Source organism: Diadema antillarum, unplaced genomic scaffold (genome assembly GCF_040938485.1).
Source record: "Diadema antillarum isolate AM-2024a unplaced genomic scaffold, OU_Dant_1.0 scf00000180, whole genome shotgun sequence".
NCBI classification, from domain to species: domain Eukaryota; kingdom Metazoa; phylum Echinodermata; class Echinoidea; order Diadematoida; family Diadematidae; genus Diadema; species Diadema antillarum.
In genome coordinates this window covers 2952454-3024542 of record NW_027271069.1, presented here as the reverse complement: position 1 = coordinate 3024542, position 72089 = coordinate 2952454, and the positions used below count along the sequence as shown (strand labels likewise).

General features: G+C 39.2%; 4 protein-coding genes across 4 annotated transcripts in view; 3 read left to right on the top strand and 1 right to left on the bottom strand.

Moving 5' to 3' along the window:
* Positions 1-6904, bottom strand: part of LOC139723102 (uncharacterized) — a 13889-nt gene extending 6985 nt beyond the window's left edge. The window contains exons 1-4 of the mRNA XM_071634371.1: positions 6808-6904; positions 5170-5319; positions 3837-3893; positions 1655-1804 (exon numbers count right to left, since the gene is read on the bottom strand). Of these exons, the coding sequence (XP_071490472.1) occupies positions 1655-1804; positions 3837-3893; positions 5170-5319; positions 6808-6838 (388 nt within the window). The 5' untranslated portion in view covers positions 6839-6904. The remainder of the gene's footprint in view (positions 1-1654; positions 1805-3836; positions 3894-5169; positions 5320-6807) is intronic.
* Positions 6905-16371: 9467 nt separating this feature from the next.
* Positions 16372-20425, top strand: LOC139723031 (hyalin-like). Its single transcript, XM_071634308.1, has 7 exons — positions 16372-16636; positions 17009-17254; positions 17673-17918; positions 18750-18998; positions 19568-19807; positions 19957-20211; positions 20409-20425. Exons 1-7 carry the CDS (start codon positions 16372-16374, stop codon positions 20423-20425), a joined length of 1518 nt encoding a protein of 505 aa, XP_071490409.1.
* Positions 20426-20496: 71 nt separating this feature from the next.
* On the top strand, positions 20497-40362 carry LOC139723030 (hyalin-like). The gene is made up of 24 exons (XM_071634307.1): positions 20497-20731; positions 21389-21634; positions 22039-22284; positions 23143-23388; positions 23892-24140; positions 25478-25717; positions 25855-26109; positions 26369-26614; positions 27120-27365; positions 28434-28679; positions 29154-29399; positions 29889-30137; positions 30991-31230; positions 31366-31620; positions 31929-32174; positions 32532-32777; positions 33864-34109; positions 34597-34842; positions 35481-35729; positions 37559-37804; positions 38106-38354; positions 38526-38765; positions 39420-39674; positions 40307-40362. The coding sequence occupies exons 1-24, from the start codon at positions 20533-20535 to the stop codon at positions 40360-40362; spliced, it is 5688 nt and encodes a 1895-aa protein (XP_071490408.1). The 5' UTR covers positions 20497-20532.
* A 2884-nt stretch (positions 40363-43246) lies between these two features.
* LOC139723029 (hyalin-like) lies at positions 43247-55293 on the top strand. Its single transcript, XM_071634306.1, has 13 exons — positions 43247-43258; positions 43715-43904; positions 44543-44788; positions 45886-46128; positions 47056-47295; positions 48140-48388; positions 48685-48927; positions 49554-49796; positions 50874-51116; positions 51628-51864; positions 52095-52343; positions 54283-54458; positions 55234-55293. Exons 1-13 carry the CDS (start codon positions 43247-43249, stop codon positions 55291-55293), a joined length of 2631 nt encoding a protein of 876 aa, XP_071490407.1.
* Positions 55294-72089: the final 16796 nt, after the last annotated feature.

Genomic DNA, 72089 nt, shown 5'->3' with positions numbered 1-72089 from the left:
AGATTATACAGTCACAATCTGCAATTGATATACTCTAATCCTAATCCTATATAATTCTATCCTAATCTGTTCCTAACTTCCTACCACCTATACTACATCATATTACCTAGTGATGATGATGAATCTGTATCACGTTCTTTTACATACCAGCAAAATGTTGTAATGTATTAAGACATGGTTACTAAAATTAGACCACATACCAAATCTAATATTTTCTTATTTGAATATTCATAAGTATGCATGAATATTCACGATAAAGAAATCAATGACGAACACGTAGCGGACCAAATAAAAACGTTTTTTAAACGTTCATTAAAGACGAAGTCGACGTAGCAGAAATCATGAAAACGTTTTGTTAAAAAAAAAAAAACTTTGCTTTGCGGTAAATGCTAAGTCCCAACTTTGACGTTGTATGTACGTTTTAAAAACGTCCATTTTATACGAAGACGTACGGAACCTTAAAAAAAAAAAAAAAAAAAAAAAAAAAAAAAAAAAAAAAAAAAACGTTTAGGAAACTTTCTGAAAACGTTTATGTGTTTGCTGGGTAGCGAAATCGATTGGGTTGCCAGCTCTAACGACACATTTTCATCTCATCAAGTGGCCCATGATTAATTATTGTGAAGATCATGATAATCATGCCCATAGGGCATGGCGCATTCCTGTCAAATTAAAGCGTCTTCACACAATAACATAAATATCTTACCCCTGTTTAGTATTCTGAACATGCTCAATGAACGCGAAACGAAATGAAGGCTTCTTTAAAGCCCTATGAGGACGAGTCCCGAGTATACTCGGGCAGGTGTCTATGGAAAATGCGCGTCGTAGCAAAATCAGCCCGTCCTCAACGAGTCAACTAATAGGGTAGGTTTGATCATTTTAAAGTTTGTTACCCAAGCGTAGATATATACACACATACACACACGCATACACACACAGTGATGATTTGGATAATTACAGCAATTGATGACTTTTGATCTCTCTTTATTCCTTTTGTTCAGCTCTGCGCTATGAACGCTGTATTTCTATAACACGTCTCTTTTAAAATACAGTAGCTGCAAAACTATAAAAGTATGAAACAGAGCGCTGAAATGAGATGTCGTAATCGATAGACTTAAATGCATACCAACACACACAAACACATACACACATACACAAACAGGCAAACAAACACAAAAAATGACAGACCTGCTCACAAACAGTTACATCACACACAATTGTGACAATCGAAAGGGGTTGGCAAATTGGGTGACGTTTTTATCCCAAAAGTTCACTAATCCGCAAATAGTAGTATAGGATTCGTTAATCCGAAAGCAAAAAAGAAGGTGCGTATCGTACTCTATCCCAACGGCAATAATTTCATTTTCGAATTAACGGACCTTTCGAATAATGAATCCCTATATTTTCATTTTCGGAATAAGGAACCTAACGAGTAACGAACAACATTTTGATATTTGGAGTAACCAATCTTGCCTGGAAATAACGAAACTCGTTTCATTTCCGGATTAACGAACTATCGGAAAAACGAACCATCGAAATAACGATACTTATTTCTTTTATGGTTAACAAACCTTCTGCAACGTGACGGTAACCGGTAATTTGTAGGTGTGATAAGGTAACTGACATTTTTTTTTCACCTTTCACAACATGCACTCACCTGTCACGCTGTAAATGAGGCTCTTGGCGAATGAAGATCGTCCGGCACCTCCCACGCCGTACACAGCCAGAAGTGCCTTCTCCGGCAAACTTTTTAGTACCACCATTGCGTATGCGCCTGGTTTGTAGTCTTCTATGTTCTTCCGCGTCTCTGAGTATACATTATGCAAACCATGTAAGAAAGTATCGTTACGACGGTCTAATGTGTTTATCTTTTAACTAACACTATAGACCCTTCTTTGCCAATATGTTATAAAAAAATCATACTTGAGTGATGAAGGACAAGCAATTGCACTTTTCGGTGTTATGACTGTTGTCATATTGTAGCTGCCACAACAGTGACAATCAAGAGGTTAGTGTGTACATAGTCTTCTCAGTGTCGTTGCTTAGGTTTTTATTTCTATTCGAGAAATTGAACTAAGTCTTGTTAGAGGGAATTTAGTATCCTTGCAGACTGAAATGATATGAGAAGTTTATTTCTCACTGCAGCTGTTTTAAAGAACGTTAAACAGTTTCAAGATAAGGAAAAGATTAACGGAGTATTGAAATGCAAATTGTGCTGCCAATCTTTTAAAAGCGGTTCCATTTGTCCAGCTCCGTACACTTGAATAGCAAACTCTTGACCCAGGTGATGCCCTGTTGAACTTACTCCCATAACTGTAATCTAACAAAGAAAACACTCGACCGAGGGAGATTGCAATACCAACTGTATTATTTGAGATATATTTTCCAAATGAAACAATCCAAGATCATCAATATTACGGTCATTCCTTTCATTAAAAAAACTGCGTTTATAGCAAACGTCGTAAATAATTATTTTACTTTCTAGTTTGATTTGATTTGATTTATTCTCTGTATGGCTTTTTTTTTACAAGTCCATCTATTTCAAAATAACAGTAGTATGAAAATTTTGAACAATTTTGAACAATTATCATCATTTCATCACCTATAAATTACATCCTCAATATAAATACAAGAGTTACATGTTAATTTGCATACAGAACCATTGCCAAAAATAAGCACAAAGATTGACTGTTTGACAACCGATAGCAATGAAGAAAAACAAGAGGGTCCAACATGATGTTCGTGAAATAAAGGTTTGGGAAAGAGGGAGAAAGACAGAGAGGGGTGGGGGAATGATAAAAACCTCCCGATACTAATCTTGCTAGATCAACTCGACATACTGACATACACAGACACAGACATACATGCACATACACATTATTATAAGTTACAATGATGTATTCACCTAATATAATATAGCGTTGCTGTTGTCATGTAATATTGCATTGAAGTCACATTGGAAAGAGAGAGAGAGAGAGAGAGAGAGAGAGAGAGGAGAAACAGAAAAAAAAACAATCATCTGCAAAGAATATCATTCTATGAAGTCAATCGCCCTTTCAGAGCATAGAGGACCATGTTGTGCCCAACATAACATGAATAATGAACAAAAGAGGAAAAGAAAATAATCCCAGTAAGATCAGAGGAGCATAGTACACTGCAGGTGCATCCGCACGTGCAAATACGCAGAAAGAAAAAACATCATAAGCAAACGGTTCACCTGGTATCTTGAGATCATGGCAAATGAATGACCAAAAAGAAATGCAAATTGTGCTAGTTTCTTCACACAAGTCACATAAACTGCAGTTCTAAAAACGCTAAGTAAAGTTTGCCTTCCAGTATTGAGATATAAAACCTGACACTGGCCTGACGATTTTTGTCTAGTACAGAGTGGGATCACTTATAGTTCTAATAATTATCTAAAATGTATTATAATCAACATAGGTTTTGACAATTTAGTATTATTGTGAAGTTCATGCGCATTCACACACAGCAAGATACATCATGCACGATTCCAGGCACAGTATTTTCCACTTTTCCCCCTCTTTTCACTACCACATTCTCAGGCCACAATCATTTCAAGCGTAGGCTTACAGTATGCGGTCTGATGAATTTCCCCTTCACGAATACTGCTTCTATTTGACATCTATAAGTCATTGTTGATAATAGATTTGCAAATTCTGTTTATATTGTAAATTGTGTTGTTAGCAATGGTGAAAAATAATTATCAATGATCTTATATTTGGTATTGAAATGTTGAAAAATGCGGTAATAAAACCATTCAACAACCAAACAAGGTAAATATCAAATATCTCTATCCGCAGAAACATAAATAATCCTACCTTGTAGTTGATTACCGGCCTGATTTTGGCTGACTTCGATGTAATGCTTGGAACTCGCTGATAATGAAGATAAAGATATCGAATATGCCGGTTTTAGCTATGTTGTGTACGATTTCCAACAAGTTAAGAAAGGACAAGAGAGTGTAAACGACATGTTTGCTTTTAACATATTTTTCACAATATAATCTTTGATATTATATAACACAAACAATAATAAATAGTCCTATTCCTGTTAAGGTTATCTTCACAGTATTCAAATACGTAAAATATTATAGTGAATATTACAGTTATTACGAATGGGCAATATATTTATAAACAAAATGACGAATCGCCGTTATTAACAAAATAATAATCATATTTCCGCAAGCAAAAGGAAGCCAAACAATCCTCAATTCTCCTATTTACAATAATATGAATAATAATACAGATATTAACTCTTTTTAGTGGCACGGATATACTATAAGTACTCTGTAAAAAAATCGAGTGAAAATATTCACTCTTAAAGGAGTGAATTCAAAAAAGAGTGAATTTAGAGTGAAATTGGAGTGAATTTTGAGTGAAAACGTTCATTTTCACTCATTTTGGAGTGACCTCAAGGATCACTCGAAGATTTTGGAGTGATCCCTGAGGTCACTCTAAAACGAGTGAAAATGAACATTTTCACTCAAAATTCACTCCATTTTCACTCTAAATTCACTCTTTTTTGTATTCACTCCTTTAAGAGTAAATATTTTCACTCGATTTTTTTTAGAGAGTATATTTTGTCAAAAGGTGATTCCTCAAAAGTGTGGACGGAGGTTGAATTATAGTCCCTAGATAGTTTTCGCTATACTGTTCTCGCTCCCACCCCCCCCCCCACCTCCTATCCACACACACACTGCTCTAAGACGGACCATTGGCCTTAGGAATATTCCATAGATAGACGAAGGAGGAAGATGAAAATTGACTTTTCCCCCACCAAACAAACAAACAAACCAAACAAAAAAACCTTTGACTTTAGAGGCGGTTCCACGCGAGGTTCTACTCATCTGGGCAGAAATGATTTGCCCTCACCCAATCAACCGAGCGCTCCCCCTCCCAATTGCACATTTAAAAAAACCCCAAAACAAACAAACAAACAAACAAACCAGTAATTAGCATCTTTGCATTAACCACATTAGTATACTTGGTTCAATAGAAAAACTGACATACAAAAGTCAACTGTAAGCTCAGGTGTTTACTAGCTGAGCTGAATGCAAAACCTCCTTTGTAGCATGTTGGATCGGTCGAGAAATCGGCCAAGCCAAATGCTCCTGATCCCAGTGTTTACGTGAAAAAAATACTCTCTTTTTACCTCTCCATTTGCGAAAGAAGAAAAACGCAAGAGCAATAACGAGCACCACAGCAACGACAAGAACCACAATGCCAGCGATGTACCCCTCCACTGATGGGCCGGCAGACAGAGTAGCCATGGTACCAGCAGCAACAACAGGCTGTTGAGTTCCTGTCAAAATATTTGAGCAAAATTTTCTTGTCGATTGATATCAAGTAACAAATTAAGACAGGTACAATAAACTATAGGATTCCTGCATCCCTAACGATAGACGTCTTCTTGATCCAAGTGAGCGAGCGCGTCGGAAAAGTTGATGTTGTTGTTGTTGTTGTTGTTGTTGTTGTTGTTGTTTTTTTTTTTTTTTGGGGGGGGGGGGGGCAAAGTCTCGACGGGGGCACATTATGTGACGGTGTGAAATCCTCGGTAAGGGGACGAAGCGACCGAGCGGGGGGACCACGGTTGGGACTTTTTGTAAAAACAGAGAACAAATTCGCGTTTATATAGCATCTACATTTCTGGGAAATTAAACATCGTAAAAAAATAAGTGCGAAGGACTATGATCATAACATAGGGGGGATACATTTATGTGACGGAGTAAGATCCGCGGCGAGGGAGCGAAACGACCGAGCAAAGGGAGGGTGTGGGAGGGGGGATACCCCAACCCCCTCCCACGGTAGGGACTCTTTGTAAAAACAGAGTGTAAAAGCCTCTGTTTACAGAAAATTTTAATTCAAATTTCTAGGGAGTTAAACGTAGTAAAACAAACATCACTGCGAAGGTTATCATCATACTTATGAAAACTGTTCATTTTACTAAATACTTTAAGTACGGGCAGAGCGTGCGAGCAACTTCCACTTTGCCATTCGTCTGAAATGTATTCATTAAAAGCTTAAACGTGATCGCAGTGCTTGAGCAATAAGATTATTCTTATATTGCTAACAAGCATAGAAAAAGGGAAAATGTAGGTTTATCAAAGGTATGTTTCAGGGGGCACACTCGAGGACGTGAGGCTATACCATCTATACAATAGATTTACTCAAAAGTACATATTAGTGTATAGATATTAATGTATATTGATAATGAATTATGATTTTACACGCCAAAAATTGCATTTTCAATTATGAAATTGACAACTTTTAGACAGTGTTAGACATGAAAAGTGCCTTTATTGTTTATTTTTTATAATCAATTATTTGTTAAAAAATGGCAGGGCCCTTCCCAATAACGGCACTGCTATTACCACTTCGACCATCCGATCCCAGTAGGTGTTCAATGAACTACCGAAAAAAATCAAATTGTCCGTTGAAAGTAATTTATAGGATCCTAATAGGTGCAGATTAAAGAAGTCTCTAAATTAAGATCGACTATCAAAAAACAATAAAACCTACCTAACATGAATGTAAAACATATTGACTTGAAGGAGATTCAAATATATATGTGTGTGGATACTTGTTTTGCACACCCGTGAACCACCTGGTCCCTTTTTACACTAGTACTTCATTAGCGAGAAAGCATAGTTTGAAAATGATCAACATTATCTATACCTCCTGAAAACAGACAAGTGATTCTGTAATCCGTAGAACATAATACATATCAGCTTGCATACACACATTATACATACATTACATGTGAGATTACGCAGAGTATGAATATGTTTACCTTGCTGTTGTCGCTCTACAAGTGCAATCATTTGAGTAGTCCCCTTCACAGCGACACCTTCTGCCAGGCATCTAAACTCGCGTCCGACTTCATACCTAGAAACCTGAAAATATGAAAATGTTTATATCAAACGCATGACCATTGAAATGTATTATTTTTGTATAAGGAGAGGGGGGGGGGGGGGTAGTGTATCCTGCAAAACGTTGTTTCTTTTGTCTCACTTTAAATAATATAACATTCCCTAGATATGTAGATTTAGTATTTCATTCCGGTTTGATTTAGTATGATTCTTTTTCTACATTCCCTTTTCGTACAAACATGTAAACAAATTCGATTGAACAAAACCGGTATGCAATATGTGAATCTAACAGTGAAATTGCTTGGATAGTTTGATCATCAGGTGGGGGAAATGCTTTGTGTTACATACACCATAATTATGTGTAGAGAGGTCGTGCAGTGAGTTATTTGTATATGGTAGAGAAAGTATGATATTTCGTGGTCATATTTGATCTTATGCAAAGTTCGGGGTCTTTCCTTAAATGATGAAAGTGTAAAAGGAATAAGAAACAATGATCGATTCACTGTAATCGCCACCCATGAACTGATTTAACATTATACATCTTTACATTGCCTCATACATATTGTATGTTTATGTGTGCACATGCTCGCGTGTGTGCTGTACATGCACAGAGCGTATTTCCTGCTCGTGTGTGATTCGTCGCAGATATCTTTACAGTTGAAAACCAACTCTATAGAAGAGCAAAAACCACAAAACGCACACACACACACACACACACACACACACTCACACAAATCAATTTAGCAGGAGCAGTCTCTAATCAGAAGGAGATACGACCAGGAAATGACTACAAAAAAGAAGTTTGTGTGAGTAACAACTAATGACTTCATTCCGCCAAAGGCATGATAGATTGAATGAAATTTGAGAAACTGAAACAATCCTTATAGAAATAGGTAGGGAACAAGTACGGTTTCGTTTTTGCTTTTCATACATCCTTATAGTTGGGGGCCTAAGGGCTCAAACTGGGCTGTTTGGTTCAAATTCTTCCAAAAGCACCAAATTTGGCTCATAGGTCCCTTGTACCATACTCTTTCGATTGTTGATGGGCGCCAAGACTAAAACCCCTTGGGGCCGCCATATTGGTGAAATCCAATATGGCCGCCATCCGGGTTAAAGGTCAACTGCAGTTACAAATTGAAAAGGTTGATTAATGTTATGAATCCCATGTGGAAGAGTTTTCGGGGTAAGAGAATGTGATTCTAGATATCATTTCTGCAATTCAAGGTCACTCTCACCTCTCAAGGTCACTTTCAAGGTCAAATAAGGGTCAAATCGGGCATTTTGTGCATTTTTCGAAATGGTGTCTGTGAGCATTAAACTGCAATTCACTGATACCCCTATTTTGTCCCATTTGGCCATTTTTACAATCAGTGGTGTAAAACACAGTGTTGGCACTAATTGGTGTATAACTTTCTTATACACTGACAGATATGCATTATTTTTTCTCACAAACTTACCACCCACAGTGTCTACCTTGGGTACCTTAATGAACTTTCCTCTCTTTTTCTTTCAGATGTGGCAGGCACTTACATGCTTGAAATCCAACACTTTTGGTGTACGCATTCTGACATAGTATTTTTGTCAGAGCTAGCATATTAAATTGTGTATTCCTTTTCATTATTTTTGTTGTTGTTGTGATAGACAGGTATCCAACATTAAGAACTATTATGTTTACCAGGTTCTGCTTTGTCTTCTTTAAAGACTGAAATTGTCCAAACTTTATGTTTCGGAGGTGACATTTTCCGTTAACAATTAACCTCTCTTTTGAGTTAGCTCTTGTTCACAATTATAAAATTCAACTTTGCTAATTTCCATCAAAACAGAATAGTAATCAGTCTGACTTAACTTTGATCCAAAGATTATTTAATTCAAATAGCTTATCATTTTGTGGTGAGCGTTTATAAATTTATGTAACTTTTCCGTTAACATTTCTGTCACCTCCGAGACAACAGATTTATGTATTTGATTTTTTTATTCTTGACATCAGTTATACATTACATTTGCAAAAATGTAACATATCCCCTCACATTGTCTCTGAAGGAAGGTAGTAGAAATATAGCCTGTTGTTTTCATTTCGGAGCAATTTACAATTTTCCGTTAACACTTGTCACCTCCGAAACAATTGTCACCTCCGAAACAACAAGCATATTATATTTGATAATTTCTCGAAGACAAAGCAATTTTGTTTGATTCTGTCCAAATGACAGGAATCTCTTTTGGATGAAAATAGTAATATGGCAACAGGAAGTGAGAATTTTCTAGAGATTAATAAAAGATCTAATAAAAACTAAGAATTACTGTTTCGGAGGTGACAAAACACTGTTAACAAGATTTTTTTTTTTTCATTTCTTTTGAAGAGAAACCATATCATGTACACCAATGGTTTCATTTATTTTAGTAACATAAGTCTCAAAGTGGAGAAATCAACTAACACACTCTCACTCTTTTTTTTTTATTACTAGACTGTATGTTTTAGGGCAAATTTACATTTTTTCACTTTTTTTAACAATGAGAATGCACAAAATACACCCATCTGTTGTATATAAAATATTGTAATCAAGATCAATTCTCCTGCTTTTAATAGTTAAGTAAACATATAGATGCTTTCATCTTTAGAAGCTTGATTTCCACAAGCAATTTAGTTGTAAAGATTTACCAATCACAGCTTTCCATGTAGGTTGCTTTTCCTTGTGTTTCGGAGGTGACATTGTTTGTTAACACCATATTGTTATGTGATAGTGGAAGGCAAGACTTCAGTTCCTTGTCACTATCTATTAACATTTTCTAATACATTTAATACAGACTACAAAATCATCACAACAGAAGTGACTTTTGTATACATAGCTCACCAGAATTCCCTTGATACCAAAGTGATACATGTACATGTGGCAGTTCATGCATGCCCTAGTCCACAATCTTAAAAAAAAAGAATAAAAAAAAAAATCATCAAACAATCAAACTCCACAAAAAGGCCACATGCCTATAGCTGGTGCACAACTTGTTCTTGAATTCTTAGTTGTTGTTTTTCCATGTACAATGTGGTAATCATAAACAAAATTATGTGATTTTTTTTTAATATGACAATAATAATTACATTTTTCCAAGTTGAACCAACTGTTTATGACATTGTATTTTTAAAGATTATTGAAGTTCTGTGACAACTAAAGTGAACAGAGGAACAAGTCCCCAGGACTGGAAAGGGAAAGATCCAAAAACAAGATTAGTAGTTCTATCTCAATATTATTTTGATGAGGTGTTAACCTCGTTTTGTTATCTTAGAATTTGGCTTTAAGTACTGGAATTTCAAATGGTTTCTTAAAGGACAAGTCCACCTTCATATACATGTGGATTGAGTGAATGCAACAACATTAGTAGAACACATCATTGAAAGTTTGGGGGAAATTGGACAATCCATTCAAAAGTTACAATTGTGTAGGGTTTTTTTAAGTATCTGCGCAATCACTGCTGGATGAGACGACTACGACAGTGTATGATATCACATGCGTACAACGATATAAGGAAAATATAATGAATTTCACAAAACTTTACCTTTTGAAAAAAGTGCACATTTTTTCAACTTGCTACTGATGTATTTTAGGGCAATATTATTCACCATGCCTTCCAAAAGAGATAAGTCATGTGTTCTTTTGTTATGCAAGAAAAGTGAAAATACAGTATGTTGAATTTTCTTGATACTTTCTCTATATCCTTGCACACATGTGACATCACAAGCTATAGAAGTCTTCTCATTCAGCTTTGACTGAGCAGAAACTTCAAAAATCCATAACTCTGGAACGGATTGCCTTACTTTCCTCAAACTCTCACTGATGTGTTTTACTATTATTGCTGTATTTACTCAACCCTCATGTCTATTGAGGTGAACTTGTCCTTTTCCAGTTTTGGTCCCTTATAGGTTTATTTGAGACCAGTTTGTGTCCGGGACCTTCTGTGAAGTTGATGGGGAAAATTACTGAACAAAAACAAATTTTCCCCTCAAGTTCACAGAAAAGCATTATGCAGCTCTCTTCAGTTGGGAAACACAAACTGTTGTCTTAACCAAATTGTAAAAACCTGTTTAAGATTAGTATGAATTACAATCTCAAACAAAATATGAGCTGGTATCCATTATCATGAAAGAGAATAACTAAACAAGATAACAAGTAAGAACTGAAAGAAAGAGCTTATATTTGAAAATTAAAGCCATGAGGAAAGATATGAATGTTCACTAAATAGTTAACACCTGAGAAGTTGGGTTGTCTCTGTGTTGTGTCACCTCAAAAATAATAGAATGGTTTTCTTATCTTATACTTTTTACTCTCAAAAGTGATTTATATGATTTGCAGGTAATTTTCAAGCAATTCTGAAAGATACGTAAAATATATTTTAGTAATGTCAACAGTTTAAATGAATATGGTGTATAGAAAATTTATCCCAGATGAACCAAACACCTTTCACCAGTATTATAACATTTGTATGGTGGCTATCAAGGATGATGAAGAATTCATGAACATCCTTGAATTATTTTATAAAACTATGTGCAAACAAAAACGTACACAAGTCAAATAAGAATTTTTGCTTTTGGTATTCATACCGTATGTCCCCACCAAAAAACTACAGTGGTACCCTCCGCAACGATAACTTTAAAGATAGTGAATCAATGTAAAATACAATTTGAGGGATTGAAACTATAACTCATTGCCCACACCTTACAGAAAACCTCATTAAATTTGCTTCAGAGGTCAAAGAGAATTGAGGATTTTTGTAGAGCATGTGAGGAATCCCTTCCCTCCAAGTTCTGTGTGTTTACACATTAATATGCAGTTCTAAGAGCATCCAAGTGCTGAACTTGGAATAATCAGACTCCTGACATCCTTTACAACAATCCACATTTCTTTGAGATCACTTAACCAAATTGACTGGGGCTTCCTGCAAAATAGAGCTAAGATGTTATAATTTAAGACCCCAAAGTATAATTTAGCTGATTTAATCATATTGGGTGCTATCAATGCAAAAGTCTAATTGTAAATTTTTTGGTTGGGGGGGGGGGGGGGGGGGGACATACTATATGAATACTTGAACACAATGTTAACATTGAATGTCACCTCCGAAACAAAGTTATTCTTCCCTGGTGTTGTGGAATAAAATGTTCTGAGAGCAAAGAAACATTACTGAAATATAAAAATTTTCGGCTAGCTTGCTGCGCTCGCTCGCCAAAATATAACAAAATTTAGGGTTGCCTATTACATTATTAAATCACCCTCAAAAGACCCCTCTTAAGTGCTTCAAAAAGCATATCATGAGCATTTAAGTCCCTACCGGGATGGGGTTGGGGTTGAACACTTTTTCAGAAATTAGGAGCGCAATTTTCGCGCTTGCCCCGGGCGCCGTTTTCCCTAGATACGCCACTGACTACCAAGTACAGTCAGTATAGTAGCCTACTGGAAGCAGCAAGCTCTGGAAGCTCTGGGAGTAGCAAGTTACTTGCTGCTCAATGTAATTAGTAATAGCACATGGACTTGGTAATCTTTAGTAATAGTAGATATGAATTTTTTCAATGACTGAAAGTTAAAACTGAAAGATAACTGAGTGTGAGTCTACAAATTGTAGTTGGATGACTTTATTGCGCCTAAAATTCACTAGATATCTAGGTCTAGGAACAGTGGCGTAACTACGGGGGGCATGGGGGGCACGTGCCCCCCCCCCCCTCCCCCAATCCGCTGGTAAAAAGAAAAAAAAAGAAAAAACAAGGGGAAAAAAGAAAAAAAACCTACGAAAATGGTAATTCAAGGGTTAGTAAACTGCTTTTGAAATCGACATGAAAGAATGATCAAGAAAAAAAGATATTTTTCTAAGATTTCTTTTAACCATAATAAAGAGGTATCGTTCAAAAAGCCCGGAGTCGACAAAAGATTGTGATTCAGCGTGATTCCTGGTTGGCATTTTGAATACAAGCAGGATGTGCGCAGTGACTCAGAATATCGGAATGGCAAAAAGAGTCGCTGCATGTTGCGCAATGTGATGTTTGATAGGTTGTACACATTTGCTATCAACGCTTGATCATTGATTATGCAGTGTTGCTATACATACTAGTCTATATTAAAATGCCTTGCATTGCCAATAATAAGACTTGACCTTGGCTATTTCCTAACTTTTCCATCTATATGAAACACACACACTCACAAACACAAACAAATTAGGGGATGCTCTATATAAAGTACAGATCTTGGACATCCTTCTCCCGCTTGGTCACTTCGACGCCCCCTCGCTGGTCATACCTCCCCCAATCATGAACATAAACCGACACCCTTGACTACCAGTGGCGGATCCAAGGGGCGCACCGGGCGCCCCCTCCCTCCAATGCGAAAAAAATATACATGTAGCTACAAACGACAGTTTTTGTACGGTAAAATGTCAAAATTTTAAAGCTCGCTCGCCTCGCTCGCTCGCATTTAACCGTTATATGCCATTCTCCTGATGTTACTGCCAGTAATTGCCAGCAGTTGCGCCCGGTGCGCCCCCCCCCCGAATTTCCAAAGCGAAAAAATATAGCTACAAACGGCAGTTTGGGGACTGTAGAATATCAAAATTTTCAAGCTCGCTCGCTTCGCTCGCTCGCATTTGATCGTTATGCAATTCTCCAGATGTTGCTGTCAGTAATTGCCAGCAGTAATTACGCCCGGTGCGCCCCTCCCCTTAATTTCCAAAGCGAAAAAATATAGCTACAAACGGCAGTTTTGGGACTGTAAAATGTCAAAATTTTCAAGCTCGCTCGCTTCGTTCGCTCGCATTTAATCGTTATGCAATTCTCCTGATGTTGCTGTCAATAATTGCCAGCAGTTGCGCCCGGAGCGCCCCCTCCCCTTAATTTCCGAAGCGAAAAAATATAGCTACAAACGGCAGTTTGGGGACTGTAAAATGTCAAAATTTTCAAGCTCGCTCGCTTCGTTCGCTCGCATTTAATCGTTATGCAATTCTCCTGATGTTGCTGTCAATAATTGCCAGCAGTTGCGCCCGGAGCGCCCCCTCCCCTTAATTTCCGAAGCGAAAAAATATAGCTACAAACGGCAGTTTGGGGACTGTAAAATGTCAAAATTTTCAAGCTCGCTCGCTTCGCTCGCTCGCATTTAATCGTTATGCAATTCTCCTGATGTTGCTGTCAATAATTGCCAGCAGTTGCGCCCGGTGCGCCCCCTCCCCTTAATTTCCAAAGCGAAAAAATATAGCTACAAGCGGCAGTTTGGGGACTGTTTTAATGTCAAAATTTTCAAGCTCGCTCGCTTCGCTCGCTCGCATTTAATCATTATGCAATTCTCCTGATGTTGCTGTCAATAATTGCCAGCAGTTGCGCCCGGTGCGCCCCCTCCCCTTAATTTCCAAAGCGAAAAAATATAGCTACAAACGGCAGTTTGGAGACTGTATAATGTAAAAATTATCAAGCTCGCTCGATTCGCTCGCTCGCATTCAATCGTTATGCAATTCTCCTGATGTTACTGCCAGCAACTGCCAGCAGTTGCACCCGGTGCAACCCCCTTAATTTCCAAAGCAAATATATATATATATATATATATATATATATACATATATTATTATATATAGCTACAAACGGCAGTTTTGGGACTGTAAAATGTCAAAATTTTCAAGCTCGCTCGCTTCGTTCGCTCGCATTTTATCGTTATGCAATTCTTCTGATGTTGCTGTCAATAATTGCCAGCAGTTGCGCCCGGTGCGCCCCCTCCCCTTAATTTCCAAAGCGAAAAAATATAGCTACAAACGGCAGTTTGGGGACTGTAAAATGTCAAAATTTTCAAGCTCGCTCGCTTCGCTCGCTCGCATTTAATCGTTATGCAATTCTCCTGATGTTGCTGTCAATAATTGCCAGCAGTTGCGCCCGGTGCGCCCCCTCCCCTTAATTTCCAAAGCGAAAAAATATAGCTACAAGCGGCAGTTTGGGGACTGTTTTAATGTCAAAATTTTCAAGCTCGCTCGCTTCGCTCGCTCGCATTTAATCGTTATGCAATTCTCCTGATGTTGCTGTCAATAATTGCCAGCAGTTGCGCCCGGTGCGCCCCCTCCCCTTAATTTCCAAAGCGAAAAAATATAGCTACAAACGGCAGTTTGGAGACTGTATAATGTAAAAATTATCAAGCTCGCTCGCTTCGCTCGCTCGCATTCAATCGTTATGCAATTCTCCTGATGTTACTGCCAGCAACTGCCAGCAGTTGCACCCGGTGCAACCCCCTTAATTTCCAAAGCAAATATATATATATATATATATATATATATACATATATATATATATATAGCTACAAACGGCAGTTTTGGGACTGTAAAATGTCAAAATTTTCAAGCTCGCTCGCTTCGTTCGCTCGCATTCAATCGTTATGCAATTCTTCTGATGTTGCTGTCAATAATTGCCAGCAGTTGCGCCCGGTGCGCCCCCTCCCCTTAATTTCCAAAGCGAAAAAATATAGCTACAAACGGCAGTTTGGGGACTGTAAAATGTCAAAATTTTCAAGCTCGCTCGCTTCGCTCGCTCGCATTTAATCGTTATGCAATTCTCCTGATGTTGCTGTCAGTAATTGCCAGCAGTTGCGCCCGGTGCGCCCCCTCCCCTTAATTTCCAATGCGAAAAAATATAGCTACAAACGGCAGTTTGGGGACTGTAAAATGTCAAAATTTTCAAGCTCGCTCGCTCGCATTTAATCGTTATGCAATTCTCCTGATGTTGCTGTCAATAATTGCCAGCAGTTGCGCCCGGTGCGCCCCCTCCCCTTAATTTCCAAAGCGAAAAAATATAGCTACAAACGGCAATTTGGGGACTGTATAATGTCAAAATTATCAAGCTCGCTCGCTTCGCTCGCTCGCATTCAATCGTTATGCAATTCTCCTGATGTTACTGCCAGCAGTTGCACCCGGTGCAACCCCCTTAATTTCCAAAGCAAATATATATATATATATATATATATATATATTATTATATATATCTACAAACGGCAGTTTGGGGACTGTAAAATGTCAAAATTTTCAAGCTCGCTCGCTCCGCTCGCTCGCATTTAATTGTACAGTTATGCAATTCTGATGTTGCTTCCATGAAGTGCCCCCCCCCCAATGTTTTGACCCACGGTACGCCACTGAACACCCCCCTTTAAAAAATCCTGGGTACGCCTATGAAGGTGGGTCCCACACTTTATTACAATCACTCTGTTTCGGATGTCTCGGTCATTTCAAAAGCAATTTTCATCAAATAAATGTTGAATTCCTCATGGAATTACATGCTCTTTCACATTCCATAAGAGGTTTCTCATTATCTAACCAAAAAATGTTAGAACCCTGAAATTATTGTGTGGGTCTTAATCAAAATATACAATCCCTTTAAGTTACAGTAACTGCTCTTCTTGTATAAGGTATATGATTCTTTTTTAGGTAGCAGTTTTTCAGTCTGTCTTATTAAGTTTCAGTCTTTAAACATTGACTGAGAATATTCAATGTACATCTTGTTTTTAGACAATGAGAGTCCCAGCATCACCGGCTGTCCCAGTGACCAGTCCTTAAACACAAGTGCTGGTAATGCCACAGCAGTGGCAACATGGATGCCTCCCTCAGCAACGGACAACTCCAACACCTCTGTCACCTTAACAACGACTCACAACCCAGGCGACAGCTTCCCAATTGGAACCACTAATGTGACTTACACTGCCAGTGATTCAGATGGAAATAATGCCACTTGCGTCTTTACCATAACTGTGTCAGGTAAGACCACCTTAAGCTCCTCTAGGCAGAACTTCGTTGTCATGGTAGTTGTAATAAAAACACATCAATCTGCCATTGCAAATCAATATCAGATGAAGGGACTGCTTTATGCATATCAGGATCATTGCTTTATGTTTCTGTCATTAACAGGTTTTTGAAAACGTTTTCAAAATTCTTATTTATTTATGGACCGATTCAGGTGTTGGTGAGTAATAAAAATAATTGCCAGTCAAAAATGATTAGATACATGCATGTAACCCTGGATGAAGTGTTTGAATTCAGAGTTTGGGAAATAAGAATGCAGGACTTCTTCAAAAATAGAACTGATAGCTTGTAATAAACTTTAAAGAAGAAATGCTTATTTGTCCACAGATGTTGAGGACCCAACCATCAGTAGTTGCCCCAATGACACAGTGGTCAACACAGATGCTGGGAACTCTACAGCAGTGGTGAACTGGACGCCTCCCACGGCCTCTGATAACTCTGGCTCTGTGACACTGAATTCAACTGATAATCCTGGGGACAGTTTCTCCATTGGCACGACAACAGTTACATACACAGCGACGGATGGTTCATTGAACTCTGTGTCAACGTGTGAATTTAATGTCACAGTCATAGGTGAGGAATACAGTAAGAGAGATAGATTTCAGATAAATATTTCCACCTGGCAAAAATTCCTGGTGATCTATATATACATGCATTTTTTTGTGTATATGCATATTTTTAATAACAAATCTATTGTGACTCTCAGAGATGGATTCCAAGTTTGTGGAATGCTATCGTAGGTCCTATTATGTATTAAATAATCTGTGTATATTATGTTTTCTATGTCATATTTTGATATACAACGGTATGAATTATATAATTTCCTTGGGACACTGCAATATGTTTTGTGTGTACACCACATGTAAAAGCATTTAGTTATACATCAAGCTATTTATAGTTATCTATATTTTCTATATCAAATATCTTATATGCTACAATAAGATGTCATGTGATTTCCATGAAAGTAAGTGATATCTTTTGGTTTTGATAGATAATGAGGACCCAGTCATCAATGGCTGTCCCAATGACACTTCAGTCAACACTGGAACTGGAAACGCCACAGTGACGGTCACATGGACCCCTCCCACAGCCTCAGACAACTCTGGTTCAGCCACACTGTCATCCACTCACAACCCTGGTGATGACTTTCCAATAGGAAGCACCACTGTGACCTACAATGCTTCTGATGCCTCATCAAATTCTGTGTCCACTTGTTCCTTTGTTGTCAATGTAACAGGTGAGTAATACAATGTATCTCATAACAGTGAACCCCTCTTTAACCCGTTGAGGACGGTTTGAATTTGGTACAACACGCATTCCCCATAGACACCTGCCCGAGTATACTCGGGACTTGTCCTCAACGGGTTAATGGATTTCTTGTAAAATTTGCATTATCAGCAAAGTCCCATTTCCTCTTGTTTCTTGAACATACCAGTACCTCACAAGATCCGTCATGATTGTATACAACACCTAAAAAGAATATAGCTATCCGATGGGTCGATTGCCCATCAGTGACATTTTGTTCAAAGTTCCATCATACCCTATGGCTGTCAGCTGTGCAATTTTATTTGAGCAAAACTGGATAGCGCATGGACTGTGACTGAGTATGCGGCTACTCATTCATCTTACATGGAAAATAGTTGCCATTTCTTTGTTAAATTCAAAAATCTGTCTTCACCACATCTGTTGATATTTGAGGTGTATAAAACAAATAGTGTATGGTCTTTACTCATGCAATGGGACATGATTTCGCACTCTTGACCATTCACTACTTTAATACCGTTATATCACACCTTAAAAGTGCTTAGTGTATTAAAATGTTGAACATTGTGAATTTCCTTTGGTATTCTATCTAGATGTGGATGAGATGGAATGAAGTCAGTGACAAGCAGGGAAGAATGAAGGAACTTATTGAATTGGGCAAATTCTCAAATATCTTTCACAGACCCTTTTAAGGCTTGTGCATTTGTTGTATGTTTTCCAATGCTTCCTAGTAGGACATTGTCAGTGTGTACAATGCACATGTGTATCACCTAATTCAAAATGTTACCTTTTTGTTATTTACCAGATAATGAGAACCCTGTCTTTGCAAGCTGTCCTTCCGACATCCTTACAAACACCACCACTGGACTGCTTGTAGCAGATGTGACATGGACTGTCCCCAACGCCACAGACAACTCAGGATCAGTAACAGTGAATCAGACTGCTGGACTGTCTCCTGGAAGTAACTTCACAGTTGGTTCTACACTGGTGACTTACACTGTCACTGATCCTTCAGGGAACAGTGCCTCCTGTTCTTTCTATGTCAATGTTACAGGTGAGTTGTTGGCTCTGAGAGAAATTGAAGATGACTCGGTTTGTATGAAGTAACCTTCATTCAGATCAGTGTTGGCTTTAATAGCTATCATAAACCTGTGAAGTGTTATCCGATGTAGAAAGCAAAACCTTGTTTATTGGAATAAAGGCAAAGATAAGAAATGCATGTATACATGTATATGGATCTTGCTAATAATTGTCACGATCGGTTTCAATGCTAGTACTCACAAGTGAGTTAGGTCACATTGAAATAACAGAATCCTGTTGATATGTTTCTCATATTAATCAAATATTTCTGGGGTATTTTGTCAGGTAAATCTAAGTGCTTGAGAATAATAGTAATTGCAGAATGTTTGCAGTCATGTATTATGTATTATGTATTATGTTAAACTCGTGACCTGCTATCGGTGGTTTTGAAGACATTCATAATACATGTGTACAGAGCAAAGGGTGATTCATATCTCACCTTTAGTAGGATGTAGGATAAATTTGCATGATTAAGTAACTTAATATCAGAACTTTCCATGTGATAAGTTCTTTACTTGGCTACTTTCCAATTCTTTAATGCAGATATGCAAGATCCCATGTTCACATCATGTCCGAGTAACCAAACAGTTGGGACTGACTACAGGTTGAACTCAACCACAGTCAACTGGACAGAGCCAGTGGTCAGTGACAATGATATGTATACCGTCACTTCTGACTACTCGTCTGGTTCAGTGTTCTATGTTGGATCCACGCTGGTGACCTACACGGCTGTTGACTCTTCTAGCAACACTGAAACATGCACTTTCACAATAACTGTCGAAGGTAAGTTGAGAATTATAGGAATAGGTTGTGAGGATTGAAGAAAATGAAATTATTGTATTAATAAATTGACATTCTGTGTCATGCTGTAATTGTCATATGTAAATTTGATGCATTCTTAGATTCTCTTAACTTTTGCTTCTTTTTGACAGACCAAGAGGCCCCATACTTTAATGGTACCTGCCCATCTTCCAGAAGTGCCCAGACAGCAAGATTACATAATTATCGAACTCGTACATGGCCAGCGCCTACAGTATTAGACAATGTGGATGAGTCTCAAGACATCAATATCACTTCATCTCATTCTTCTGGTGATCAGTTCTATGTAGGAACGACAACTGTTTTTATCAATGCCACTGACCAGGCAGGCAATGTGGCTGTGTGTAGCTTCACTATAACAATTAGAGGTAAGATATGCTTTGTTTTTTGTATGTTTGTTTGTTTGTTTTTTGCATAACTTTTTTTTTTCTGAAAAATTAATGGCCTTTAAGGGTTCATTCACTGTGGAGAAGATAGATGCTCTGACTGTGATGTATGTTAATTGTTTTTCTTATTCGCTGCTTTCATCATACACAATATTTGATGCTGCTTGTCTGAGGAATAGGTTCTCGTTTGAGTTAACATTTTGAAAGTGGGTTGATTTGAGGTAAAAGATCATGAATATTGTGTTGTCATTTGCAGATCTAACTGAACCAGTTGTGAGTGGTTGTCCATCCAACATCACCGTCATGACTGATGCCGGTCAGTCGTATGCCACAGTCAACTGGACTGAGCCTGTCTTCGATGATGCTGTTGATGGTGTGGTCAACTCTACATCAACACACTCACCCCTTGACCAGTTCAACATTGGGTCTACAAATGTCACCTATTCAGCTAGTGATGATGCTGGAAACACAGCTACATGTGTCATCACGGTGATTGTTTATGGTGAGTACCCTTCAGTTATTTATTTTTTTTCTTATACAGAACCATGAAGGAAGCGGTACTTTCTTGTTTTGTAGGCAACCACATGACTGACAGCTCTCAGTCCCCTCCAGAAGACTAGCAATTTCAGATTAAAAACCCTGTCTGGGCCACAACTACTGCAGCCTGGTGAATCAAACCATGTACATTGTATTAAACTGATAGTCAGTTGTCTCATCCTCTAATGGGTAACTTGTGACATCTCCTCTGGTATCAGGTATGGATGATTTTTATGCCTCCACCACGAAGTGGTGCCGGAGGCATTATGTTTTCGGGTTGTCCGTCCATCCGTATGTCCATCCGTCCGTCCGCACGTCCGACCGTTCGTCCGCTTTCGCTTATGCGATAACTTTAGTAATATTCACTGGAATTTTACCAAACTTGGTCCAAGTATGAAGTATGATGAGGCAATTATTTGATTAGATTTTGGTCGAATTCAGTTAAGAACAAAGAGCAGATGATTCTGCAACCTGACTTTTTACTGTGTTGTAACCGGAATTTCGTTATAACCGTGTTTGTTAGAATGGGAGTGCACTGTAGCAGACTTTCAGTCAGTCCTAGTGAACATGTTCCAGTCTCCAAGTGTTGGCTGAAAATATTCAATGTACATCTTGTTTTTAGACAATGAGAGTCCCAACATCACTGGCTGTCCCAGTGACCAGTCCTTAAACACAAGTGCTGGTAATGCCACTGCAGTGGCAACATGGATGCCTCCCTCAGCAACGGATAACTCCAACACCTCTGTCACCTTAACAACGACTCACAACCCAGGCGACAGCTTCCCGATTGGTACCACCAATGTGACTTACACTGCCGGTGATTCAGATGGAAATAATGCCACTTGCGTCTTTACCATAACTGTGTCAGGTAAGACCACCTCTCAACTGTAGCTTCTTTGGGCAGAACTTTCCTGTCATAGTAATGGTAATGAAAACACATCAATGTGCCAATTCAAATCAATATCAGATTAAGGAACTGCTTTATCGATAGCACTATCATTGCTTTGTGTCATAAATGTTTCTGTCGGTAACCAATAAATAAACAAACAAACAAACAAAAACATTTTTCACAATTTTGTTCGTCCCTGGGCTCATTCAGATGTTGGGTAAGTATTAGAAATAATTGCCTGTCAAAAATAAGTACATGTAGATATGAAACCGTACAATGAAGCATTCATATTTGGAGTTGGGGAAAATAAATGCATAATCTACAAAATGGAACTGATAGCATATTAACAAATGTCTTAAAAAAAAATGCTTATTTGTCTACAGATGTTGAGGATCCAACCATCAGTAGTTGCCCCAATGACACAGTGGTCAACACAGATGCTGGGAACTCTACAGCAGTGGTGAACTGGACGCCTCCCACGGCCTCTGATAACTCTGGCTCTGTGACACTGAATTCAACTGATAACCCTGGGGACAGTTTCTCCATGGGCACGACTACAGTTACATACACAGCGACTGATGGTTCATTGAACTCGGTGTCAACGTGTGAATTTAATATCACAGTCATAGGTGAGGAATACAGTAAGAGATAGTGATTCAATTAACTATGACCTCCTGACCAAGATGCCCAGTTAAATGCATGTCTATTTATAAATCTGTTGTGATTCTCAAAGATGAATTCCACATTTCTGCTATGTTTTATTTCCTACATTTGAATGGGATTTATGAGAAATTTAATCAGTATAATTTGCTTATAATGACTTGAGACTTTAAACTTTTTCTTGCTCTCTCTTGTCAATGTCCAACAGGACAAATAGGCACCACACATGCATTTCTTCTTTCCCCCTCATGTTACCATGCTCTCTTTGTAAATACCCCCCCCCCCCAACTCCTATCAAGTATAATTTAAACTATTTGGAAGCATATAGATTGTGTGCACGGGGGTTGCAACGATTTTCAAGCTTTAAGCTTATGTTGCAATTCCTTTACGTGTTCGTTACCTTGAATAATGTAGCTCTCTTAGTGGAATTGTATACTATCCTGTAACTGCTTCTTATCAATGTATACTTATTGTATATATTCTGTCTTGGCTATATGAGATGTACTTGCATGCATTTGTATGCATTCCTATTTTGTGAACACGCATGAAATCTTGAATAAATCTCTAAATCTCTCTCTACTGCAATGTACATATTTGTACTGATACCCTGTGTACATATACACTGTTTGTTATGTCATATTTGAAAGTGGTTAACTTGATTTCCTCAGAGCATTGCAGTGTTTCGTTTTGGCAGTACAATTGTGGGAACAATTTAGGCATACAAGTTGGAATGTGATATTTTCTAAATGAAATTGTTAATATGCTACAATAAGTTATCACATGATTTCCATGAAAGTAAGTGATACTGTATCTTTTGGTTTTGATAGACAATGAGGACCCAGTCATCAATGGCTGTCCCAAGGACACTTCAGTCAATACCGGAACTGGAAACGCCACAGCAACGGTCACATGGACCCCTCCCACAGCCTCAGACAACTCTGGTTCAGCCACACTGTCATCTACTCACAACCCTGGTGATGACTTTCCAATAGGAAGCACCACTGTGACCTACAATGCTTCTGATGCCTCGTCCAATTCTGTGTCCACTTGTTCCTTTGTTGTCAATGTGACAGGTGAGAAATATGTTATGCCAATGATTAATCATATTGTAATGGATTCCTTGCATAATATCCACTTTGAGTACTGTCTTGTTTCCTCTTTTTGATTTATGCACCAGTGCATAAGAATGTGGTACGATTCTATCAAATTAATCACATCTTGATAAAGCTTGATGGGCTTTTGTTGAGCATTTTGAATTACTATTGGTATTTTGATGTGCTTTGCCAATTACTTTGTACATATCTTTTCCATATGTTTATTACTTTATTAATTACAATTGTATAATCACACATATTGATAAACTACAGCTGTACACTAGAGAAAGAAAAAGGAAAACATGAATGTAATAATTCAGTGGTGCAAATTTTTTCAAGCAACTTCTCCATTCACTCAGTAGTCTTGTGTGTTTTCTAGCTATGCTTGTGCAAGCTTCCAAGCAGGAGGTGCACAACATTTAGGATCCATGTGTGTCACCGTATACTTGTATGAAAATCATTACTTTCATGCGATTCACCAGATGCTGAGAGCCCTGTATTTACGAGCTGCCCTGGGGACATCCTTGCAAACACCACCACCGGATCACTTGTAGCGCATGTGGAATGGACTGTCCCCAATGCCACAGACAACTCGGGACCAGTAACAGCGATTCGGACTGCTGGACCTCCTCCTAACGGTTACTTCACACTTGGTTCTACACTGGTGACTTATACTGTCACTGATCCTTCAGGGAACAGTGCCTCCTGTTCTTTCTATGTCAATGTTACAGGTGAGTTGTTTGTGTGAGAAAAAAATTCAAGGTGGCATTGTTTGTATGAAGTAGTATTCATTTAGATAGTATGTGTTGTCTTATCTAGCATTAACCTGTTCAGTGTTATCAGATGTACAGTAGATAGCAAAATCTTGTATTTACCAGAGTAGAGATAAAGATGAATATTTCCATGTTATATGTGACCTGCCACGACAAAAGGATCTGAGAGTCGCTGATGGGTGAGCCAAGAAAATGGAGTTTGAAGACAGATCATCAAAATTAGTCAAAACCATTGAATTTCTGTTTTGACATATTGTTCAAAGTCAAATGTTTCGTCTATCATCAAACGAAATTTCGAAGCTAAATGATTAAAGGAAAGGCAAGAAATATGCATTTTTCTCGGCTGTGATTGTCTGACTTAACAACAGAACATAAACGTACCCAAAGATTTGGATTTAGTGCTGCAGATAGACTCTGCTCTTAGCAATGAGGGAGTGATCTTATTGGTCAGTGCATGGCGCTTTTGTGACTGATTGGTCGAGCATAGACCACTGGCACTAAGCTTGGATGAACATTGTGGACGTTGCTACGAGCAGACCTACAGAGATTGTCAAGCAGTGAACACTATCGTACCTCCCTTTGATCACTATAGTGGCGGAAAGACAACTTTGAAGGCAGTTTTCTTGAAACGCTGATTTCCTAGACCACTCGACCTGGTCTCATAAAATCATCGATATCTCCACAAACGAGTACTTTTTATGATTTGTGTATTATGATATTAAAGCGGAAGAGTAATTGATAACGTCATACCGTTTTAACCTGTTGAGGACGGACTGATTTTACTACAACACACATTACCCATAGACCCCTGCCCATGTATACTCAAGACTCATCCTCAACAGATTAAGAAAATTGACCTCCCTCGACTTAGTGTTGTAGCGTGTCACAGATGAGGATTTTGCTCATCATAACAGACTTCAGTCCTGGTATTCACAATTGAGTTATCACATTGAAATTAAAAGAATATTGTCTGAATATTTCTCACATTAATTAATTGTTTCTAGGGCATTATGCCATCTTTATCTAAGTGCTCATAAATGATAGTTATTGTAGTATGTATAGAATTCTGTATTATGTATGTGAAACTCATGACCTGCTGTTAATGGTTTTGAAAACATTTTGAAATACACATGTACAGAGCAAACAGTGATAAGCTTCCCACTTTATAATGTATTATAATGGTTACAATTCACATCAACAAGTAGCATCAAGATGATCACAAGAGCTTTATATGAGAACTTTCCCTGCTGTTATAAGTATACTTTACTTGGTTACTTCCCGATTCTTTAATGCAGATATGGAAGACCCCATGTTTACCTCGTGTCCAAGCAACCAGACGGTTGGTACTGACTTCAGATTGAACTCAACCACAGTCAACTGGACTGAGCCAGTGGTCAGTGACAATGATAATTATACCGTCACTTCTGACTACTCGTCTGGGTCAGTGTTCTATATTGGATCAACACTGGTGACCTATACAGCTGTTGACTCTTCTGGCAACAGGGAAACCTGCACCTTTACAATTACTGTAGAGGGTAAGTTTAAGACGGAACATTTTATGAGAAATTACAAATGTGAAGTTACTGTATATACACCCTGTAAGGTAGTTTTCAGTGTTGTGCTATGTAAAATTTGATATATTATTTTCTGATTTTGTGCTTCTTTGTTACAGACCAAGAAGCCCCATACTTTAATGGCACGTGTCCATCTTCCAGAACTGCCCAGACAGCAACATTACGAAATTACCGAACTCGTACATGGCCAGCGCCTACAGTATTAGACAATGTGGATGAGTCTCAAGACATCAATATCACTTCATCTCATTCTTCTGGTGATCAGTTCTATGTAGGAACGACAACTGTTTTTATCAATGCCACTGACCAGGCAGGCAATGTGGCTGTGTGTAGCTTCACTATAAGAATTGTTGGTAAGATATGCCTTGTTCTCTTTTTTTTGTTGTTGTATGATTTCTTTTGAAGAGTGAATGGCCTTTAAGGGTTCATTCACTGTGGAGAATATACATGCTGTGACAGTGATGTTTAGTTATTGTTTATCTTATTCTTTGCTTTCATCATATACAGTATTTGATGCAGCTTGTCTGAGGAATAGGTCCTCGTTTGAGTTAACATTTTGAAAGTGGGTTGATTTGAGGTCGAAGATCATGAATATTGTGATGTCATTGACAGATCAAACTGAACCAGTAGTGAGTGGTTGTCCTTCCAACATCACCGTCATGACTGATGCTGGCCAGTCATATGCCACAGTCAACTGGACTGAGCCTGTCTTCAATGATGCTGTTGATGGTGTGGTCAACTCTACATCAACACACTCACCCCTTGACCAGTTCAACATTGGGTCTACAAATGTAACCTATTCAGCTAGTGATGATGCTGGAAACACAGCTACTTGTGTCATCACGGTGATTGTGTATGGTGAGTACCTTTCAGATAAAGATTTTTGTTATATGCGACCACAGGACTGACAGCTTTTAGTCTCCTCCAGAAGACTAGCAATTTCAGATTTAAAAACCCTGTTTAGGGCCACAACTGCTGTAGCCCAGTGACTCAAACCATGTACATTATAACTGATAGTCTGTGGTCTCATTCTCTAATGGTTAATCTACGACAACTCTTCTTCATGTATCGGGTATAGATGATTCTTTTATACATAACAGTGGACTCCCATTATAACGAAGTCCTCGGGACTGGCAGTGTTCTTTCATTGTATCGCAATTTTGTTTTTACCCAACAATTAAACAATAAAGAACAAAGAGCGGATGATTCTGCAGCCTGAAGTTTTACTTTTATGTAACCAGAATTTTGTTATAGCTGTGTTCGTTGGAATGGGATTGCACTGTAGCAGACTTTCAGTATACTTTGAATATGTTCCAGTCTCCAAGCATTGGCTGAAAATGTGTAATATTCATTTTGTTTTTAGACAATGAGAGTCCCAACATCACCGGCTGCCCCAGTGACCAATCCTTAAACACAAGCGCTGGTAATGCCACAGCAGTGGCAACATGGACGCCTCCCTCAGCAACAGACAACTCCAACACCTCTGTCACCTTGACAACGACTCACAACCCAGGTGACAGCTTCCCGATTGGAACCACCAATGTGACTTACACTGCCGGTGATTCAGATGGAAATAATGCTACTTGCGTCTTTGCCATAACTGTGTCAGGTAAGGCCATATCAAGTTGTAGCCTTTCTTGCTCAGAGCTTTACTATCCTAGTAGTGGTAATGAAAGCACATGAATATGTCTTAAAAAATGAATATCAGATTAAGGGACCATTTGTGACCCGCCACGTCAAAAGGATCCGAAAGTCACCGACGGCTGAACCGAGAAAATTAAGTTGAAGTCAGATCATCAAAATCTGTCAAAACCATCAACTTCCTGTTTTTTACATAATTTTGTAGCCTAACGTTTCATCTATCATCTGACAAAATTTTGAAGCTCAATGATCAATGAAAAGGTCAGAATTTAGAATATTTCTGGGCCATGATTTTCTGACTTTCACAAGCAGAAATATGTCTAAAGATTTAGATTTAGTGCCACAGGCAGACTCTGCAACTAGCAACGAGAAAGTGATCTTATAGGTCAGTGCGTGGTATCCTGGTTACTAATTGATTTTCCGTCGACCACTGGCGCTTTAGAAGTTGAATGAACATTTCAGAGGTTGCTAGGGGGCATACACTTGAACCTTCTATTGTCCAGAGGTGAAAACTGTCTTACCTCCCCTCAATCCTGATGGCATTGTGAGGAAAACTTTGAGGGCGGTTTTTCTTGAAACGCTGATTTCTTAAGATCACTTGACATAATCTCATAAAATAATTGATATCTCTGCAACCGAATACTTTTATGAATCGTGTTATGTATAAAATTAAAGCAGAAGATTAAGGAAATGATGTCATGTCATTTTCAGAAAATTGACCTTTTCAAACATTCGGGTCATTTTTATCTTTTGTATAGCTGGTCACATTTTAGGCATAACAGGATTATTTCCTTGTGTCGGATGTTTGTGTCATTAATTGTTTTGGAAGATATTTTAAAACTCTTATTTCTCCCTGGACTCACTCAAATGTTGGGTACTCAAGAAATAAAAGTAATTGCCTGTCAAAAAGTAGTAGATATGTAACTCTAGATGAAGCATTTGAATTGAAAGTTTGGGAAATGAGAATGCATAGTCTTCAAAATAGTGTGGCTAGCCCGTGAATAACTGTCTTTGAAAAATGCTTATTTGTCCACAGATGTTGAGGATCCAACCATTAGTAGTTGCCCCAATGACACAGTGGTCAACACAGATGCTGGGAATTCTTCGGCAGTAGTGAACTGGACACCTCCCATGGCCTCTGATAACTCTGGCTCTGTGACACTGAATTCAACTGATAATCCTGGGGACAGTTTCTCCATTGGCACGACAACAGTTACATACACAGCGACGGATGGTTCATTGAACTCTGTGTCAACGTGTGAATTTAATGTCACAGTCATCGGTAAGCTACTGCTGCAGCTTTTCAAAATATAATCATCATTTGAATCTGTTATGTAATTCATGTGCTTTGGAGAATGTGGTTGAATTATATGACTGATACCTACTGTTATTTCCTCACAGTCTACTATTTTTTTTTCAGTGAATGCTTTAGCCTGTCAAGGACGGACATATTTTGGTATATTTACACTCATTTCTCATAGACACCTGCCCGAGTATTCTTGGGACTTGTCCTCAACGGGTTAATGAAATACCTGTTTCCTCTATGAACATACACTCGTACATGTACATGATGAAAATTGCACCTGGTAGATGAGTTATTATTTACGTAGATACAGGTATGTGAACGAGCAACCACAGTTCAAAAATGGACATGCCCAAATGTGTTACCCCTTCACTTCTCAAGTATTTTTTTTTCTTTTGCGAATCGAAATGCAAAATTAACCTGGCAGATTATACACTTGTACATCCTTTACAGACAACGAGGACCCAGTCATCAATGGCTGTCCCAATGACACTTCAGTCAACACTGGAACTGGAAACGCCACAACAACGGTCACATGGACCCCTCCCACAGCCTCAGACAACTCTGGTTCAGCCACACTGTCATCTACTCACAACCCTGGTGATGACTTTCCAATAGGAAGCACCACTGTGACCTACAATGCTTCTGATGCCTCATCAAATTCTGTGTCCACTTGTTCCTTTGTTGTCAATGTAACAGGTGAGAAATATGTTATGCCAATGATTGATTTTACTGTATTAGATTTTTTTTTTACAAGTTCTATTTCCAGCGCGGTCCTGTTTCCTCTATTTCTATAACATACATGTACCAGTACCTCACAAGATGGCATGATTCATTCAATGCATCACATCTTGATAATGCTTAGTGTGCTTTGATGTTGAACATTGTCAATTACCACTGGTACAAGTCTTAGAGTACAAACGATATCTCATCTAGATGTTTATTGCCAGTTATCCTATCCATACAAGTGTATATTGATTAGATAAAATCGCATGTTTAGATAAATTACAGCAAGAGACAAAAAAAGCATGCATGGAATGATTCAGTGAAGTAAATTTTCACAAGCAACTTATCCATTCACTTAGTAGTCTCGTGTGTTTTATATAAGTAAGAGACACACATCATACGGTACATGAATATGTATGCATCACTCCATATGAAAATCATTACCTTTATACAACTCACCAGATGTGGAGAACCCTGTATTTGCAAGTTGCCCTGGTGACATCCTTGCAAACACCACCACTGGACTGCTTGTAGCAGATGTGACATGGACTGTCCCCAATGTCACAGACAACTCAGGATCAGTAACAGTGAATCAGACTGCTGGACTGTCTCCTGGAAGTAACTTCACACTTGGTTCTACACTGGTGACTTACACTGTCACTGATCCTTCAGGGAACAGTGCCTCCTGTTCTTTCTATGTCAATGTTACCGGTGAGTTGTTTGTGTTAGAAAAATTTAAGGTGGCACAGTTTGTATGAAGCAATTTAGTCTTCATACAAACTGAGTGCAGTGGATTAGGAACGTACATACATGTATGCAATGCAAGTGAGCACACAGCTTACTTGTGCAAGGAGAAATCATATGTTTGCAAAATGCACCCTCTGTATATATTATGTTTTCATGAAATGCATTGTACATCGTAATCGCTTAGTTATGAATGTAGCTAGCATTCGAGTGGTTTTACTACATACATGTACTGTAGATGGTGGTTAATGGTTAAAATCAATATATTGTCATATTTTAACAGCAACTGGTATGGAATCTTCAGAATGTTGTCTTGTTTTTGTAGCTTTCTTGTATAAAAATATAGAAAAATGAATTTTGTTGACAAAAATATGGTTCTGTACCCAATTGTCCAGTGAAAATAGCATGCACTGGAAATTGTTCTTGGTCATTTAAACAATGATCCCAATTACCGAGGGCTCATTTTTGTGGACATTTCTTATGACAGATTTCGGTCCTTGTAGTTTGCACAAGCTAGTTATTTCATTGCAATGACATGAGGCATTTTGTCATGTTTATCCAAATGAATGAAAATACTAATATGTAGTTGGTATGGAAGTCTCTATTTTATATGATATGAAACTCTTCTCCTGCTATAGATGGTTTTGAAAACATTTGTTATACACATGTTTAGAGCAAACAGTGATTAACTCATCACTTGATATTATAATGGTTAAATTTCACATCAGCAAATAACGTCAACATGATCATATGAGCTCCAAATCAGAACTTTCCACGCTGTAAGTTCTTTATTTGGTTACTTTCCCATTCTTTAATGCAGATATGGAAGACCCCATGTTCACCTCATGTCCAAGCAACCAAACAGTTGGGACTGACTTCAGATTGAACTCAACCACAGTCAACTGGACTGAGCCAATGGTCAATGACAATGATAATTATACTGTCACTTCCGACTACCCGTCTGGTTCAGTGTTCTATGTTGGATCCAGGCTGGTTACCTACACGGCTGTTGACTCTTCTGGCAACAGGGAAACCTGCTCCTTCACAATCACCGTAGAGGGTAAGTTGAAAACAGTACAGGTTATGACGAATGACAATTTTGAAACCATTGTATTTGAAGTTAGTTTTAAGTATTCTGCTTTTTGAAATTTGATATATTCTTGAAATTTTCTGAACTTGTACTTCTTTGTTACAGACCAAGAGGCCCCATACTTTAATGGCACCTGCCCATCTTCCAGAACTGCCCAGACAGCACCATTACGAAATTACCGAACTCGTACATGGCCAGCGCCTACAGTATTAGACAATGTGGATGAGTCTCAAGACATCAATATCACTTCATCTCATTCTTCTGGTGATCAGTTCTATGTAGGAACGACAACTGTTTTTATCAATGCCACTGACCAGGCGGGCAATGTGGCTGTGTGTAGCTTCACTATAACAATTAAAGGTAAGATAATGCCTTGTTTTCTTTTTTTTTTAACTTCTTCTGAGAAATGAATGGCCTTGTTTTTTTGTTGTTTTGCATAACTTCTTTTGAAAAATCAATGGCCTTTAAGGGTTCATTCACTGTGGAGAATATAAATGCTCTGACTGTGATGTATGTTTATTGTTTATCTTATTCTCTGTTTCATCATACATCTGTATACAATATTTGATGGTACTTATCTGAGGAATAGGTTCTTGTATCAGTTAACATTTTGAATGTGTGAATTGCTTTGAGGTAGAAGATCATGAATATTGTGATGTTGTTTGCAGATCAAACTGAACCAGTTGTGAGTGGTTGTCCATCCAACATCACCGTCACGACTGATTCTGGCCAGTCATATGCCACAGTCAACTGGACTGAGCCTGTCTTCAATGATGCTGTTGATGGTGTGGTCAACTCTACATCAACACACTCACCCCTTGACCAGTTCAACATTGGGTCTACAAATGTCAGCTATTCAGCTAGTGATGATGCTGGAAACACAGCTACATGTGTCATCACGGTGATTGTGTATGGTGAGTACCTTTCAGATAAAGATGTTTGTTATATGCAACCACTGGACTGACAGCTGTTAGTCTCCTCCAGAAGACTAGCAATTTCAGATTTAAAAACCCTGTTTAGGGCCACAACTGCTGTAGCCCCGTGACTCAAACCATGTACATTGTAACTGATACAATTAAAAACAATTAATCAATAGAGAACAAAGAGTGGATGATTCTCCAGCCTGAAGTTTTACTTTTTTGTAACCAGAATTTTGTTATAGCTGTGTTCGTTGGAATGGGATTGCACTGTAGCAGACTTTCAGTATACTTTGAGTATGTTCCAGTCTCCAAGCGTTGGCTGAAAATGTGTAATATTCATCTTGTTTTTAGACAATGAGAGTCCCAACATCACCGGCTGCCCCAGTGACCAGTCCTTAAATACAAGTGCTGGTAATGCCACAGCAGTGGCAACATGGATGCCTCCCTCAGCAACAGACAACTCCAACACTTCTGTCACCTTAACAACGACTCACAACCCAGGCGACAGCTTCCCAATTGGAACCACCAATGTGACTTACACTGCCGGTGATTCAGATGGAAATAATGCTACTTGCGTCTTTGCCATAAGTGTGTCAGGTAAGGCCATATCAAGTTGTAGCCTTTCTTGCTCAGAACTTTACTATCCTAGTAGTGGTAATGAAAGCACATGAATATGTCTTAAAAAATATCAGATTAAGGCACCATTTGTGACCCGCCATGTCAAAAGGATCCGAAAGTCACCGACGGCTGAACCGAGAAAATCAAGTTGAAGTCAGATCATCAAAATCAGTCAAAACCATCAACTTCCTGTTTTTTACATAATTTTGTAGCCTAACGTTTCATCTATCATCTGACAAAATTTTGAAGCTCAATGATCAATGAAACGGTCAGAATTTAGAATATTTCTGGGCCATGATTTTCTGACTTTCACAAGCAGAAATATGTCTAAAGATTTAGATTTAGTGCCACAGGCAGACTCTGCAACTACATGTAGCAACGAGAAAGTGATCTTATACTGTAGGTCAGTGCGTGGTATCCTGGTTACTAATTGATTTTCCGTAGACCACTGGTGCTAAGTTAAATGAACATTTCAGAGGTTGCTAGGGGGCATACACTTAGAACCTTCTATTGTCCAGAGGTGAAAACTGTCTTACCTCCCCTCAATCATGATGGCGTTGTGAGGAAAACTTTGAGGGCGTTTTTCTTGAAACGCTGATTTCTTAAGATCACTTGACATAATCTCATAAAATCATTGATATCTCTGCAACCGAGTACTTTTACAAGTCGTGTTATGTATGAAATTAAAGCAGAAGAGTAAGGGAATGATGTCATGCCATTTTTCAGAAAATCGACCTTTCCAAACGTTCGGGTCACTTTTTTTTTTTTTTTTTTGTATAGCCGGTCACATTTTAGGCATAACAGGACTACAAATTTCTTTGTGTCATATATGTTTGTGTCATTAATTGTTTTGGAAAATAATTTTAAAACTCTTATTTCTCCATGGACTCACTCAGATGTTGAGCACTCAAGAAATAAAAGTACTTGCCTGTCAAAAATTAGTAGATACATAACCCTAGATGAAGCTTTTGAATTAAAAGTTGGGGAAATGAGAATGCATAGTCTTCAAAATAGTGTTGATAGTCCGTGAATAACTGTCTTTTCAAATTGCTTATTTGTCCGCAGATGTTGAGGATCCAACCATTAGTAGTTGCCCCAATGACACAGTGGTCAACACAGATGCTGGGAACTCTACAGCAGTGGTGAACTGGACGCCTCCCACGGCCTCTGATAACTCTGGCTCTGTGACACTGAATTCAACTGATAATCCTGGCGACAGTTTCTCCATTGGCACGACAACAGTTTCCTACACAGCGACGGATGGTTCATTGAACTCGGTGTCAACGTGTGAATTTAATATCACAGTCATTGGTAAGCTAGCTTTTGAAAATATAATGATCATCATTTGAATCTGTTATGATATTTATGTGCTTTCGCAAATGTACAATGTAGTTGAATTATATGACTGAAACCTTCTGTTATTACTTCTACTATTTTTTCCAGTGAATGCTTTAACCCGTTGAGGACGGACTGATTTTGCTGTTGCACGCATTTCTCATAGACACCTGTCCAAGTATTCTCAGGACTCGTCTTCAACGGGTTAATGAAATACCTACTTCCTCTGCTATGAACATACACTTGAACATATTATATTATGAAAATGGCACCAGGTACAGTTGTAGGTGGGTTATTATCTATGTAGATACAGGTATGTGGAAGAGCAACCACAGTGCAAAAATGTACATGCCCTAGTGTTTTACCCCTTCACTCTCAAAGTTTTTTTCTTCTTTTACGAATCGAAATGCAAAAGCAAAATTAACATCGCAGTTTATACACTTGTATGATACATCCTTTACAGACAACGAGGACCCAGTCATCAATGGCTGTCCCAATGACACTTCAGTCAACACTGGAACTGGAAACGCCACAGCAATGGTCACATGGACCCCTCCCACAGCCTCAGACAACTCTGGTTCAGCCACACTGTCATCTACTCACAACCCTGGTGATGACTTTCCAATAGGAAGCACCACTGTGACCTACAATGCTTCTGATGCCTCATCAAATTCTGTGTCCACTTGTTCCTTTGTTGTCAATGTGACAGGTGAGAAATATGTTATGCCAATGATTAATTCCACAGTATTAGATTTTTTAAAAATAATTTGTACTTCCAGCACTGTCCTGTTTCCTCTATTTCTATAACATACCAGTACCTCACAAGATGGTATGATTCTTTCGAATGCATATAATGCTTAGTGTGCAATAATGTTGAACATTTTCAATTACCACTGGTACCACAGTATTTTATATGTATCCGGATGTGCATTGCGTATCATCTTATCCATGTATTGATTAAATAACTCACAAATAAAGATAAATTACAATTTAAAAAAAAATCACAATAAGAGACAGGAATGCATGAACGGAATGACTCAGGGTGGTCATTTTTTATAAGCAACCTTTCCATTCACCCAGTAATCTTGTTTGTTTTCTATGCTTGTACACTGGACTCCCATTATAACAGATTCCTCGGGACAGGCAGATTTCTTTTGTTATATCAAGATTTTTTTATAAGCGAACAAATAAACATTAAAAAAAACTTTGGGCAGATAATATTACGGCCTGAATTTTTTATTTCGTTGTAACCAGAATTTAATTATAATTGTGTTCGTTAGAATGGGAGTGCAGATACACATGTGCATCACCTGTTAAAAAAAACATTACCTTCATACAATTCACCAGATGTTGAGAGCCCTGTCTTTGCAAGCTGCCCTGGGGATATCCTTACAAACACCACCACTGGACTGCGTGTAGCAGAAGTGACATGGACTGTCCCCAATGCCACAGACAACTCAGGATCAGTAACAGTGAATCAGACTGCTGGACTGTCTCCTGGAAGTAACTTCACACTTGGTTCTACACTGGTGACTTACACTGTCACCGATCCTTCAGGGAACAGTGCCTCCTGTTCTTTCTATGTCAATGTTACCGGTGAGTTGTTTGTGTTAGAAAAATTTAAGGTGGCACAGTTTGTACGAAGTTGTTTAGTCTTCATACAAACTGAGTGCAGTGGATTAAGAACGTACAATATACATGTATGCAATGCAAGCGAGCGCACAACTTACTTTTGCAAGGAGAAGTCAAATGTACGCAAAACGCACACTCTGTATATGTTTTCATGAATTGCGTTGTGCATTGTAATCGCTTAGTTATGAACATAGCTAGCATTTGTTAGTGGTTTTACTACATACACGTGTGTACATGTACTGTAGATGGTGTTTAATGACTAATATCAATATATCAATATTGATATATTTTCATGTTAATATATTAATAGCAACTGGTATGGAATCTTCAGAATGTTGTCTTATTTTTGTAGCTTTCTTGTATAAAATGTTGAAAAATAAATTTTGTTGACAAAAATAGTGTTCTGTGCCCAATTGTCCAGTGAAAATAGGATGCAGTGGAAATTGTTCTTGGTCATTTAAACAATGTTCCCAATTACCAAGGGCTCATTTTTGTGGACATTTCTTATGACAGATCTCGGTCCTTGTAGTTTGCACAAGCTAGTTATTTCATTGCAGTGACATGAGGCATTTTGTCATGTTTATCCAAATGAATGAAAATAATAGTGTAGTTTGTATGGAAGTCTCTATTTTATATGATATGAAACTCTTCTTCTGCTATAGATGGTTTTGAAAACATTTGTAATACACATGTTTAGAGCAAACAGTGATTAACTCATCACTTAATATTGTAATGGTTAAATTTCACATCAGCAAATAACGTCAACATGATCATATGAGCTCCAAATCAGAACTTTCCACGCTGTAAGTTCTTTATTTGGTTACTTTCCCATTCTTTAATGCAGATATGGAAGACCCCATGTTCACCTCATGTCCAAGCAACCAGACAGTTGGGACTGACTTCAGATTGAACTCAACCACAGTCAACTGGACTGAGCCAATGGTCAATGACAATGATAATTATACCGTCACTTCCGACTACCCGTCTGGTTCAGTGTTCTATGTTGGATCCACGCTGGTTACCTACACGGCTGTTGACTCTTCTGGCAACAGGGAAACCTGCTCCTTCACAATCACCGTAGAGGGTAAGTTGAAAACAGTACAGGTTATGATGAATGACAATTTTGAAACCATTGTATTTGAAGTTAGTTTTAAGTGTTCTGCTTTTTGAAATTTGATATATTCTTGAAATTTTCTGAACTTGTACTTCTTTGTTACAGACCAAGAGGCCCCATACTTTAATGGCACCTGCCCATCTTCCAGAACTGCCCAGACAGCACCATTACGAAATTACCGAACTCGTACATGGCCAGCGCCTACAGTATTAGACAATGTGGATGAGTCTCAAGACATCAATATCACTTCATCTCATTCTTCTGGTGATCAGTTCTATGTAGGAACGACAACTGTTTTTATCAATGCCACTGACCAGGCGGGCAATGTGGCTGTGTGTAGCTTCACTATAACAATTAAAGGTAAGATAATGCCTTGTTTTCTTTTTTTTTAACTTCTTCTGAGAAATGAATGGCCTTGAAATATGTGTTTTTTGTTGTTTTGCATAACTTCTTTTGAAAAATCAATGGCCTTTAAGGGTTCATTCACTGTGGAGAATATAAATGCTCTGACTGTGATGCCTGTATGTTTATTGTTTATCTTATTCTCTGTTTCATCATACATCTGTATACGATATTTGATGGTACTTATCTGAGGAATAGGTTCTTGTATCAGTTAACATTTTGAATGTGTGAATTGCTTTGAGGTAGAAGATCATGAATATTGTGATGTTGTTGGCAGATCAAACTGAACCAGTTGTGAGTGGTTGTCCATCCAACATCACCATCATGACTGATGCTGGCCGGTCGTATGCCACAGTCAACTGGACTGAGCCTGTCTTCAATGATGCTGTTGATGGTGTGGTCAACTCTACATCAACACACTCACCCCTTGACCAGTTCAACATTGGGTCTACAAATGTAACCTATTCAGCTAGTGATGATGCTGGAAACACAGCTACATGTGTCATTAAAGTGATAGTATCTGGTGAGTATCCCTTCGTTTCCATGATGCACAAATAAAGTGGTTTATACTTTATGGGGGGGGGGGGGGTGTTTCATAAAGCTGTTCCTAAAGACACGAAGGACTTAAGAATGACTGGTGATCAGTTCTTCAGCTGAGGCCCCCCCCCCCCCCCGAATCTACATTTGACTGTGTATTCATGTATTCAAGGCTACTCTTGCCCAATTAAATGCCTTTTTTTTTTCTTATGCCCTTGAATAAGCATGCATAGTAAAATCTGATAAATCGGAGAAAAAAATTTGTGTCTTGTATCTTTCTTTGTCAGACGATGAGAGCCCATCCTTTGTGAGCTGCCCAGGGGATATCCTTGCAAACACCACCTCTGGGCTGAGTGTTGCAGAAGTGACATGGACTGTCCCCAATGCCACAGACAACTCAGGATCAGTAACAGTGAATCAAACTGCTGGACTGTCTCCTGGAAGTAACTTCACACTTGGTTCTACACTGGTGACTTACACTGCCACCGATTCTTCAGGGAACAGTGCCTCCTGTTCTTTCTATGTCAATGTTACTGGTGAGTAGTGATGTTTATGAAAGAAAAGATAATCGAAGCAAATGCAATTACACTACAATGTGAAACATCCAATGCAGAAAGCATGTAAAAGTGTATATGTGAACATTTTTTGAAATATTGATTTTTCTGCTAATACTGCCATCATGAACACTACTCACTTTTCTAATACAGATATGGAAGACCCCATGTTCACCTCATGTCCAAGCAACCAGACAGTTGGGACTGACTTCAGATTGAACTCAACCACAGTCAACTGGACTGAGCCAGTGGTCAGTGACAATGATAATTATACCGTCACTTCTGACTACTCGTCTGGTTCAGTGTTCTATGTTGGATCCACGCTGGTGACCTACACGGCTGTTGACTCATCTGGCAACAGGGAAACCTGCTCCTTCACAATCACCGTAGAGGGTAAGTTGAAAACAGTACTGGACATTGTGAGTAATGACAAATTTGAAGTTCTCGTATATGATGATAATCCACAACATTTGTATGGTGCAGTATATCAGTTTCAAAAACATTCAAAGATGCATACTCCTCCAAGAGAGTTTTAGCAGTTGAATGTCTGGTGAAAGATGGGAGTCGTGAGTGAGGCTGTGAAGTGCTACAGTTCGTCAGTTTCAAGGCAAAAAGGTAGGAGGGTGTTCCCTAGGCAATGAGCAATAGAGGAAAATGCCCGGTTTCCATAACCCTTGAGATGTGTGATGGGGTAAGGCCAGATGAATGAATGCCATGACTGGGATAGCAGTTAGGAAGACAGATATCCTGGGGCCTGATCATGAAAGGCCTTTAAAGTGAACAGTAGGATCTTGAAATCAGTTCTGTTCTTGACTGGAAGCCAAGGCAGCTCAGCCAGGACAGAGGTGATGTGATAATACTTCCCTAGTCCAGTGAGCAAGCGTGCTGCTGCATTCTTTACTGCTTGAAATATGTTCAAGGTTGTGGATGGATGGCCAGCTAGAACACTGTTAAAGAAATACATGTATAAAAGTTTTCCTCTGTCTCTTGCTTTGTAAGATTGGATACATTCTTTAGATTTTCAAAACTTGTGCTTGTTTCTTACAGACCAAGAGGCCCCATACTTTAATGGTACCTGCCCATCTGACATATCTGCTGAGACAGGCGCGTTGAAAAACTTCCGACGTCGATCATGGACAGAACCTACTGCATTAGACAATGTCGATGAGTCTCAAGACATCAATGTCACTTCATCTCATTCTCCCAACGACAAGTTTTTTGTAGGAATAACAACGGTTTTCTACAATGCTACTGACCAGGCAGGCAATGTAGCTGTGTGTAGCTTCACTGTGAAAATTATTGGTAAGATACACAGTGTACATATGTGTATGAGTGTATGCCATTTTCTTTTTACATGTTCCGTCGTAGATGTTTGACATTTAAGTCTCTTTTCACAAAGAAGAATGATGGATGCACTAATTAGTCTTATTGTTATTCATGGTAGCTGTTTATCTTTGTTCTCTTTTTTTTTTTTTCATGTATTCTTGATATTGGCATAATAATGCAGTTCCTGTTTCAGTTAACATTTTAACTGTGCCATAGTGTAAATCCCTGTGTGCCACATTATTTTGAGACAGTGATGTAGTCCTGCTCTGGGAAATGCAAACTGTCTTTCAAGGCTATGTAACTTTTATGATTTTTTTTTTTTTTTTTTTTTTTTTTTTACCCTAGACATGTAATGAGCAAAATTGTAAGTAAAATGCCAAACTTTACTTTGATGTAAATTGTAATGACAAATCTATGATTGTTTCTCTTTCAAATGACCAGTAGCTACATTATTACAGAGGCATAACTTAAGCACGCAAAACAGTGACAGAAACTTAGAATTTACTCGCAAATCCAGTAGGGAACACAGCTTGAAAAATAATCACCACATGAAATGGAAGCTATATGAGACAGGGATGTACTTGCATTTGGTTTGTGCGTTTGAGCAGAATGTGCGAACTTGGCACACCGTCGACTCAGTCAGGCGTGCGAATGCGGCACATGAAGAGTTAAAGAGGGTTTGTTTGAGGGAGAGCATCATCAATATTGTGGTTTCATTGGCAGATCGAACTGAACCAGTAGTGAGTGGTTGTCCATCCAACATCACCGTCATGACTGATGCCGGTCAGTCGTATGCCACAGTCAACTGGACTGAGCCTGTCTTCAATGATGCTGTTGATGGTGTGGTCAACTCTACATCAACACACTCACCCCTTGACCAGTTCAACATTGGGTCTACAAATGTCACCTATTCAGCTACTGATGATGCTGGAAACACAGCTACATGCACTTTCAAAGTAATTGTTTCTGGTGAGTATTTGTTACTTTTGTTTCTAGAAAGAGTGTAGCTCACATTGAAAATGTGCCCAATTTCAAGAATATCATTTTACACATGCAATCCTTTGGAAACAATTTTATTATTCTTTTTGACTTACAAAATTAAAGAAATGGACCAACACATTTGCTATTGCTTAGAGTTAGTACAGTTTGTTTAAAAAAGAAAAATTACAGTCAAATTTTTGCATTGATAACACGCGATGTGATTAAACTGTCTAAATACTACTTCAAATTCTTAAGATATAACATCTCAGCACTATTTTCCTGAAAACCTCATTCAATTTGGTTCAGTGGTCACAGAGAAAGATGGATTTTTGTAAAGCATGTCATGAGTCTGATTCTTCCAAGTTAGCAGTTCGATGCTCTTGTGTGTGAATACAATAGGCAAAACTTGGAGAGAAGAGATTCCTGAGATCCTCTTCAAAATTCCTCATTTCTCTTCAACCACTGAAGCAAATCGGATGGGGTTTTCTGTAAGATGTGGGCAACGGATTATAGTTTCATACCCTGAATTTGTATTTAGATTGATTTTCTATTTTTAAAGATATCATTGCGGAGCTCCCATTGTAATCTTTTTGGGGACATGTGGTATAGGGGAGAAATTGTCATCTTTGTCATTGGTGGAGAGGAACACATAATCATTTTAGTGCGAGGTTGTGAACACAAACTTAAAAAAAAAAAAAAAAAATCAGGTTGAGAGAGTGACACTAATCTCTTTATCAAGTAGCTCTTAGATGTTTAATGTCAAGTGGATGATTCTTGCCACCCAACGTATTTACTGCTCATCAAGAAAAGTTAGCAGATGTAGTGCCGTTGTACAACTTTGCTACTGAGTGCAAATGCTGTGCCCTCAAGCACTTTGAGACAACTTGTCCATTACCTTCACTGTGCTTGTAGTCAGCTGATGTCTTGTCTGAAACAAATAGTGGATGATCTCTACTCTTAAGTAGCTGAATCACACTTTTTAGTGGTGCAGAGCCAAATGACTTAAGTTTGTTGTCTTTTGCCTTGTGTGAAATCTGTCATGATTCTTTTATATTGCTATGACTCGCTGTAAATTTGTATACTCTACTTTGATACCAATCACAGTTCGAGCTGGAATCAATTTGCCACTTTTGAAAGATGCAATTTGTATCCTGTTGTAATTGTATGTAAATAAAGCTTAGTGGTCCCATTGCTTGCAAATAACAGTAGCCTTTAATCATTTGGGGAAATTATTATTAACATCCTACACTTCACCTGTATGTATGTGATACCTTAGCAATACTTTTATTGAACATGTTTGCAAATAAAAGTGCAGCATGGTGGAAATGACATTATTTTCATTCGTTAATCATTGATTGTATTTCTGTTTTTTTAGATGATGAGAATCCTGGCTTTACGAGCTGTCCTTCCGACATCCTTACAAACACCACCACTGGACTGCTTGTAGCAGATGTGACGTGGGCTGTCCCCAATGTCACAGACAACTCAGGATCAGTAACAGTGAATCAGACTGCTGGACTTTCTCCTGGAAGTAACTTTACTGCTGGTTCTACTCTGGTGACTTACACTGCCACTGATCCTTCAGGGAACAGTGCCTCATGTTCTTTCTTTGTCAATGTTACTGGTGAGTGATATATGATGTTAGAAAGTTCATCTACATTTTTATTCAGTGTAATATTGTGCAACATAAATGCTTGTTGATTACAGTTCTGTATTTTCACTTGATGTAAAAAACAGCGAAAGCATATGATACTCAAGTATCCATGAATGATTTGTAGATGGCTGATTTCTGCTGTCTGTTAAATGGCCAGTTTTATTGAGCCTCAAATTTTGTGATGTCTGTGCATGCATAGGTAAATTTTTGGTTATAACTCAATTGATTGCATTGCAGTGATATGATACACAAACTTAGAGTCACATTTGCTTGGTATGATAAAAAAAAAATGCCTTGTAAAAGTAGAAAAGGATGATTAGTCTTGTACCAAATATTGTGGAGTAAGAGGTTAGAAATCAACAGTGGTACAAGGTTTGAGATTGAATTTATGTGAAAAAGAATATCATGCAGGTAACATCAGCCTGCCTTTCATTTTCGCTCACTCTGTCTCATGCTGATAAAAATCTTTGTTGATATCAGCCTATGAAAAGAATCTGCTGTATTGATGTTGTATCTTGAGTATCATTATTTTCATCAGGAAGTGTTTGCTCACGGTTAATGGTTATGGCAACGTATGGCATGTTTCTGTGAAATGATACAGATTATGAGAGTCCCATGTTCGTAAGCTGCCCGAGTGACCAAACGGTGCCAACAGACTTCAGACTTGACACGGCCACAGTCAACTGGACGGAGCCGATGGCCACAGATAACGACGCTGTTACTGTCACTTCCAACTACAATACCTCGTATGATTTCCCATTTGGTTCCACACTTGTGGTGTATACGGCCGTTGATCCTGCAGGCAATACTGAAATATGCAACTTTACGATTGATGTGATAGGTAAGGAAATTGACATCAGTGTATGATCAATTTATGTTGCAGTATAATTTTTTTTAATTTTTTTTTTTTATAATGGTACTACAGGTATTTGTGAGTTCTGACCTACAGTGTTTGTCAGTGAAGATTTTCTCACATGGGATCAGGAATGTCACATATGATTCCTTTAGGGAAGTAGAAATACAGCTAAGTAAAGACTCTCTTCTCATAGGTTTATCAACACAAGATTAAAAATTTTTCTAACATCCATGACAGTAAAACCAGTCTCCGCTAAACTGTAGAATGGACTCAACTTGCAGACAAAAATGATTACCCATAATTTTTCTTTTGATATTCACTCCCTAAATCAGGAACCTGTACAATGTAGGAAAAGGTAAATGGTCTTTTTCCTGTCATGTGATGGTATCTTGTATGAAATGTTTGGCAAGCATTCTGAGGAAGAACTTGAATCTCAGCAGCTGAAATTGTTGCTTTTCAGATCAAGAGGCTCCTCATTTCAGCAATTGCCCCAATGATCTGGTAAGAGCTACTTCAAACAACAAGGCCTTCCGCCGCATCACCTGGAGTGCCCCTGTTGCCGAGGACAACGTGGACCCGCCCCAAAACCTTGTGGGCATATATCAGAGCCACGCCCCCGGTTCTAGGTTCTACACTGGGGAGACCATCATCGTCTACAGGGCCACCGATCAGTCGGGCAACACTGGCAACTGTTCCTTCAGTATCATGGTTTACGGTCAGTTTTCATTGTGCTGGTATCCTTTGCCTTGATATATTTGGAATCTCACTGTCTCTATGTTCATCTGCATGCAAATTCACATCACTGTGATTTTATCATATTAATATTGTTAATGAGATTGCCGTTTTCATGTGAGGAAAGATTCTGATTGCATCGCAATACTTTTATGTAATTTTGGGTAATTATTTAATTTTATAACACTTTCATCTTAATTGATAGAAAAAAAAGAATTGGAGGATAGCACTGACGGCTGACATTTACTTGCAACACTTCCACTTCTGGACCCCATTTTATCAAAAGATAAAATTGATTTTAGATTTCCTTACCACACAGGCTGCCATAGACTTACAGTTGAAATCAACTAATCAATTTTACATGTACATGTAACTCTTCATAATACAGGGCCCTGGTTTACAATATGCATGATTCTCAATCAAATACCATTAAGGCCTCTCTTACAAATGGATTCCTATAAACAATGTACATGTACATATAGTTTTGTAACATTGTAATGTAGTGCAGTGCCAAACAGAAGTGTGTCATGTAATTGTACTTCTATACAATTGGAAATGTCACAATACAGCCTTTGAGAGGTACTAGCTAGCAAGATGGTATTTTGCATTGTTCTGTTGCAGATGGTCAAGCGCCTACAGTGAGTGGCTGTACCTCGGACATCAATGCCACCACTGACCCAGGCCAGCCCAATGCTACGGTCAGCTGGACAGAGCCGGTCTACACGGATAATGTTGACAGCAGCATTAATGTGACTTCAACAAGCTCCCCCAATGACCAGTTTGCCATAGGGTCAACTGTTGTGACCTACAATGGCAGTGATAGTGCAGGAAATTTTGCTACCTGTGTCTTCACCATAACGGTGTCAGGTATGTATCCAATTTATTTTTTTTTCATTTCTGAGCGTCTTGCTCATTCTGTAGTAGAATCATATAAAATTGTTCTCAATATTAAAGAGTAAAAGAATTCAAAGTAATGATTACAAGTTAGTTCAAGCTAATACAAGTGTAGGTTTATATGTTTGCTATTTGAAGTCTTTCCCCCCATTCCAATGTACAATCTGTAATCAATTTACATTGTATACAACCCAGTATTAACATACAGGGACTGGGTAGGTCCTTGGCAGGGCCAAACACATACCCTAGAAAGAATATTTGGTGCACCATTAAGCCTTCTACCACCCTTACAGGTTGTAACATAACCCTAACCCTAAGTGATCAGGATGAACATTGGTTGCGCATTCAAGTCAACCTTGAGATGGCAAAACAATGTACAAATGTATCTACGTCCAACCTCATTTCCAGTAAATCGAGTTTGAAGTTTTGCAAACCTACAGCTGTTTTTCTGTTTTCACACAAAACTTCTTATCTTACCCTAGGAGGACCAACACTATCAGTAATACAGTGCATGCAAATTGATCTCACTAGACTCCTTATTTTTAGAATAATTTGCATTTAATCAAAGCATACATTGTTAGGCCATCTCGACATAACCACAGTATCGCCTTTGATATGGCAAAACAATGCTAGTCTCGATCACTGGCGCACGTCTAATGTATTACAATATCAATATGCGCGCGCGCTTCTGCAGTCACGCATGGAGCGCAGTCTATTACTGCGTAAACATGGAGATGGCAAAACATATAACGCATATACAATTGTAGATACGTTGTTTTGCCAAAGTCTATGCCCTTTGTGTGTTGAGAAGGGGCAAGCGTATTGTCGCTTACATTGTTTTGCCAGCAAAATTTGAACAATTTCCAAAGGGAGGGAGCGTCATATCTCAGTAACAGAATGGGTTCTGATTTCAAGATTTGGTCAAGAGTTACATTACGCTAAAACAAGCTGAAATACAGTATGTGACTAAGTCAATTTTCATAAATTTTCGACATACATTATTTTGCCATCTCGAGGCCGCAGTGAGTGAGCGTGAGACTATGATCTTATCTGATATTGTTTTTACATAGATGATGAAGTGCCATCTATAGTCAACTGCTCATCTGGCGTTACAAACACTACACTGCCCGGCCAGGCTAGCGGTGTGGCTTACTGGATGGATCCGGCCATTGACGACAATTCGGGCATGTTTACGAGCAACTCCTCTTCCGATCCTGGAGACTCTTTTGTCATTGGCAGCACAGAAGTTGTCTACACTGCCAGAGATACTGCTGGGAATGAGAACAATTGCACTTTCAGCATTACCATTATAGGTAAGATCTCTTCATACACATCAGTCTCTTCCGAAAATAAAGATTTTGTTGTTGTTGTTATTGTCCTTAAAGCACTCATGCAGAGTGCTGATCTTACTGAACTATTTAACATGGTTTATTTTGAGATTTCGTTTCCAGACTTTTCCCATTTTATGCAAAGTACATCGCATTGTGTTGGTGAGCAGAGTCAAATCATGCACACGCATACCTTGGAATAGAGGAATAGAGAAGGTGTCGTGTTCTGTGTGACTATTTACATGACATTACAAGTTGACTGTGTAATCATGAGTCTTTGTATCTGATATGTGTTTAGCCAGGGCTTGACACTTATGGTGGCCCGGTGGCCCGGGGCCACCAAAAACGCACGTCGGGCCACCAAAATTTCAGAAATTAAGAATTTGGTGGCCCGTTCGGGCCACCAAAAAAGGTCAGATGTTTGCCTTTGGGTCACCAAAAATAAAAGTTAGTGTGGAGCCCTGGTTTAGCATTGTTTTTACTTTATGCCGGTTATATAATTGTGTTTTTTACATACTTTTTAGTCACAGACAATGTTTGCGGATGAACTTTGCAGTGAGAAAAATGAAAAATAAATTTTGTTGTGTTTGTATGATTTTAAGAGTGAAAACATCAATGTCTAAGACATGAGAGCAATTTGCCTACTTATTTCAAACATTTGTGGAATTTATTTCTTTCTACTCTAATGAAAAATCAATTAGACTGTCCTATCCTACAAATGTCAATGTCTGGGGACAGTTGACAAAACTTAAGTGTAGGACAACAAAAGCTGTCACATACATTGTATTTTTCACTGTGTGATTTAAAGATATCAAGAGACTGAATACCGCAACAAATTTGTGTGTTTTTTTGACCGGTTTTGCTATAAACATGCAAATACGAACCACTGTGTTTTGTCCTTTTATTCTGCAGATGCTGAAGACCCCGTTCTTAGCTGCCCACCAAACATACAGGCGTCGACAGAGGCAGATCAGCCGTATGCTCAAGTGTCGTGGGCGTCGGCCAATGCCTCGGACAACTCCGGCTTCTATAACCTGACTGTGGATGCCCAGAGTGGAGCCAACTTCTCTATAGGCGTTACCACGGTGACCTACACAGTCTCTGATGCATCTGGGAACAATGTGACCTGCAACTTCACCATAACAGTGGAAGGTATGCCTGTCGTATTATCCAGTAGTTCCTGTTACAATCCATGGTCTTTTAATACGCTGACTAGACCTAAGAAAGAGCAAAGGCTGGTAAACATTGACCCGTTGATAAAAGGCTGATTTTGCTACAACACGCATTTTCCATAGATACTTGCCCGAGTATACTCGGGACTCGTCCTCAACAGGTTACTGCATTTTTCAGATCATGTAGATTATTGTGGATGTTGATTTTTCCTTCATCTGCCATTGACCTAATTTGGTCCAGAGATATTCATCGATTTTCTTTGCCTCTGAACTATTCTGATTTTGATTTCTTACTCCTACTGCTAAAATGCTTGTTATCATGGTCACAATGTTTAGACGAACATTTTGGTTTTGCTAAATACCTTATGCAAAGAATGTGTATGGGAATTCCTAAAACACAGAAAAAGAAATAATTTAGTCACCATCAGTATGAACGCATATTACTACGCACTTGTGGAAAGCACTTCGCTCACATTTTTACCTACTACTGTCAAAGTGGAGATTTTTGCAGTGTGGACATTTTTGTGCATTTCGCACAACCAGACGCTCGCGCAAAAATAAAAGTACGTGAATATTTTTGCTCGCCATATGTTCCAGTAGTTTATAATGTCCTGATTCTGCGGAATTAAAAACACGCGAAATCCATCTTACCCGGCTGAGCGCAAAAAATTACTCGCTCTAAAATATCCACTTTTACAGTATGTCCTTTGTGCAGCTCTTAAGTATGTTGTCCCTTTGTATCAGGCAGCGAGGATATATCTTGCATATCCACATGCTATGATTGTCAAAATTTTGAACTCTCAAACCACAATATCTACACCCAGATGTGCAAGCACCAGTCCTGATGGGCTGCTCCTCAAACATCACCGTGAACACCACCCAGGGGCTGGGTGTGGCTGAGGTCTCGTGGGCGGAGCCCTCTGCCGTGGATAACTCTGGCAACTACACCCTGAGCCAGACCAGCGGGCCTCCATCCGGAAGCAACTTCTCCATAGGGATGACTCTTGTTGCATACCTAGTGAAAGATGCAGCTGGACTCAATGACACCTGTGAATTCACTGTCACAGTGATAGGTGAGTGTATTCTGAGCTCAGTTTAGAGGTGTGCAAAGGAAATACTGCTCTGTATGCGTATGTAGGGCTCCATGTGCAGTAAACAATAAGATTGGTATCAATTGATTGATTGTCAATTAATGATTGTCAATATTTCATAAAATATCATTTTCACCTAAAACTTTAAAGTGAGCCCTCGGAAGATCGTCTTTGAAAATTGAATAATTTGTTTGTACATGTCCTCTAATCAGGACAGTATTGCCAGGGTAATAACCTCATTTTCCTTCCTTGCCTTACCTCTCTGTTGTTCTCTTTAGACAACGAGAGCCCCGTATTCATCTCTTGTCCCAGCGACTTTGTGAACCGGACAGATGCGGGAGTGGATTACGGCAATATCACTTGGCCCGCTCCAGTCGTCATGGACAACTCTGGCTCCACCAACACGACCAGGTCCCACAGTCCCGGTGATTCCTTCAACATTGGTACAACTCAAGTCACTTATTCTGTGGTTGATGGTTCCGGTAACTCTGCTGAGTGCATCTTCAACATCACAGTAGTGGGTGAGTAGAGAGACATGCAGATATAAAGATTAAATCACTTCAAATTGCCTTCATTTGTATAATACATTGTAGTCCTCGTAGAGCTAATGTGATACAGATTTTTAAGATAGTAAATTGGATTGATGGTTTCAAGGCTTGTAAGATTTTTTTGGGCTCTGTTCTAGAGGAAGGACACATAAACACAAATTCAAGATATTGAAGAAATGTGACAACTCTAAAGTGAGACGGTGCTCCTTTTGTCAATGATTAATTAATGAGTGGAATAAGTTACCATCATTTGCAGTTGATAGTCCATAAGTAAACTGTTTTAAGTCTAATTTAGAGAGATTCTGGTGTCCGAACAAGAACAATATATCCCCGAAGAAATCTTTTCCTGTCCGTGTGATACAATTCTGCGCAGCGCCTACCAGTAAGTTATTAATTACACAGTATGATAACACTGAAGGGCAAACAAGTTTGCTTAACTTCACACTCGCTTCCAAGGTACACATGTATGTTGTCCAAAGTATGTTTGTTATCAAAGCAGAAGGAGCAGGTTTAGAAAATGTAAGACCTTGGGTTCTATGTTTGTTTTTATTTAATTACCCGTTATTGAGGTCTACGTTTTTCTTGTTTGAATATGACAGATGAGGAACTTCCAACATTTACGCCCTGTCCGTCCGACTTTACGGTGAATGCCTTCAACGACAGTGCCAATGCCACTGCAACGTTCGGCCCAATAACCATTGCTGACAATGACCAGGTTGCCAACTCTTCGTACAGCCACAACTCAGGGGATGTGTTCCCTATTGGTGGCACTGCGGTGACCGTGTCTGCTGTAGATGCGTCTGGCAACCAAGCAACCTGTGCCTTTACCATAACGGTTGTGGGTAAGTACAGAATTGTGTTGCTTCAAATCATTTTGAAATTGCAAGAGCCATTTCATGTGAATCATGGCACTCACTGTAAATAAGAAATATGCTTTAATACATTTGTGTTGTTCTTTTTTTATGCAATAGTTAAAGAAAACAGAAACTCTGACTAAAGGATAAAATGTAATAGAGAATGAGCGCAATACTAGAATTAAGTAGACCATTTATTTCGATACAATTTGCCTGCTGCATTCACTCATTATCATCAGACTTGCAATGCCCTTGTATTGGTCTGTCGCAATTCTAAATTTTACTGAATACTGAATTCCATACTGTCCCATGCCAGCTTCTCATCCCGAAAACAAATTTTTGGTATGTGTGGCTGAGTAAATTTTGTTAAGTCATGTATTATTTTATATGAAACTGTAGAGCATCCTCCAAGAAATATATGAAGAGTTTGTTCGCAAAAACCGATAAGTCCATTATTGAAGATTTTGAAGTACGGTCTCTGTCATAAAGTACAAAATAATACCTTTTTAATGATATATTTGACACTACATATAAAGGTACACTTTTGAAGTTATGGTCAAAAGAATAAAAAAAATTCATATTATTCTCTTTATATTTCTAGACCTTTAATCGCAAAGTATCTCCATTTGGCAAATATGGACTTATCGGTTTTTGCGAACAAACTCGTCATATCCACAATGTCTCAAATCTTTTAAATGTGTTAAACTTGTATTTTGGTGGGTGCATGCTGTCATCTGCGTGTCTGCAGAATATCAGTTTATATGACTGGTGCATGGCTGCAATCAATATGTACATGTACATGTATATCTTGTTATTTTCTGCACTTTGAAATGCATTCTTTCAATGACCTCAGTAAGTCATGGGATGTCTGCATGTATATGAAGTTTTGACAATCATATGCTAGGCATGAAAGAAAAAATGTTGCTTGTTGCATGAGAGAAATAGACTCTGGTATAAGGATCTCACAATACAGTACAATGAATGCTCTCACTGGTTGCAATGGCAAAATTTGCATACACTGCACAAATATGCACACATGCATGCATCTGTTTATCTGCACCACAGACGTTACTGCACCAATCATTGCTGGCTGCCCATCAAATGTGACGGTCAGCACTGCTGCCGGTCAATCCTATGCCGTGGTCAGTTGGATGGAGCCTACAGCCAGTGACAACTCGGGCAGCTACGTCCTCACGTTTAGCCGAATGTCTGGTTCCAATTTTGACATTGGCACCACTGAAGTTCTGTACATAGCCACGGATGATGCTGGCAACACAGATCGCTGTACTTTCAAGGTTACTGTGGAAGGTATGCTTCCATTTTTACATTACCTTGTACATAATGATTTCTAGCATTGTGTGGTATCTGTGTACTGCAGTAGCCATATTTCCCTGCGAGATTATGTATTCCTGAAGTGTCGGGCTGAGGGAAAATTATGCTTTTCTTGAAGAAAAACATTCTTATCAAGGGACTTATACATGTAGATGTCTATTGCATTTGATATTTGATGGTCTGGATAAATACAAATGTGTATAGTTAATTCAATTTCAGCTTTGTTGGCAGCCAGTCAAATTCTCGATTTACATTCTATGGCGTGATGTCACTGTTCACAACATAAAGACTTTGATCCTTGCTGCATTATATAGTTTTGTGATTGTATTATGACCAATCACTGACCAGTATGTACGTAGAAGACCAGTTAATATTTTATGCATGATGTATAGTGCGAAATGTATATAATAGTATTAGAGCTTATCAGGCACCGATGAGTTCAACAGACATGTACGGTTACTGTATTCACTCTCTTCTGTTTTGACAGACAATGAGGCCCCAGTGTTCAGCTACTGCCCCACTGACCAGGAAGCCTTTGGCTTTGGGAACTTCTCAGTGCAGTGGTCTCAGCCAGTGGTGACAGACAATTCCAACGGAAACATTGCACTCACTTCAAACTATGCCAACGGAACCCTGTTCTCCCCGGGAACCTATGAGATTGTGTACACTGCTGTTGACGAGTCTGGAAATTCGCAGAACTGTAGCTTCACACTCAATGTCTACGGTGGGTGTACATTATCAAAATCATATTGTTCATCTTACGATTGTTAAACCCAATTTCTTTATGATAAAACTTTCTGTGAATTTTTGTCACATTTTAGAATTGCATCATGCACATTATGCTAGCACAGTTTAAACACATACAGTTTGTATGCTGGAAGGTAATGAACATCAAGGAAAACGGTAACAATGACACTCATGGCATAGCTTCAACTCTTGTTTGATACTGTGCAGGCAACGATTCCGTCGATCCTTTCGTCATGTGCCCCGCGGACATCGTGGTGAACACTTACCCTGGACTCGACTACCGGAATGTGACGTGGAGTGGCCTCACGTACTCTGACAACATGGAGGTGGTGTCAGTTCAGTCCAACTATGCCAACGACAGCTCCCCCTTCTACATCGGCACCACGCTGGTGATGTACAACGTCACCGATCGAGCGGGCAACGTGGCCTCTTGCGACTTCTCCATTACCGTGAATGGTGAGTTTTCAACAGCGCTTCTGGATATACGCCAGAATTGCATGCCCTACGTACAGCTCTGAAGGGTAGTTATTAATTTTGAAAGGGTAATTTATATTCTTGTTTTGGAGGATCTAGAACATATTGTATGGAAAAAGTGCAATTTCTAGTACCTTGGAAAAGGCATGACAAGAAGTTATTGGAAATGTTTACGACATCCTGTAATGTCAACAATAAGTGGTGTCTCCTTCATGAACCATAACTCAGTAGTAATATGTCATTTAACATGTATGTCATAATTTCCAACAAATGCTTGCATTACTCTGTTATTTCAAAGACAGATCGTTCGTTTATTTGTTTTTTCCTCCTTACAATTCAGAGTATGTACTAGTAAGCCATTTGCTTTTGATGATACAGAATGGTATCTGGAAAATGGTTTGGGATTTTGGTTTTGATCTCTTTCATTCATGTTTGTAAATTACTGGAGAAAACAACCATGATACTATTGTTGACAGTTGTGCAACTACAATGTACATGTGTAGCAGTGCAAGGACATTGTGTGCAGGCAAAGTTATGCCTCCTGATTCAGCAAGTTAACCAAAACTTGTAAACTGATGCCGCACTTGGAATCTAGTATCACGGGTGTGGCTGTGCTATCTACATAATGCAGCACAACCTCAGTTTTTATGCCTCCGCAACGAAGTGGCCGGAGGCATTATGTTTTCGGGTCGTCCGTCCGTCCGTCCGTCCGTCCGTCCGTCCGTACGTCCGTACGTCCGTACGTCCGTACGTCCGTACGTCTGTACGTCCGTCCGTACGTCCGTCCGTCCCGTTTTGTTTTTGTGGATATCTCAAGAACCGTGTGGTGGTTTTACATCAAACTTGGTATGAGGGTATATCCTTGGGGAATGATACTTTGTGTGGATTTTAAGGTCACAGGGTCAAAGGTCAAAGGTCACAGGTTATTTTGTGAAAAAAAAAATTGAAATTTCATGTTTTTCTCCATATCTCGCAAATGGTTCAAGGTATCTTCATGGAACTTAGTATATATGCTTGTACCGATGGGCAGTGATTATCTAGGGAAGTTGGGGTCATGGGTCAAAGGTCAGGGGTCAAAGGTCAAGGTCAACTCCTCAAAATATCACTACTTTCCTTAAAATGCAATATGCCTGAAGGGTTTTTTTTTTTCAAACTTGATGTATGGCATGTATTACCCAATATATATTTTTGGGGAAGTTTCTTGCCAAAAGGTCAAAGGTCAAAAGGTAAAAGGTCAAGTGAAAGTGCTAAATTGCACTTTTTCCTCCATATCTCGAAAGTAACTCAAGGTATCGTCATGAAACTTACATATTTATGCATGTTCAACCTAACAGTGATTCTCTTTGGAACTGTGAGATCAAAGGTCAAAGGCCAGGTTTAGATAATGCTATTTTCCTATTTGATACTGAAATTATGCTTTTCCTCAATACCTTGAAAATTACTCAATGCATAGACTTATAAAAGGGTCAAAAGTCAAGTAAAAATCATCAGTTCCCCAAATACCTGCACTCTGACATTTTAATCATTCATCCAATTGAACCTAGTTCTAGAAAAAGTGAACATTCAGCACATTTGTGTCAAACCTGTCATTTTAATATTTTGCCAATTGTGTGAAACTGTCATCACACATTGTCAAGACATTGTACTATAGACCTATTAGGAGAACCATGCATTATGGCGGAGGCATATCAGTAGCCGTAGCGATATATCTAGTTATCAATTCGTACTGTGTTAAAAGAATGTCCCAAAATTCTCAGTCAACCAGTGATCAGTCGTGTTTTTGAATGATTATTTTGTATAAGTGACCCTTTGAAGCAATACAGAGATTTTCTTCTACTCAATTGCACAAGTCTTCATTTCAACAAATCTTTCATTCCAACAAATCTTTCATATCTCATAATCCACCTCCTGCATTGCACAGATGGCGAAGCCCCGGTCCTGGTGAACTGCTCCGGTGACATCACCCTGCCTGCCGACTCCAATGTCGCCGATGCCGTGGCATCATGGCCAGCGATCACGGCTACCGACAACTCTGGCTCTTTCAACATCACCTCAACCCATTCATCTGGAGATAGATTCTCTGTTGGCACGACTGAGGTTACAGTCACAGCTACCGACCCATCAGGAAATACTGCCAGCTGCTCTTTCAATGTCACCATAACTGGTAAAGTTAATTCATTCATTTATTTATTTCCACTTCAGGGCATATTACAAATCTCATAAATTTATCATACTACATTTGGAATGATTGGGTCACAGTCCTAGGTCCTAAGGACCTAGTAACACCATGGCACCATGTTTGCTGATTTTTCAGAAGTCAACTTAACACATTTGTGTTTGTTTTTATAATTTGGTCCCATCTTTGCTTTTACATGTACATGGTCTGCAGTAATAATGATTGCACAAAAGAATTTGATGACACACTGTAGAATATGTGAAACAGCTTTCCTCCCCACAAAAAAGGATAAAGAAAGGATGAATAAATAAAAGTACAGTCTATTGGCTGAACACTGTGAACATCTTAATATTGTGGAGGAGAGAGCAAAAAGTAATGGATTTGTTAGATTTGAACATTACTTGAGCTAAACTGATGAAATTTACACCTGTAAAGAGAATCTGAAATATCATGCCTGAGCAGAGCAATTTCAGTATCGACTGTATAATACAGTAGACAGTACTCATCTCTCTCAGCCGAACCACTGTGACCAAGAGATACATTTCGTATGCTGTTGAAAATCATTACAGGTGTTCCTTTAGTTTAGCAGCTTTCTCAAATTATTTGTGAAAAATTATATGGCGACTATTATTTTCTTGTGATGGCGAATTCATCTGAACAAACAGTGCATGCTTCCTCGCATCTTACCCAATACAGATACCCAGGACCCTGTCATCACCAACTGTCCATCAAACATCACCATGGGAACAGATGTAGGCTCCGCCTCCAGTGTGGTCACTTGGCCGTCCATTGTTGCCACTGATAATGATGGTGTCCCAACGTTAACATCAAACTTCTCCCCCAACACCTCATTCCCGCTCGGTTCAACGGATGTTGCCTACCTTGTCACCGATGCATCGGGCAATACAGTGACCTGCAATTTCACAGTGACCATTGTTGGTGAGTGTCAGGGATCTCTTTCAGTGCACCAGTACTATGACACAATAAGTGGCATTCCCCACTATGCATACCCATACTTCATAAATGCTAAAATCATACGAAAACTAATACAACAGTAACAACAAAACTCTTTTTTACGTCGATGTAGGGCAATTTGTCAATCAGTTGCAACAAAAAAAACTTTTTGTATATAAGTATGATGCATTTGCATTAGAAAAGACACACCAAGAATGTATGTTGTAGGTGGCATTAATAGTGATGACACACAAACAGTTCCCATATTCTGTATCAAAGTTTTAACTCTCTTTTAAATGACTAATCGTGCAGGTTATTCAATTAGCCCTGCTCTGGCAAAGGGTAGCAGGTAGTGATAAAAAGTGTTATTTCTCGAGCAAAGTGATTAGATATATCCATCGGTTGCATAGATAGGTTGATGTTAGTGCAATCTTGCTAATAGATATCCCTCAGCGGGATGAGTGAGTGCTTCATCCCAAAGCTTGGCCTCTGTGGAGTCTGTGCTGCATTCAACTGAAATGAGGTTGTATGACTCAAATTTGGATGGTTTGGCAATGGCTTCTTTTTGTCAAGGTAGGACAGAACTGTCATAGTAATACATTTCATGTCTCTAGCCTTGATCTCTCTTTAGTATTCCTTTTCATGGGATAGTTTGATGAACAGAGTTTTAACCTTTGCGTCTCTGTTTCAGATGATGAGATTCCAACGTATGATCAGTGCCCAAGTGACATCACACTGGCAGCAGACGTTGGTTCCACCAACACAACCGCCAACTGGACAGTGCCCGTCTTCTCAGACAACTCTGGCACTTTCAATGTGTCGGCGAGCGATGTGCCTGTGATTGTCGTGGACCTGGGTTCATACAATGTGACTTACGTCGCCACGGATGATGCTGGCAATGTGGCAACTTGTCAGTTCACCATTACAGTCCTAGGTACATTGATTAAGGCCATGTACAACGTGTATATTACTTTATTCAACTGCTTTATTTTTAAAGAGAATTTTTGTAGTTTTGTATCAAGACAATACTCTGCACTGAACCTTTTTGCGAAAAGACTCCATTTTAGTAAATTGTAGGTGAACATAGATTGTAACTTTGATATTACTTGAGCATGTTTGCTTTCACATGATAAGCTAGTGTATCTATTAGTTTCTTTCCTGGCTGTAGCAATACTTCAGTTTCATCCACAATATGACAACTCCTAAAACTTCTCTCTAAAAAAAAAAAAAAAAATCAAGAAATACACTTTTGCGTACATTGATTAAGGCCATGTAAATTACTTTATTCCACTGTTTTACTTTACTTTTTTTTAGGAAAAGTTTTGTTGTTTTGTATCAAGACATTACTCTGCAATCATTCAATTTCATCCACAATATGGAGTTTCTCATTATCTCACCGAAAAATGTTAGAAATTTGAAGTTACAAGTCTCAACCGAAACTGTACAATCCTGTTAAAATCCATGTGCAACTCCTTTTATTTTCTTGACTTGCTTGCACCTGTACGTGTGTAACCCAACAGATAAGGAGTCACCCAGCATCTCCTGCCCTTCGGATGTTGTGAATGTGACGGACCCTGGCCTGCCAGTGGCTGCCATCTTATTTCCTGATGCCGTTGCCATGGACAACAGCGGCTCAGTGACGGTAACCTCGGAGGTGGCCAGTGGGTCCAACTTCAGTGTCAGTATGACAACGGTCACCTTCACGGCTATAGATATGGCTGGGAATGTGGCTAGCTGCACTTTCACCGTCACAATTTCAGGTGAGAAAATAAGAGGAGCTCTCTCTCATAGCAGAATACTAACCTGCGAACACTCTTCTTCATTTCAGTTGGAAACTTATTCACTCTCTCCTAAATGGTGTAATTGATTGAACTGGCTAAAAGTTTGAGCAGGGAATCTTGCGAAATGTTTGGAGCCACATGTTGCCAACAGCAAGACACTCCAAACTAAAATACATGCATTGAAAGGATATAACCTACATGCTATGAATGAAAACTACACTGTAATCACGTGGGCAACTTCGCCAGAACATGCTGGTCGGTGCGTGGCTGTGTCAACATTGCTGTTGGTTGATGATTATGGTGATTGCCTCAGTAATCACAAGCTTTCCTTTCATTATCATATTCATCATCCACATCATCCACATCATCACCATTGTCATCTACAATACTGTCAATACCCAAATAATTTCTGTGATTTGTCTTTTGACATTTAGATACCGAGATACCAGTCATCAGCAACTGCCCATCAGACATCAACCCGACGACAGATGCAGGGAGCCCTACTGCAAGTAATGTGATGTGGATGGAGCCCACGGCAACTGATAACACCGTGACAGTCGCCTTGTCAGGCAGCGAAGACCCTGGTGCTTCTTTCATTATTGGAGACACTCAAGTTACCTACACGGCGGCGGACGCTTATGGCAATGAGGCTAACTGTTTTTTCACAGTCACTGTTTTAGGTAAGTTTTGATACGAGAAGAGGAACCTTGTTAATTATTTCCAGTACTAACTTGCAACTCTTCACAAGCTGTCGACAGGCTGCCCGTCAATCAATACATAGAGATCAATTTGTGCTGTGGGCATCAGGGCCAAAGGTTAGATGTCATTGCCAAAGTCTCGGATCACTCAGAATTTATATGGACTTTTTAATCGGTTTTTGCAGAAAGGTAAACAATGACTGGAGGGGGAAAAGTGAGACAATTCATTCAATTTGAGAGTAGGACATTTGCTGCAATGATATACTTTCTACTCAATATCCACAGTCAAAATCAAAGCTGGGCTATCGCATTTGCTAAAAACCTGTGACAAGTTTAAAGCAATGCATCCATACTCAAGCACAGCTGCTTTGTCCTGCATGCTATTTCCCCAGTGAGTCATGCAGGGATGCCAGTTTTCCGGCAATAGCCGGAATTCCGGCTTTTTCATATTTTGGTGTCCAATTTCAGTCACACTAATCGAAAACAAAAATGCATTTTGCCCAATGTTTGACCCATATTTCCTGTAGAAACATAACATGTGCCCCTTTTTGGTCACTCGACACACACAAACACTCATACGTTGTATATCCATACACGTCGTACAATTGCGTCTAGTGTGTGTGACTAGACGGCCGGCGCACCGAAAGTTGCACCGAGAGTCGCGCAGAGTGTTTTTGATAAAGGTTTAGTGACATAATTTGGTCTTGAAATTGAAGCCTTACCTACGCTATTCCAAATTTGGTGATTTTTTACAAGGCTTTTGGTGATTTTGCTCAGTTTGGACCTGGCAACGATCATACTGCGCTCTCGCTATAGCTACAGCACTGAGACGGTGTGGTGAGTCGAGTGAGTCAGCTGAACGAAGCAAAACTATGGATTTTACAGCACTAGGACTTCTTTATTTTTGCTACAAATTCCTTTTTTTTTTCTAGAATACAACCACATTATTGTCTGGAAAGCGTTATACCAGCACGTGCGATGGCGATCGAACAACATGTGGTGTTTCTAGGCGATGTAGTGCGGTGCATGGATCATGCTGCGCTCTCGCTATAGCTACTACAGCGCTGGGAGAGTATGGTGAGTCGATCGAGTCAGCTGAACGAAGCAAAACTACGGACTTTATGGCACTAGGACTTCTTTATTTTTGCTACAAATTCATTTCTCTGGATTAGATTTGAGGGAAGAAGAGCCCTCAGAAATGCTCAGATTGCACCAGAGAGCATCTAAGAACCCCAGAGCTTCCAGGGCCCTTGAGCGGGCCCTGGACCCCGGCCGAAGGGACTTCGCGCTTCGCGCTCGTGAACATCAATTTCGTTCACAAAAAAAATGTCCGGCCCAAGAGCAATTTGCCACTGGCATCCCTGGTCATGATTTGTTCTTGATTATCTTTCGATTGGTAGATGTGGAAGCTCCAGTGTTCCAGAATCAAACCATGAACATTGCCGCCACAGCCGATCCTGGTCTCGCTGGGGCTGTCATCAGATATGATATTGGTCCAATAACGGACAACTCTGGCTCTTTTACCACAATGGTGACGGGCAATGGCCAGATGCTGTCGTCAAAGACGGATTTCTTCCCCATTAGAATGACCACTGTCAACGTCACAGCCACCGATCCGTCTGGAAATCAGAATTCATATTCCTTCACAGTCACCGTCACAGGTGGGTGCTCTCCTTTACTTGGCAATCTTTGCACGGCATACACTTCGTAGCCAAATCGAAGCTTCTACAATGTATCCCAAAGAATATATGCAATGATAAGATGTTGGCATTTCTTACACCTCTTGTTATGCTTAAGAGTATTCTGTCTTCTCTGTCCATGCATTCCATATGCTGGTCACTCTCTAGGTGCTGGTATGGTCAAATGATCAGTTCTCATCGAAATCTGCTGTGTTTTTATAGCATGTGATAAAGAGTGTTCAATGACATAGTGTCAGTTTGCCGAATTACTTTGATGTGCTAGTTTTTAGCTTTGAAATCTGTGGTAACTGGTGCTGAGAAAAAATTAGTGCATATTTTTTTTTTCTGATGTTGTACATCTTCATTGGTAATTATACTTGATTGTAATGATATTCAGATGTGAATCAGACTCTGTAAGGCTTCTAAGTCTCTCACTCTGGAGATTTCCAGAGATCCATGATCAGTAATTATCCTTTTGTCTTGTTTTGTAGATACCCAAAATCCAGCTTATGACCAGTGCCCCAGTGACATCATGCTGGGCTCGGACACGGGATCTACCAACACGACTGTGTCCTGGATGGTTCCCGTCTTCACAGACAACTCTGGCAGTGTCAATGTCTCGGCAAACTATGTCCCACCTGTTGTCCTTGACCTTGGTACATACACAGTCACGTACCTTGCCACGGATGACTCTTGGAACGCTGTGATGTGTGCATTCAACATCACTGTCGTAGGTATGTGATACATTTTCTGTCGTTGGTGCAGTTAGAACGAACTTCATTTGTCTTTTTAACATGTGTAAGGGAAAGAGGTATATCACCAGCTTTCCGTGTGATAGCCAGGGCTTAACATTGATGGTGGCTCAGGGCCACTCAAAATTGATGTTGGGCCACTCAAAATTGATGTTGGACCACTCAAAATTTATGTTGGACCACCAAATTTTCAAAAAGATGATCTTCTGCTGGCCTGACCAATCTGCTAATATTCAACATAGATGGGCCGATACCGGTACACTTCCTTTTGGGGCTACCAAATTGTCAAATTTTAAGATTTTGATGGCCCAAATGGGCTACCAGAGAAAAATGTCAAGTGTCAAGGCCTTTGACAGCAGATCATTTTAGTCCACATCCAAATGCTTATACTGAATTCTGGAAGATCTAATCATCAGGTCATGCCTTTCTTGAAAGCTGTATCATTAATTGGTGCTACTGCTTAAAGGGAACATACAGTTTGGGTTGAGACCTAATTTCAGGTTTCTAACATTTTTTGGTGAGATAATGAGAAAGCTCTTATGAAATACGAAAGAGCATGTTATTCTATGAGGAATTCAACGTTTATTTGATGAAAATTGGTTTTGAATGGCTGAGATATCCAAAAAAGAGCGATTCTAATAAAGTGTGGGACCCACACTTTATTACGATTGCTTTGTTTTACTTTATTTTTGGATGTTTCTGTCATTCCAAACCCGATTTTCGTCAAATAAACTTTGAATTCCTCTTAAAATGGTATGCTCTGGACTATATCATAAGTGTTTTCTTGGTATCTTGCAAAAAGTTAAAAGACCAATTCTCATCTCCACCAATACTGTACCATCCCTTTAATACATCAAGGGTGATGCAAATAAATGCAGGGAATTCAATATATTGAGCCATGCTATTGTCCCTCCTCTTGTAAACACAGATGAAGAAGCTCCAGTCATCACATGTCCAGCTGATATTGATGTCTTCACAAATGCCGGAGTGCCCATTGCCACTGTCTCTTGGTCTGATGCTGTGGCAACGGACAACACGGGGTCGTTGAACGTGACGTCCGACCGGGCTAGCGGCTCTAACTTCACTGTAGGGGTCACCACAGTAACTTACAGCACACAGGATGCTGCGGGCAACCAGGCTAGCTGTTCTTTTGCCGTCAATGTTACAGGTACAGCTAACTTTGCATTGCTTTTCATTGTTTTTAAATGGTGTCATCTTACATCTGTATATTTGATATTTCACTTCCTATAGATTTAAACTGTTGGTAGAGTAGTGCTTCTGGCATGTTATGATTTGACAGCAAAGAATGTAGTAGGCAGTCTTTCAAATTATTACTTTGGCAGATGAGTACACTGCACCATCTACCTCCTTTCATTTTTGAAGAATTTTTGTAATTGCTAATTTCAGCGGACAGTAAAGGCATTTTATAAGTCATTTGTGTCAAATAATGACCTAAGTTATAGGTTTGTGAGGGTTATGGGATCGTGATGTCTCTTGTACACATCTCATGTGCATGTACAGCATATTCATTGTATCTACTGTATTTGTGTATACATGTAACTTGTTACTGTTTGCATCAGATATTGAAGATCCCATGGTGATGAATTGCCCAGCGAGCTTCGTCGTGAACGCTATAACGGGCACCGTTTATGCCAACGTGTCCTGGGCTGAGCCGACCATCAGTGACAACACATACACTGTGGTAGTAGTGGCGTCGGACGAGCCGTACACACTCTTCTATCTCGGCACCAAGACCGTGACGTACACAGCATCAGATCTGTATGGAAATGTGATCAGCTGTTCCTTCGATGTCACAGTTGAAGGTCAGTGGTACTAGGCTTAGCCTACCTGCACCCATTTTATCCTCTCAGTTATAGGAATATCCAAACGTGTGTATTCCTATAGCAATGTTATAACTGTGTGTGAAGAGATGCTGGTAATCAACAACACATGCCATATTTCTGTGTTGCCTGACAATGATAAGGCCACATTGCCACTGAACGTTTTGGAGGAATAGACAAGAGCCAAGAATTTCATTGCTCGAGCGCAATGAATGTGATCCGCGTCAGTCACAGCTCATCCACCCACTCAGGTTTCTTGAAATCAATTAATGATTATACAGTTTGCATATATGTGTATTTATGACAGTATCTACAAGTATATTCAAATCCTTTCTGACTGGCAAAGAAAACCATACAACATTGTACACACTCTTCCAACTTCCCCTATCACAGAAAGGGCCAAATATTTTGAAATGTTCAACTTTCAAGGACAGAAAATCTCAAAAGACAGTTTTATAATATGGCAGATAGCAAGTTCATGATGCTTCCAAGTAGGGTTGGGAAGTCTTCTTTGATATTTATCCTTAGGATGATTCTAATTTTTGTCTTGTTCATGTTGTTGTCATAATGATTCTACAGACAATGAGCCACCCATCATCGCTAACTGTCCATCGGACATCAGCAAAATGACGGACCTGAACTCACGCTTTGCTACTGTCATCTGGATGCCACCCACCATCACGGATAATGCTGGCGCTCCTGAGATCAACCAGACACATAATCTCTTTGACAATTTCCCCATTGGGGTGACCACAGTTGTCTTCACAGCCACAGACAGCTCTGGAAATGTGGCAACTTGCTCATTTGACGTCACAGTTGCAGGTAAGAGCTACCACTTAAAACTGGAATAGAAAATCCCCGCAACTACAGCATCTGTTCGTTCAGATTTGATGAATATTAAAGATTATTATAACTTTTTGCTTTTAATGTAATGATATATTTAAAAGGCATGACATCACTATTTCTTGAGCCTTATTATTCATTGTTCAGATCATATCTTTAGTCAATCATATTTGTCATTATGTGCCTTGATTATGTAGATTTAAAGCTCTAGTAATGATAATAATTCTGAAATGTTATACTCTAAAACTAGGATTTTGCACATGTAAGACAATAGGTAATATCATACTTGAGATATACACCATGATTGTCCCTATTACTGTACCAGTAACTGTTGGCGTTTGTGTTACTCATGAGGTACAATTGAGATAAAATTTTACTGTATGTTGCAGTTCTTCATTATGATACAGTGCATACATTTAAGTCACATTGACTCCTTTATCATCATCAAATTTTAATCTAGTATGCTTTTCATTGTAATTGCACCAGATCATGACACAATTTGGTATTCATTGCTTACATACATTTCATATGCTCTCTCTAATATCGTCAGCCCCCCTCGTATCAATGTAGTCGTCCACTGCACATGTATCTAATGAATGTGTTGATCACGGTTTCTTTGAATTACACGTTGTACACTGAAAGAGATCGTCTGCATTTAACGAAACTCTGTCCTGTGACTTACCTAAGCGACCTAATTCTGCAGTGAGCTCACGTTTTTAGGCAGACATTGGAGGTAGGAAACATATTAATCTCTCTTTTTTTTCCCATCAAATACACTCGATAGACCTTGAGGCACCAATGATCTCAGGCTGCCCCTCTGACATCGTCATGTCGGCTGATATTGGCAGCTCCAACACCTCCGTGAGCTGGATTGTACCAAACATCACAGACAACGCAGATCGAAATCTCACTATCTTTACCAGTCACGTTCCGCCTGTCGACCTAGACATTGGCATCCACGTCATCAACTACACAGCTGTCGATTCTCGTGGCTTTGTCACTAGATGTATCTTCATGGTCAGAGTTACAGGTCAGTGGGAAACAACCTTGAATTTGATTTGATGATTTTCACTGTGTCTTCAATCAATTGTACATTGCATTTTAGATACTCTAGAACTAGAAATTTTTGCTCGCATTTTGATTTCGCAAATTTTGTGAGAGCCAAGATTCCAAAAATGAAAATGCATGTGAAAGTTCTTGTGTACACTATATATATTGAATGCCAGTGGCAATTTGTAAAAATGTCATGTCGCAAACATTTCTTGCTTTAGTAGGCAGAGATACAATGTATCTCATAGTACAGTATATGTATATTCATCTTTCTGCATAGACTGTAATATGTGAGTTTGACTGAAAAGTTTGAACATAACCTGTGTACGTACATCTTCACAAAAATATAAATTGTCTGCTGAGCCTGTTTTGAATTTTGCAGATATCTGTTGCCATATGATCATGCATTTCCATGTACACTGTCGATACAATGGCACATTCAAGATGTTGACAAGACAGCATTTGTGGTGTTCTTTCTTAGATGATGAATCTCCAAGGATCACTTGTCCACCAAACATTGTCAATGTGACTGACCCTGGTCTTCCCATGGCTGCAATCTCCTGGCCTGATGCGGTTGCCAGGGACAACACTGGCCCACTCAATGTTACAGCAGACATTGCCAGTGGGTCAAACTTCAGTGTGGGTGTGACTACGGTGACCTTCTCAGCGGTCGATCCGTCAGGGAATACTGCTTCTTGCTCATTTACTGTCACCATTTCAGGTACACTCTCAGTTTGTATTGCCTTGTTCTATTTTGTCATGCACTAGTTTCTTGTAGATATGCTGTACAAGTGGTGTGTAATTTGCAGCGTTTATATTTTTGCGGCTTTCACAAATGGATCAATATCTATGGAGTGAATACATTATGAAAGCATTGCCCCCTGTAACAAATCCGTTATGTGTTGTCCCCAAGGTTTAAAATATTGCTGATGTTTCTTCTGAAAAAGGATGATACTTCTCAATCTGTTACTTGCCCTTCTTTTGTTTATCTGTACATATGAGACTGAAAACTTTGAAAGCAATAACTTAGGCATAAGGTTTCGAGGGCAGTTATCCCCTGGGCATTTACCCATGGCCCTTCCCCTGACCCTAATCCTAATCCTTATCCTGAATCTAATCTTAACCCTAACCCAAACTCCTAATCCTAAACCTTGCCCTAATTCTAATCTTTACTCTAACCTTACCACTAACCAGTATTTAGCCTCGGGGTAATTGCCCTTATACGTAGGCATAATAATCATAATAATAGTAATAATAACAATAAATAACACTAATATAGTGCTTAATACTGACGTTTCTCAGCACATAATGTTTGATATTCCTGCACCTTCTGTACATATTGTCTGCAGTCTTCTCTATCTCTTTAATGTTTTTAATCTGCATTTGGACAATAGATGCTGAGAGTCCCAGGTCTATGGACTGTCCAGCTGACATCACTGTGAATGCCAGTATTGGTGCGGTCACAGCAAACGTCACTTGGAGGGTGCCCTCCATCACCGACAACTCCGGCCAGCTGGTGGTGGTTGGTACCCACGACCCTGGTACCCTCTTCTATCTGGGCGGCACCACGGTCACCTACACAGCCAGTGACCTGGCAGGAAACAGCTACATGTGTTCATTTGTTGTCACTGTTGTTGGTAAGTGAAAAACCTTGATACCGTATGCACTTTATATTTTCTTTGTTTATTTCTGAGGTACATATATTTACCACTTTTGTATGCACTTACAGGTTACATTCACACATTTTGAGTATCTGCCATTTTTAATCTACATATATATGTATTTATATAACACAATTTCAATATTTGCTCTTAAGTTAATTTGACTGGAACCAGTAGCAAACACCCTTGAAGCATAACCAAATTTGCCTGGACAAAAATAGGTTTTGAAAGATTAGAGATTCTTTTATTACACTTTTCTATTCTAACCATGTGCACTGTAACATAATTTTATAATGGATAGTTTTGTGAAAGTACAGCTGTAGTTCTTCCTAGAGTGCAGTAACAAAGTCGGTAATGTACACAATGGTTGTGACTGATGAATATGACCCAATTTTTCTTGTCTCTAGATGCTGAGAAGCCAGACATCATGTCCTGCCCAGCCAACATTACTCAGGCCACTGACCCTGGCTCTCCAACGGCAAACGTCTTCTGGTCACTCTTGGCCGTCTCTGACGAGTCGGGCACCGCCACTGTGACATCCAACTACAATCCCGGTGATGCCTTTAGCATCGGGACAACTGAAGTGACCTACACTGCAGTGGATGAGGCTGGAAATTCCCGATCATGCTCATTCTCTGTATATGTGTATGGTAAGCTGTAAGCTCTGCTTTACCTGTTGAAGATTTGTCCAGAGCATATTTGGGCAGGTGCCTGTGAAATGTGTGTTGTAGTGAAATACGTAAGCTTGTCCTCAACAGGTTTTAGGTCTGGATTTTGCTCATTCTTTGAAGTTGTGAATGGACAGAACATAATTGTTTGGGAAGTGGAATGTACCAATAATTGTAGCAAGAGAAGTGTTTGTAAGTGTTGGAAAAGCACAGAACGTTCAAATGAAGTTTGAGAGTGAGTTACAGTATATGACTAAATTATATTTGGTGTTATTTGTGTCCATCTTCTCATTAAGAAGAAGGGGGAGCAAAAGCTTACTCGTATTTACCACCAACATATCTACGGTTGTAAATTCTTGTACAACCGCTCTCAGTGGATAAGTATGATGCTTAACTGTGTTTATATTAGCCAAAGTAGAAATGTAATTACACGAGAACACAATCCAAATGTTACGATTCATTTGCAGATGATGAGGCACCCGTGGTCAGTCCCTGTCCAGCTGACATCAGCACCACCACCGACCTCGGTTTACCAAACACCACCGTCAACTGGACCATCCCCACCATCACAGACAATGCTGGGTCAGCCAACCTGACCATCTCCATCAGCGACACTCCTCCCCTGGTCCTCTTGGCTGGGGTTTATCAGGTCATGTACGTCGCCACAGATCTAGCTGGATTCTCATCTCAGTGCTCGTTCTCAATCACCGTGTCAGGTAAAGGTTCCATTCTACATGTAGTATCTCTCTACTTCTTCGAAAAAAAAAAGTGGCACTTGTAAGTTCTCATACTTAGGTTGCTTCTTTTTAGAATTTTTCAACAGCATATTTGTCCCTCTGCGCCTCAGATTAGGCCACTAGATTGATGGTGCATTACAAATGCTGTACTTTTTGATCAGTGAGAAGTTTGTTATGTTTGGTCATTTTAGTCATTGAGTCATGGTTATCAACAGTGTCACCATTGTTGGTTGAAGGTATTCCATGTGCTGTATCTTAGGTTGTGGTCTACATGCAAGTTTTAACCAACAATGACAGATCCTACCATCATACAGAAAAAAAAAAAACCAAGATATCACAGTTGAGTCATAGTAATGTGTCTGTGTGAAGAAATATTTCATGTTCTCATTGTGTGTTAGTCTCACTTTGACATATATTGGTTTCCTGATTATAGTCAGAGCATAATACAATGTTATTATCTTCAATCTAAGCACTGACATGGAATATGCACCACAAGAAAAAAACAAAACAAAACAAAAAAACAAAAACCTTAGGCATTCAGTATGCACTAATTAAATGAAAGCTTTTCTGCTGCAAGTATGCACTGTTGCTGCCTCCTACACATGTTTGGAGATACATGTATCTTTTCATGATACAATGTATAAACCCATATCCTCTTTACTTCCAGATGACGAGTCCCCAATGCTGAACTGCCCAGGTGAAACATTCGCCTTTGCCGACACCTCTTCGCCTCTCACCTATGTGTATATCCCAGTTGCTACGGTAACTGATAACTCTGGGATGGTCAACATCACTGGCTTCCCTCCAGAGTATTACCCCATTGGTGTGAGCGTGGCCACTTACACTGCCCAGGATGCCCTGGGTAATGTAGGGTCCTGCTCCTTCAATGTCACAATCAAAGGTAAGCCCGGAAATGTTGCATAAAACTCTTATTATTTACATTTCAATGTAGGTACATGCGTGTACCAACGATAGGGATAACCTGGTGTGTTTCATACATTCACTGGTCTTTGCACCTACATGTATGTGGTAGCAAAACACTCACATTCCATCTTTTTTTTCCCTTTTTTTTTTAATATGCCACATGTTAGAGATAGGGTATATGTTGTATATACTGTACAAAAAATATTGCCTCCTACAGAACTCTGGACATTTTGATAATGTGTGTACAGAGTCTCCAATAGAACCTGTAGAGTGTCATTGGATACATGCTACAACTCTACTTACCCCAAGAGATGCCATACAAATTGAAAACCAAAAATGCACCCTCTTCTGAAATGGGCTTCATGCAATACCCACAGCTTAGATATAATAACAGTCAAATACAATGACATGTTACAAATGTTGGCTTCCTCAGTGATTGTATACTACTTGTAGGAGGACACAATACAGGCCATAATTCATCCTCTTTGTCACTTTAGAGAGTTAATTGAGACAAATTTAGTGTAGAATGACCGAAGGGGGAGAGTAAGTTCACCTGTTCCATACTGAATTCTGAAATGCTCATAGACTTAATACGCAGGTCACCAGGTTCCTGTATGAAACAGGTTAAAGGCAATGTGCAAACTTCATACTGGATCAGAAATGTTGCTGCCAATTGGTGATCTGATGCATCACCAGTTACTGCAGAGATTGCCCTTTATGTCTCTGTTCTCTAGCTGTACTATACATTTAGTTTCCACATGTGTAATTGCACTATTGAAACAATCCACCCTTTGATTGTCATATCGGGGTAATTCTGTCATGCCTACTCTGATGTGTGGATACCTTCCATCCCTGTCGCTTTTAGATGCCACACCACCCGTCTTTGATGCCTGCCCGGCCAACATCAGCCTTGCAACCCCTCAGGGTAGCCCCGCCCTGCAGGTGGACTGGACTGTGTCAGCATCAGACAACTCGAGACAGATGGAAATCACTGGCTCCAACAGCCCCAATGATACTTTCATGGTGGGCTCCACACGAGTGGAATACCTCGTGACCGATCCGAGCGGAAACACTGCAGAATGCGTCTTTTATGTCACTGTCATTGGTAAGCCATTCATTCATGCTCTGTTTTATTTTAGTCTTTACCAGCCATTAATTTGACCTAATGATGATTTTTAAGTCCATTATTGTAGATTCTAGGATACACTGAGTCATATAAGTGTTAGGATAAAGTGTGGGATTCTTACCTCAATGCTTTGGTTTTGAAATCTGATGTGTTTTTAGCTGGTGAAGAGGGATTGCATCCCATTGGAATGGGTTTAGGTATACTTTTCCTCTTATGTTATGTTTTTTTCCCCTGATATCTATCCAAATCACACATGCAGTTGTACAGGGGGGAAATGTAAAATAGAATGTTAAGTGTAATTTTAAATCACCTTCATCAAACGTCAGAAAATTATATGTGTGTCTTGATAGTGAAGTATGCAGTTACAGATGTACGTGCTAAAAACACATCACTTTCTGAATTAAAAAAAATATAAAAGATTATCCCTTGTGTTACCTGGTGATCATATCAAAGGTAGTATCTATTGCAAATGGCAAACCAAGTGGATTTTCATTCCTGTGAATTCAAGTGTATTACTCCTGATTTGTCTCCCATGATCATCCTGTAAAAACTAGTTTTGCTCATCCATGTTATTTTTTTTCTTCATCCCAAAACAGACAACGAGGTACCAACAATCTCCAACTGTCCAGCCAACATCACACTGTCAACCGATGCCGGCTCTAACGAGGCTTCGAACGTCACCTGGATGGAGCCGACCGCTTCAGACAACACTGGCTCTGTCGGCTTTGCCGGTACTCGTAGCCCTGGCAGCTCCTTCCCATTTGGAGTCACCATTGTCTACTACGTGGCTGTAGACCCATCAGACAATACTGCCGAGTGCACATTCCTTGTCACGGTTACAGGTCAGTACAAAGATTACCTGTACACATACACCAATATTGCTCTTAAGCATTTACATGTAGATTAAGGAGGAGGGGGGGGGGGATGGCGCTGTCATGGATGTTTCTTTCTTTCTTTCTTTTTTTCCAAGGGGCTCCTAGATTCCACTCATATACCTCCATGACTCCAATGCAATTATGTTGTAGTCCTGATGATCTATAATGATGCTGTTATCTGTGTATTTTACTGTGCTGTATTGAAATGGTAAGTAGTAGTATTGAAATAGTAAGTAGTAGTATTGAAATAGTAAGTAGTAGTATTGAAATAGTAAGTAGTAGTATTGAAATATGTAATCATACACAGATGGAGTTAGTCATTCCTTATTCACACAAGTAGTCTTTGAGTTACACTGTATGGCTATGCCACATTGAGCTTCCAAGTATCAGCTTTCTGCTCTCTCTTATAGGTTGTTACACAATGTTGCACAGTGTAAAATTTATTTTTTGAATGTCATTTTCTCCCTTCAGATGATGAGAACCCAACATTCTCATTCTGCCCACCTTCCGTCGCCGTGGCAACGGATGCAAATGTGAACACGGCAGTCGTGGGATGGACTCTACCTTCTGCAAATGATAACACGGACGTTGACACCCTCACGTCTGCGTTCACATCGGGCCAAATGTTTCCAATTGGGAGCACCTTGGTGGTTTACAATGCCACTGACCTGGGAGGGAATACAGCTGAATGCTCCTTCTTTGTCAATGTGACAGGTAGGTGCAAAGAGTGACAGAATACCTTTGTAATGCAGCCTGGGGAAGTGTTCTGTAGAGGATTCTTTGCATACTTCTCTGAACCACATTGTAGACCATCTACTCTCTGAAAATGATTTTGTTTTTCCAAACCATCTTACATTCATTTGTTTTTTTTAATTCAAATTAATGAAATTCTTGTGTTGAGTTGTGTTAATTGCAACTGATTGACAAATTGCCCTATATCAATGTAAATACAAATGTACGCACCTAATTATTCAGTGTTTAGGAGTAGCCATGATAAAAAAAGGCCATTCTGTTGGAGTATGTGTGCCTATAACTGTTTCATAATGACTATTACTTATGGACTGATTAATTCAATGGTTCTTTATGTAAAAATGTGGGGCAATTTGTCAATTGTTGTATTTTACTTCATCAGTTACATTATTTTGAGAACATATTGTAAACGTAGGTCATTTTCTTATCTATTAGAAATATGATTACAGGAAAAATAATAATCCTGAAAGGAAATCTGAAATTGCGAGTACAGTACCTGATACTGCACTTGGTAGATGCAAACCTACTGCTATATTGATAAGCAGCATCTCCCAAAACTTGTCACTATCATTGTATGTGATTGCAACCAAATAGATACTGAGAGTCCAGCGGTTGTTAGCTGCCCAGCAGACATCAGTGTGTCTGCCGACGCCGGAAACGATAACACCACAGTGTCATGGACCCCACCGGTGTTTACTGATAACAACGGGAACGTCACAGTGTCATCCAACTTTGATTCGCCTGTGGTGCTCGGTGTAGGATCCTACACCGTGAACTACACCGCTGTGGATTCTGCGGGGAATGTGGCTGAATGTGTCTTCTCTGTGACAGTAACAGGTATTGTATGTGTACATTGTATGGTCAGGGGATGGTTCAAGGGTTTTTGAAATAAAACTGCATTTTCCAGTGAGTGACTAAAGCATAATTATGTATGTAACAAATTTCTTATACTACCTTATGTATCATCACAGTTATCATATTGAACAAGAATCGTTTACAAACCTTGTGTGATTTTGGATATCTGTCATGGCAGCATTTCTTCCTTTAAATTTGTTGCTATGATACTAGCGTAAGTAAGATTTGCAGTTCCATAATAAAAGTTTGTAAAATTTTCTATTTTTTACCTAGTGCAGTGGAATATAAACAGATCATGGTATATTTATCGTTATCGATTATTTTTACTCTGCAGAAATGAATATACGTTGTACTGCAG

Bases quoted from the DNA above. Each gene is read 5' to 3' on its own strand.
- LOC139723031 (XM_071634308.1), top strand. From the start codon at position 16,372: ATGTACATCTTGTTTTTAGACAATGAGAGTCCCAGCATCACCGGCTGT. The intron at 16,637-17,008 runs GTAAGACCACCT...ATTTGTCCACAG, and splicing joins CTTTACCATAACTGTGTCAG to ATGTTGAGGACCCAACCATC. The intron at 17,919-18,749 runs GTGAGTAATACA...GTTATTTACCAG, and splicing joins CTTTGTTGTCAATGTAACAG to ATAATGAGAACCCTGTCTTT.
- LOC139723030 (XM_071634307.1), top strand. From the start codon at position 20,533: ATGACTGATGCCGGTCAGTCGTATGCCACAGTCAACTGGACTGAGCCT. The intron at 24,141-25,477 runs GTGAGTTGTTTG...TCTTTAATGCAG, and splicing joins TTTCTATGTCAATGTTACAG to ATATGGAAGACCCCATGTTT. The intron at 28,680-29,153 runs GTAAGCTACTGC...CATCCTTTACAG, and splicing joins ATTTAATGTCACAGTCATCG to ACAACGAGGACCCAGTCATC.
- LOC139723029 (XM_071634306.1), top strand. The intron at 44,789-45,885 runs GTATGTATCCAA...GTTTTTACATAG, and splicing joins CTTCACCATAACGGTGTCAG to ATGATGAAGTGCCATCTATA. The intron at 54,459-55,233 runs GTTACAGTCACA...TACCCAATACAG, and splicing joins TCTCTGTTGGCACGACTGAG to ATACCCAGGACCCTGTCATC.